This window comes from Phyllostomus hastatus, unplaced genomic scaffold (assembly GCF_019186645.2).
Source record: "Phyllostomus hastatus isolate PE091 unplaced genomic scaffold, TTU_PhHast_1.1 phas_scaffold_78, whole genome shotgun sequence".
NCBI classification, from domain to species: domain Eukaryota; kingdom Metazoa; phylum Chordata; class Mammalia; order Chiroptera; family Phyllostomidae; genus Phyllostomus; species Phyllostomus hastatus.
The window spans coordinates 82966868-83018516 of NW_025334041.1; the positions used below are offsets into that span (position 1 = coordinate 82966868).

At 41.1% G+C, this 51649-nt stretch overlaps 2 protein-coding genes across 5 annotated transcripts; both read left to right on the forward strand.

Annotated features, from left to right (window-relative positions):
- Positions 1 to 12047: 12047 nt before the first annotated feature.
- Positions 12048 to 31032, forward strand: MOB1A (MOB kinase activator 1A). 2 transcript variants are annotated; one of them, XM_045827847.1, is made up of 6 exons: positions 12048 to 12296; positions 16062 to 16225; positions 19602 to 19695; positions 21399 to 21532; positions 25644 to 25807; positions 27483 to 31032. In XM_045827847.1, exons 1-6 carry the CDS (start codon positions 12283 to 12285, stop codon positions 27558 to 27560), a joined length of 648 nt encoding a protein of 215 aa, XP_045683803.1. In that variant the 5' UTR covers positions 12048 to 12282; the 3' UTR covers positions 27561 to 31032. The 2 variants fall into 2 exon arrangements, with proteins under 2 accessions (XP_045683803.1, XP_045683802.1); XM_045827846.1 differs by having other exon boundaries at positions 12049 to 12296; positions 16059 to 16225.
- Positions 31033 to 35649: 4617 nt separating this feature from the next.
- On the forward strand, positions 35650 to 50128 carry BOLA3 (bolA family member 3). Of its 3 annotated transcripts, XM_045828339.1 has the most exons (5): positions 35688 to 35798; positions 37706 to 37813; positions 37904 to 38027; positions 44560 to 44648; positions 48443 to 48676. In XM_045828339.1, exons 2-5 carry the CDS (start codon positions 37781 to 37783, stop codon positions 48506 to 48508), a joined length of 312 nt encoding a protein of 103 aa, XP_045684295.1. In that variant the 5' UTR covers positions 35688 to 35798; positions 37706 to 37780; the 3' UTR covers positions 48509 to 48676. The 3 variants fall into 3 exon arrangements, with proteins under 3 accessions (XP_045684294.1, XP_045684293.1, XP_045684295.1); XM_045828338.1 differs by lacking the exons at positions 37706 to 37813; positions 48443 to 48676 and adding an exon at positions 49654 to 50128 and having other exon boundaries at positions 35650 to 35798; XM_045828337.1 differs by lacking the exon at positions 37706 to 37813 and having other exon boundaries at positions 35650 to 35798.
- The last annotated feature ends 1521 nt before the right edge of the window (positions 50129 to 51649 follow it).

Here is a 51649-nt window from a genome sequence, read left to right on the forward strand (position 1 = left end):
AAAGGAGACGAAGTCCCAAAAGAGAGACGTCCGGTCCCAAAAGAGAGACCCAAAATGGCTGCCTCGCTGGGTTTAAATCCCAGCGCCAATCTTCTTCTGCAGCCCCATTTCCGGCTCCTCCCACAATTGGCTACAGCTGCCAGCGTTCTGGGCAGGTGTGCCCTGTGGTGTGGAGCCAATTATCTCCAAGCTCTTCTGGACCCTATTACAAATCCCTATTTGGAGCTCCCCTCTTGGCTGCACCCTGTTACAAGAACATTCCAATTCTTGGCCAACTTGCCTTCTATTTCAATACCACTAAAGCAGACAGCGCTAGGGCAGGACAGCCCAGTCTTCAAAACATCTAACCAGAGAGGGCCATACCTCTTTTTCTTACTCTAAAAGCAATTTTCTTACACACACACACACACACACACACACACACATTGGAAATTACAAAAAAGACTAACAATGTCATTGATCTAACACCCTGGGTTAGATCAATGGCATTGTACTTGGAAGAAAGGAGATTAAAAAGTTAAATAAGATGCAAACTTGTCCTAACCAGGTTTGTAGCCTAGTGGGATGGAAGACAAACTGTGTTACTGCTTCAGTGGATAGGTGACAGAGGTATGCCCAGAGGGTTCTGGGAGCTTATAGGAAGGGCCACCGATTCATGGCAAAGTCCTTTCCTTAAACTGGATCACCTTCATGGCCATAGTGAAAGTGTAGACTGGGAAAGAAGGCTGAGGAGTATGCTCAGTCTGTTTGGTAGAGTCTTAAGGCAGACAAGGAAAAGGGAACCTAGAGGTTCACACAGTGCACCCCACTTCATAAAAAACTAGTAACTTTGTGGATAAGATTGCACAAAAACCTTCAGTGATTTACAGGGACCCTTTGCATATCTCCTTTATGAAACGTTGGTGGGGCAGGAAGGGGCAACTGGTTAAGGATCCTGTGGTTGGAGAATACCAGCCTCAGAATTTTCAGGATTTAGATGCTTTCTTTAATTTTTCTCTCATCAGAGAAAACAGAAGGGACTCCTCTGGATCTGGGGTGAGAGGCAGTAGTTATGGAAGAGATGCAAATTAGTTTTCTTCTAATTTCAAGAAATAAGGGAACCTTACTTATTTAACAAGATAGGAAAGGGGAAAGAAAGTTGTCAGGAAGAAGGGAACTAAATTTATAGACCATTAACCATATGCTAGCAACTGTGCGAGACACTTCCCTACATTTACTCATCTAATTGTAGCATTCCTCTGAGGTCATTATATTATTATCTCTGCATTATAGTATAAGAGACAAATTCACAAGGTTAAAGTACTTTGCCCATGGTCACCAGCTAGTATTGGTAGTGCCAGGACTAAACATCAGTTTTTCTTCATCCAAACCCATGCTCTACCACGAAACACGCCTACCGCTGTTGTGTTACTTCAGACTGAAGACAGTACTTCGGCAGAATGCAGCGGCCAGAACGCAGGGCACATAACCCCGGCAAGATTACAGAACATTTAAGAAAATGATTCTTCCTGAAGATTATACTCTGATGAAGTTTCCTTTCTTTCCCTCCTTTCCTTGCTTTGTTCTTCCTATCTTCCTTCTTTCCTCCCTTCCTCTTCTTTTTCCTCTTCCTCCTTTTTTAAAATTTTGGACTGCTAAAAGAAATTCATTAAATTTTAACCATTTACAAAATTTTGTATGATTTTTTAAAAGAATAGAGATTAGCCCTGGCTGGTGTGGCTCAGCAGATTGGGTGCCAACCTGTGAACCAAAGGGTTGAGAGTTCAATTCCCAGTCAGGGCACATGCCTGGGTTTCGGACCAGGTCCCCAATGGGGGTGCGTGAGCGCCAACCACATGTTGATGTTTCTCTTCCTCTCTTACTTCCTCCCTTCCCCTTTCTCTAAAAATAGATAAATTTTAAAAAATAGAGATGATGTTTTATCAAATGGTTAAAAAAACTAGGGAAAAAATCAATCCAAAAAAAGATACGTAACTTACACAGCATTAAAAACTGTTATTGATAATATTGCTTGTCTTCCAAACTTTAGGACTTAGATGCCAATTTATTGTGGGGTTTTTTGCCTATGTCCTTATAAGTAATTAAAAAAAATGATAAAGTGTTTTATCATGAAAATGTTTCTCTACACTCTCTATTTGACTTGATTTTATTATCAATACATTCAAGATTAAAGATGATAATAATGTTGAAGGAAATTACTGATTTGCTGCAGAGAAAAATACAACTGACAGATAGCACTTACCGTGTATCAGTCACTGTTCTAAATGCTTATGTGTAATAACTCCTTTCAACCTCATAGCAACCCTTTAAAGTAGTATACTACTATCCCCATTTTATAGATGAGGAAACTGCAGCCTTGAGAGGTTAGTAACTTTCTTAAGATCAAACAGCTGGCAAATGGCAGGTCTAATTTTCAAACCCATTCTCCCTGGCCCACTCCCCACCCTGCTTTTTTTCAGACACACACACACACAATAGTTCTTGAACTTTAAGAGTAAAGAAGTCAATAGCACAAACTTTATTTTCGGAGTTTTAAATAATAGCCAAATATACTAGGCACTGTTTTGAGTATTTTACATGTATTATTCAATCCTCTGATCTGTTCTATTAGTATCCTTGTTTTACAGATTAGGAAATTAAGGCACAAAGAGTTTAAATAACTTGTTCTAGATGCACAGTTAGTAAGTACACAGAGTTAAGATAGCAAAGGAAAATAGCCGAAGAAGAAGAAGGAGAAGAAGAAGAAAGGAGGAGGAGAAGGAGAAGAAAAAGGCATTAAAAACTCTGGGGTTGTTGGGATCACACCATGGCTGAAGGCAATATAACCTAAACTTTTATCACTGTTTCTCACTCAAGAAGACAATTTCAGAGAGGCCGCAGGACATGCCTGGGTGACAAAGGTTTTCATCAGTACATCTTGTTCCCACCTGAACCCCTTCCCCCACACCCATGGCATTTACAAGGCTTCTCTCTCTGAATCACTGCAGTGGAGCATGAAGATGAGAAAGCTGTGGGAAGATTTCCCCATCGTCACCACTTTTGGAAATTTCCCTTCAGGCCTCATCTTACTGGAACTCATTCCACAGAGTTGACCTCTTTTACTCTTCAACACTCTGCTCTTGCTTTTATCACATCCCCTCCTACTTCTCTGACTGTTCTTTCTCTACCTCCTTTGCCAGAATATTCTCCTCTATGTGGCCTTTAAATACCAGGGATCATCAAGGCCCTTCCCTGGCACCTCTTACTCTCTTTCCTCACCTCAGCTATTTCATCCACTGCCGTGCCTGAACAGACCTGTATGCCGACAGCTCTAAAATTTGTCTCTGTCCTGGTCTCTTCTCCGAGCTCCAGATCTGTATATATCTGTATTATCAACGTCTCCGAGTTAATGCATTGAAAGCAGAACTGATCTACCCCCAAAGCTGCTTTTCCATCTCAGTCATTGGAAACAACTGGCTCCTGGTTAGATGATTGCTCCAAAAATACAGGATTCAGCCTTGGCTTACATCCAGCTCATCACTGAGACCTGTATATTCTTTTTCCAGAATAGATGTCAACTCCATCTATTTCTTCCCATTGATCTAGTCCAGATCAAACTTCTTCTCCCGACCAGATAACTACAATAGATGTAGTTGCATCTTAACTGATTCAGTGTTTTAAAGTGTTGACAGCATTGTCCTTCTCCTGAAAACCTTTCGATGGCTGGCCACCTTGCTTCAAATAAGAGCCAAGATTCTCAGTGGCCAGTTTCAGCCCCCTTCCCTTTCCCCTGGCCTATCACATCCTCATCACATTGGCTTCTTTCATTTCCTTGATCATAGTAAGCTCTTACCTGCTTCAAAACCTTTGCACATGGTGTTGACTTTGAGCAGAACATCTTCCCTCTTTCTTCAGTTCAGTTAACTCATCTTCTGGGGTCTTGGCCTGAATAACATCTCCTAAAACTCCCCAGGCTTCTCGGGTCTCTCCTGCCTGTTACACTCTCTAAATATTCTTAATGCATTCTGTGCTTTTTCTCCAATTACTTAGGCGTAATTGATTAATATCTATCTTCTCCAATTGAATGTAAGCTCCAGGAGGGCCATGTATTTTATTCACCAACGTATATGACTGACAAGAGGTCTGACCTTAGACTTAAGGCTGAAGTGGAAACTTTCATATGGCTTCTTTGCTGAGTTTTCAGTGTCTGATAAATTGGTATTTCTCCTTCATAATCTTTGACCTGAGTCCTGAGATAACAGAAAGGACAGTTTAGCAACTTTACTATCTTTTTTTCACCCACTTGTGATAAAGTGAAAACACAAGCTGCTCCAAAGAGCACCAACTAACTAGCTGGGACGGGCAGAAACCTTACTGTGACCACAGTGGGAAGGTCCTGTGAGGCCCTGCCTGGGCATGGTTATTAGGGCAGAGTTGGGGCTTTGCAAATGATGAGATCAGTCACTTACACAGATGAAAATGCAAGGTTGCAAATGCTGCTCAGGGAGCTGGAAAGAGGAACTGTGTGATGAGTGGGTGTGGGGGGAACCGGGTGGAGGATGACAGTGGTTCAGGGAAGTCAGTACTGGTGACTTTATAATTTGCTGCTTAGCTTCTGCTTTTAAGTATGTGCTGTGACCAGATGGTGTGTAGACAGCTCTCTGATTAGCTGATCCAAGGAGAGAGTAAAACCTTCCCAGTCTTTGTAAACTATAGGCCATGTCTGGGAGGGTTCAAATTTCTCTGCAGCAGTTAACATGAGTGTTCTCTTTTTCTCTCTCTGTCTGTCTCATCTTATCTTAATTAATACCTTGTTCAAATATTGACCTAGGATTTTCCCAAATCCCTGAGGCCCCCAAATCTAGCTATCCTGAAAGGTTTTTCTGACACACAGCCGAACTTTCGTATCCTCGGTGACTCTCCAAGTTGAAGAGCAATGCCATTGAGAGGGGAGGGGACTTTCATGAGTTCCTTTCTCCTCGCTGCTCTTTGGGAATATTTTTATGATAATTACATTATTTAAGTAATATAAATTATTATAAAAGTACAAATCTATTAATATCCTTGTTTATAGTTTTTACACCACTATCAAATCACACATAGTTATAAATTAAACACCATCAAAACTACAATGGTTAAAATCAAAATAAGGTCATGATTTAATAAGACAGGTGATTTTTGGATGAAATAAAAATCACTTGCAACATGATTTTCTTTTGTGCTGGGCATCCTGTATCACCATTTGCTGACCTGTGACTTGATTCTCCCACAGTTTTCCTTTCCCTTGGTTCCTTCAGTCCAGCACAGTCAAGTGACTGCCACTTGGTGCTACTACATCATTTTCATATTGTATGCTTCTGTTAATGTTTCACTGGATAGCAACCAGTTGGAACTTTGGTACCAACTAGAGCATGCGTTAATGCACCCACAATACTGAAATTGTGTTTATAAGAAGATCATACAGATGATCCAGAGCTGCACTGTCCAATAGGGCAGCCACTAGCCACATGTGGCTACTGAATATTTGAAATGTAACTAGTCCAAATTGAGCTGTAGATTTAATTCACATCATATTTTGATGACTTAGAATGAAAAAAGTAAAATATCTCACTTAAAAAATTTAAACTGACTCCTTGTTTAAAATCACATTATTTTGGACATATGGTATTAGACTAAATAAAATATATTATCAAGATTAACTTCACTGAGGATTTTTGGTTTTATTTATTTTTGCTTTTAAAAAACATATGTACTAGAAAAATTTAAATTATACATTATATTTCTATTAGACCACACAGTCTGAAATAATTGTATGTGAGAGCAATTATGTATTATGAACTGAAAACACCAAATAAAAATTTCTCATAGAAGACACTTAGGCATCCAAGACACACAGATTTGGTTTCTAGCGTAAACCACTGCTCTAGCACTTAATGATTGCATCCTTTCTTATAAGCCAAGGGTACCAAACCAACATAGGACTTTCCCTGTAGCTCTCACTCCAGTATCCTAGTGACATAATATCTCTATATTTCCCACATGTTTTTCCCACATGGCTTCCTTGTAAAAGTCTTTCAGAAGTATCAGGCACTTCCATCCCTCCCAGAAAATATGTACTGCTGTATCCGGTCATTTCACTGCCATATAATGAAAGATTGTTCTCACCTGGAGAAACCCAAAGGGCAGAGGTGGGGGAGGGGGAGGGGAAGGGAGAGAGAGAGAAAGAGGGAGAGAGAGAGAAAGAGGGAGAGGGAGAAAGGGGGGGAGAGAGAGAGAGAGAGAGAGAGAGAGAGAGAGAATGTACTCTCTGGGGAAACAGATGCGACTACTTCCCAAACTACACAAAAGTTCTGAAATCAAGAGACTGCATCAGTTAAAAAAATTTGTGTAAAATAATATTTAGCCAAATATCCAACTGCAATCATTTAGCAAATATTTGCTGAATATCTACTCTGATATAAGACAGCATTGCAGACACATGTAAAACACAGAGATAAACAGTCAGGAGTTTCTTTCAGAACGTCGGTCACCTACTAGAGGTGGTAACACATGTCAAAATGTCTTCCTTTTTAAATTGCAAATGTTGAATGTTTCTATGTTCTAAGAACTAAGTGAGTTCTTTACCTTTCACTTAATCCTCACAACCCTATGAGATTGCCCACCCCCACTTTACAGAGGAGAAAACTGAAGCAAAAGGTTATGAAAATGATCAAGGTCATATGGTTATTGAATAGCACTAGCAGGGTTCAGTCCAGACCGTAACCGCTAAAATATAAACTTTTTAGTTACTATACTATCTTGCTTCTCTTAAAAAAAAGTGTTTGAAAATAATATGAGTATTTTCTTATTAGAGAAAAACTGGAATATTTAGAAATGTAGAGGAGAACATAAACCCTCAAATTCCTACCTCCTAACACAACAGCTGTTTAATATATAAGTACTGCTTTAAAAAAATTTGAACTATAATTATATATTGTAAAAAGGATATAGAAAATGGGCTACAAGAGGTCAGAGGAAGGAAAAAGGATTTCTGGCTGGATCTTGGACAGAATGTGATGTGGAGGTTGAAGCATTCCAGGCAGAAAGAGTTGCAAGAACAGGCGTGTGGACCCAGGAAGGTCCAGGGGAAACAGCACGGCATTGTTTGTCCAGAATACTGCCTCAAGCAACAAAGCTAGAAATCCAGAAAACTGAAGGTCAAGTCATAAAAAGTCAAGAATTGCCCCACCTTTTATCTTATCAGTACTGGTAATACTGTACTTATTACCACTTATTTCTGTACCAACCTCATCTATTAGACTCAGATCTCTAGTCTATACCCCCGTTCATACAATGAGCATTTATTGAGTAGTTTCCGTGCACCAGGCACTATGCCGAGTGTCGGGAGCTGACCAACAGCTGACCTTTGACACAGTCAGGTCAGATGAGATGCATCTGCATAGCAGAGGTGACTGTGGCCAGATCTCCTGTCTATCTCTTCCTGTATGCCTGTCTCTGCTAGCAATAGGTGGTGGGATTTTTGGATACCTGTGTGATATAATAAAAAATCTGCATGATGCCTCTGATTCTGCACAAAATGACTTGCTGACCACAGAATAGAGACCCCTAGCAACCCTAATGCTGTCTACTTCCCCCACCTGGGAAGTTAAGGACAAAATTAAACTATGGGCAGACCAACTGCCAGAACGCTGAAGGTAACCGTCGCTAGGGATGTTTCTTAAGGAGTCACTGTCAAGATGGGGGTGGCTAGACTACAATCAAAATGGCAGCTGGACTACAATTAATCATGGCGGCTGAACTATAACCCGGAATAGATGGATGACGTCAAACCAGGGCGCGAGGGGAACCACCAATGATATGTTGCCACTTTGTTCACAAGGGACCAATCCCCAGCTCCCATAAAGAGCCCACCCAAAATAAAACCCTGCCATTTTCCCTGCTCAGCGCAACTTTCTCAGCCCCACCATGTGGACCAGGAAACTTCGCCTGGGAATGCAAACTCCAATAAAGCTCTATACTGCCTAACTTTGTGGCTGATTAGCATTTATTTCCTCGGAGGAGCCTAAAAAAACCTTTCAGTTGCCACTCAAAAGCTTAAGATTTATTAGAGCCACTACCCCTCCCATACCCTGGACAGGAGTGTACAGAATCAAGGAGTTCTAGTTGGAAATAATAATCTCAATACATGGAAATGAATACAAAACATGCCCCCCCCAAGATGTATAAATCAAAAAACCTAGGCAAAAAACCAGTTACCTAACCGAGATAAGTTTAACCTCAATGGATAATAGTTGATTTCTATATATCTATAAGTCACCCCTTGCACCCTTTTAATTTAGACCAATCCCTAGAATCTTAATAGACACCTAATTACTACTTGGCACCTGAAAGTTTGTGCCCGTATAGCTTCGTTGGCTATCTGATTAATGACCCTCTTGGTCAAAATAACCTTTGTTTAATATGGTTGATCTGTGGGACCTCCTGTACTTTTCAGTTATTTCTTTGATTAACATGATTAATTTGTAAAACCTTCTGTGTTTTTAGAAATTATTTCTATGGTAACTGCTTCTGTTTTAATAATCACACTACGCATTGAATGTTGTATAACCTCCCCTATAAAAATAAAGATTGATTTTTCTCAGTGAGTCAGTCGGGCCCAAAAGGCCTGGCTGTCCTCCGGCACCCCACCAGGTGTCTCACTTTATTCGCTTCACCTTAGCCATGCATCCTTCAGGGACCCTGAGACCCCGCAGAGGATGGATCCTGGCAGCTGAGCACTGGGCATGACAAATGAACAATCTATATCTCTGCCCTACAAAGAAATTTATAGTCTTGTGGGAAAGAACATGTAAGATATGTCTGACGGAAATATGAACAGTGTAGATTTCTGTCATTTGCCACCAAAAATATCTAGCTAGACTATTACCACAGATTCAGCCATGGTCTCCTCTTCTCTGTACCCCACTGCCACCATATAGAAGCCAGATGACAGAGAATAACGAAGAAGCTCTTGAAAAAATGAAATCACTGTGATCAAATGGGGAATCTGGTAGGATGGGCCAGAGAGAACTAAGTGGTAAGTAAGATAACAACTAAACAATGCTCATGGGATTTATAAACTAAGACACTAGAGAGCTGGTAAGAAAAGGTTTTGTGGGAGGGTGAGCAGGGCGCAGAATCTGGACTTAATGGGTGTTGAAGAACAAAGGGATGGTGATGTTATGCAGACTGAATAAAACCTGTTATTGGACCAGAAGCCCTTTTGAGTTGTTGGATGGTTCTTTTGCAGTCCTCAGCTAACTTGAAAGTATGATAAAAATAAATTAGTTTCAAATGGCCAATAAACACATGAAAAGATTACCAGCATCAGCCAACAAGGAAATGCAAATTGAAATCACAATGAGATACTACTTCATACCCACTAGGATAGCTATAATCAAACAGATAGATACTAGCAAATGTTATTGACAATGTGAAAACATTAAAATCCTCAGACATTTGCCAGTGGGAATATAAAATGGTACAGCTGATTTGGAAAACAGTCTGACAGTTCCTCAAAAAGTTAAACATAGTTACAATGTAAGTGTGGTGAGGGAAACTATTTTATTTCTACCTTTCTAAATTCTTCTCTCACAGGACTAATAATCTAATTAACATGAGACACAGTAACAGAAGAAAGTGATCAAATTTATTATGTATGCACATATGGGGGTTACTTAAGAATATAGGACTGGGCCCTGGCTGGTGTGGCTCAGTGGAGTACTGGACTGCAAACCAAAGGGTCACTGGTTCCCAGTCAGGGTACATGCCTGGGTTGCAGGTCGGGTGCCCGGTTGAAGGCGCACAAAAGGCAACCACACATTAATGTTTCTCTCCCTCTCTTCTCCCTCCCTTACCCTCTGTCTGATAATGAGTAAATAAAGTCTTAAAAAAAAGAATATAGGACTGGTAGATAGATTGACAGTTAAGGTTTATATGCCCTCTTAAGCTAAGGACAAACGGGGGTGTGATGAAAAAGCAAATGTGTGGTAAATAAATGTAACAATGGGACACAAAGGAATTTAATCAGAGGGTCTTACTAGGTTCCTCCCTGTCTATCATACTTAATTCATATTAAACATTAGTTATGTGTAGTAATGATAGGGGACTCAAGAGTTAGAAAATTTTAGTTTAAGGTAACTAGTTATAAGCCTAGCAGGTAATGCATATGTTAAAGCTGTTGTTCCAGGAACTGAAAATATGATCCACTTTGACCCCAGAAGACCATAAGCAGTTCCACCTTTGTGCTTCAGGAGGACTGCAAGCAATTCATGATGGTATCTGAGCGATTGTACTCCAGAGTGAGATGACCACTGCCCAGGACGAGAATACTGCAGTTTTTTTTAATCTAATTAACTTTTCCCTGAATTCCAAACCCCTTACCTACACTTTGTTCTCCTTATAAAAAGGGCCATTTTCAAATGGAACTTAAGCTGGCCCATTAGGGTATGAAATCACTATCTTCTCAGATTGCCGGCCATCTGAATAAAGTGCCTGTAAAGATTCAATCCCTGTCTCTGCTTATTGGGTTTGGCATGTGACAGGCAGCAGGAATGCTGGATTTTTTTTTCTGGTTTTGATAGGGGACTCAAAGCTTGGAAAATTTTAGCTTAATGTAAAAAGCTGTAAATCTAGCAAGTAATGTGTATGTTAAGCTTTTGTTTCAGAAACTACAGATAAGGCCCATCTGGGATCGGGAAAAGCAGCTGACCTCCTGGGGCACTGGGTAGAGATTACCGCCTGGGGACATGTTGGAGGCATCTGGGCCTTTTGTGTGACCACCCCCACTCCCTTTTGACAGGTAACTGCGGAGAACAGGAAGGCTGCAGTTTCCTCACCTAATCCTCCCTAAATTTCAAAGCCCTTACCGCACCTTGCTTGTCCTCTCTCACCCTCCTTATAAAAGATCTGGCCAGGAAAGAGAAGGCAAGATGGTTTGCTAGGGTATGAACCCGCCATCTTCTTAGATCACTGGCCATCTGAATAAAGAGCCCATAAAAGATTCAATTGCTGTCATTGCTTATTGGATTTGGTAGTGACAGGCAGCCTGAATGCCGGTGTCTTTTCCGGTTACAGTTTCAGTAGTAGCTCCCTTTCTGCAGCAGGTCCTCTATCTAAATTCTTTTAGGGACAATTAGGTTGAAGGTTAAAGGCTCTTTCTGAGTCTTTTGTTTCTTGAAAATAACCAGCTAAAAAAAAAATCAGTAACCCAAAAGGAATATTTTGCGGTGGCAATCTCTGCTTCCCCACACAAACCAACCACTCTTAGACATACAAGTATACTCAAGAGAAATGAACACATTTGTTCACATAAAAACCCATACGGGAATGTTCCTAGTAACATTATTCAGCATAGTTAAAAAGTAGAAAAGGAAATGTCCAAAAGTAGATGGATGGATAAACGAAGTAAGGTATATTCATACAATGAAATATTATTCATCTATAAAGAGGGATTAAGTACTGACATATGCTACAACAAATGAATCTTGGAAACATTACATGTAATTCCATTTATATCAAATGCCCAGATTAGGCAAATACATATAAAAAGAAGGTAGACTAGTTGCTGCCAGCTGTTGAAAAGAGGGAGGACTGCTAAAGGGTACCGATTTCTTTTTGCGGTGACAAAAATACTCTAAAATTGAATAGTTGTGGCGGCTGCACAGTTCTGAGAATATACGAAAAACACCATTGGAGCGTACATTTTAAAAGGGTGACTTTCATGCTATGTGAATTATAACTCAATTTAAAAATCAAATTAAATTTTTTAAAACTGCAGCATTCACAGAGGTCTGATGACATCCAGGAAACGTACACCTATGGCAACACGCTAGGACAAAACAATTGCCCAGACACTCCTCGGGGCCTAGAACCTCAATCCCACCCTGCCTCCTAGAGAAGGAAGTCCCGGCCTGGGCAATGATGATTGGATGAGCTGTAAAAGAGGGTGGGGCGAAAAGGGGCAAGCTGAATACCCTTAGGCTGGGGGCTGGGTAGGGCTAAGCGAAGCCTTCTCTCGCGAGATTTTGCTGTTTCCGCATTTCGGTTCTGCTAGGCCGGGGTGGGGGAGGAGGCCCAGGTGGGCTCAGCTATTTGAGTCGGGTTATAGCCGTTTGACCCCAGCTCGGAGCAACGGCGGCAAGTACTTTCGCTGTTGGCGGGTTGAGGACTGTTTGCTACCTCACAGGGGATATCCCGTGTGGGCTCCGAAACCTGACCGTGGCAGGGGCCAGCGGCCCCTTCCCTCCTGTCTAAGGATAGAAGATGAGCTTCCTCTTGTGAGTGCGGACGGGGCCGAGGGGTGCAGGGCTCAGTGCTGAGGGCGGGGAGGGGCGAGCCGACGGCTGAGGCTAGGGTCGCCCAGGGGTTGAATTGGCTGGCTTTTGTCTTGCCCCGGTTTGCGGCTACGGGGGAGGATGGGACGTGGGCCGAGGTAGACGGAGGTGAAAAGTCGATTCAAAGGAAATGGAACGAGAAGTCAACGTAAAGGAAACGGGGTGAAAAGGCCCCGAGGCCTGTAGCGCGTCCAAACTTTCCGCCCCAACGCCCCTGAGGGCGCAGGGACGATCTGGGGGCGAGGCCAGTGGCTCCTAGTTTCTCTCCGGTCTGGAGCCGCCTTGTAGCGATTCCTGCTGACTTAGCTTTTTACTCCACCGTTTGTCTAGTTTTAGTTATCCTCAGTATTGTTAGCCCCGCGGAAAAATGCCGCCGCAGGAAAACGTGCTGCAACGTGGAGTGCTGCAGTTTGAGAAACATTGCTCTAGCACCTTATTATTCTCAGGTAGCGCTGTCTACGTAGTATACTGCTTAAATGTATGTTGTGTGATTAAATAAATATCCATTTTTAGTTACGGACATTATCCACACACTTGACATTTTTATTACACTTTAATATTACAGTGTTTCATAACTAGAGTTAATCTACCTGGTTCCTTATTGTGAGAAATCTTAATTCTTTCGCTACTTGTAAATTAGTGCTACTGAGAATATCTTTGTCCTTATCGCTTTTCTGCTCCTTTTGATTTTTTTTTTTAGGGTGTAGGCTCCAAAGTATGATTACCATGTCAAAAAATCTGTATGATTTGTTTTAATTGGAAATGTCTATTTTACTAGAACAATCTCTCCGTGCTTCAAGTCTTTTTTATGAGTTAATGTTTATTTAGTGGTTTGTGTATGCAAGTTGTTTAGTTGGTCTTTGAACGTAAATGTGAGAGGCTGTGTATTTCTTCTGAACTTTGTTTTGTTGGTGGATATTTGAGTTTCCACTTTTTGATTTTATGAATAATGCTGCTATGAACTTGTATGTACTACAGATTTTTTGTGTTGGATGTATGTGTTCATTTATCTTGGGTATTACACCTAGGAGTGGAATTGCTCAGTTACATGGTAACCATATTTCATCTTTTGAGGGAACTGCCACACTTTTTCAAAGCACCTGGACCATTTTGCTTTCCCACCAGCATTGAATGAATTTCATTTTCCCCACACTCTCACTAGCTCTTATTGTCTTTCCGATTATAACCATCCTAAGTAGATGTAAAATGGTAGTTTTTCATTGTGATGTCGATTCGCATTTCCCTAATAACTAAGAAGGTGGAGCATCCTTTCTCATACTTACTGGCCATTTGTATATATGTGTTTTTTGGAGTAATGTCTATTTCAATCTTCTGACCATTTAAAAAATTTCGTTTTCAATTATAGTTGACAACCTTTGGCCATTTTTAATTTGGATTATTTCTCTTTATGTTTTTGAGTTGTAATAATTCTTTATCCCTGATACAAGTCACTGTGACATCTATGATTTACAAATATTTTCTCCCATTTTGTGGATTGTTTTCACTGTCTTGATGGTGTCATTTGAGCCCAAGTCCTAATTTAGACAAAGATCACATTTGAATATTGAGCCATCATTCATCTTTTCCATATTTAACTTCCTGTCATTCACACCTTTCTATCTGTAAAAGGCTATTCTTTGTTATTTAGTACTTCTCATTTAAATAGAGGTATTTACCATGTCGAAAACTGTCCATATTTGATTTTACTTTTTAATCAGTCTTATTTAAAATTCAAATATCTGAGGTAAAGTAAAAGCCCACAGTTTATTCTTTTCCCCTTCTTAGAAGTAATCACCAGTATCAGTTTGATGTGTATCCTTTCTGATACTTTGTATATTTACAAAATGGGCTCCTAAAGGTGAAGGGATTAAGAAGTACAATTGTAGTTACAGAATAATCATGGGGATGTAAAGCATAGGGAATAGAGTAGCCAAAGAATATATATGCATGACCCATAGACAAGGACAAGGGGTGTGGGGATTGCCTGAGGGAGGGGGAACTGGGTAGAGTGGGGTAAAGGGGGAAAAATTATAACTGGAATAGCATAAACAAAATACAGTTAAACAGAAAAAACAAAAATGAGCTGCTGTCCATTTTGTTTTGTTTTAACATGTCTTGAGATCTTTTCATGTAAACACATGTAGCTCTATCTGTTCTTGTATCTTGTTCATCTTAACTACAATACTCCATGGTTTGTGGATATATCATAGTTTATTTAATCATTCTTTTAATAAGCCTTAGGATCATTTCTAGATTTTTCATTATTAAAAATAATCTTGGATGGGGGGGTGGGCTGGGATGGGAGTAAAAGGCAGAAAACTATAACAACAATTAAAATTTGAAAAAAATATAAAAAATTCAGAATGTTATGACAGAAATGCATTCCCATTAAAAAAAGAAGAGAGAATACTTTGTAAGGTAAACCATGTTAGTAATGATACTGAAGTCATAAAAATAAAACTGTCCTCCTAAATAAAGAGTTTTTAAAAAATTTGGAAAACACATCCTTACCTGTATCTAAGAGAGATACTCAGAAGGGGTAGATGGAGGAGCATTTCGGTGTTAACGTATACCGCCATATTGCCCTCCCAGAAACACTTTTCATTTTCACCACACTTAATGTTAATTGTTTTAACTTTTGACACTCAGTTTAAGGAAGAATAAACCTTACTTTAGTTAAACAGCTTTTCAGATTTTCATTAATCATTGTATTTTCCTTCCTATTTTCCTTCCGTATTGCCTATTTATCTCCTTAGCCCTTTTTTCTTAACAGATTACAGAAGCTTGTTATTATCCAGTTTATCCTTTGTAATATGTGTTGCAAGTAGTTTTTTCATTACATGTCTTTTTGCTCTGTTACTGAAGGTTTCTTTTCTTTTTTTAAGATTTATTTTACTTTTAGAGAGGAAGGGAAGGAGAAAGAGGGAGAGAAACGTCAATGTGTAAGAGGTACATCAATTGGGTGCCTGTTGCACACCTCCAACTGGGGTTCTGGTAGTTAATCCGCTGAGCCACACCAGTGAGGGCTGTTACTGAAGTTTTAATTGTTATGGGTTGAAGTCCATCTATTTAAGGTTTCTGGGTTTTGTGACATGTTAAGAAGACCTTCCTTATGGATGGCGTATAAAGATAGGAATAAAGATTTTGCCAATAACCAGTTATCTCTGTCTCATTTATTTTTCATTCTAAAAACCTCAAAAAAATGTGTCACTTTTGCTGTGGTTTGCTTTGATGGCATCCTAGATGTTTTGATACAGATGCTGGTTTTTGTTTTTTTTTTTTTGAGGTATTGGAACCTAAGGGCTACTGTCCTCCCAGCACCATTTTGTGTAGGTGGAAATTGAGGCCAGAAGGTTAGGTTTCTCAAGCAATCACAGAGATAATGGTAGATCAGGGACTAAAATCTAGGGGTTTTTTTTGTTGTTGTTGTTGTTTTTCTTTTGGTTCAAGAACCCTTTTATTATACCAGACTGCTTCATGGGGCATAGTTAAATTGTCTTATGTGTGAAATTGTGCTGCTAATCCTGTTTCTACGTGAGGAAAGAAATTTAAAGCATTCTTTTTATTATGATCATTACCCCCTCTCCCCAAAATCCTGGCACTTTTCAGGGAATATATTTTATTTTACAGAACAGTTTATATTAATGCCATTAATTATGCCATTCTGCTTCTAGTCCTAAAATTGATATGTTTTTCTTCTAACAGCAGCAGCCGCTCTTCTAAAACATTCAAACCAAAGAAGAATATCCCTGAAGGGTCTCATCAGTATGAACTCTTAAAACATGCAGAAGCAACTCTAGGAAGTGGAAATCTGAGACAAGCTGTTATGTTGCCAGAGGGAGAGGATCTCAATGAATGGATTGCTGTTAACAGTAAGTTTTTAATAACATTCAACTTTTCTGGTTTATAGGAAGGTTTTGCTAAAATCTCTTAATGAATTTTATTTTGCAGGTATGTAAAGGTTGTAATATAATAGATTATCTATAAAGAAACACTAAGCTCTTGGTTATAGCTTTTGTGGTTGAACAGAGAGACCTAAGGAGAAATGATGAGTGTTTTGGGGTAATTTCTGGGGAGAAATGGAGCTGAGTAAGGTCAAATAAAAGATTGATAAATGCAAAGAATCTACCTGTGATGGAACATGACTTTGTTAGGGAATCCAGCTGTATAGTTGTGCTTCCACTTCCAGAAACTCTCAATCTGCCTACCACGTATAAAGAAAAGTCCACTACAAGTCATACCTTCAGTCACTTATTTGTTGTGATTTAAGAGTTGTCATCGGAAATTGAGAGGTTGTGAGAAAATGGTGGGATCCATGAGCTGAAAGTCACTCTTGAGTTCAAGAAAGTGAGGAGAGCAAGGCATAGAAGAATATGCTGAGGCTAGAGATTTGAATGTTCAGAATGTAACATTTCTGGTCCTGGCCTAATAGCTCAGTTGTTTAGAGCGTTGTCATTGTCATTATCAGATACACGCCAAAGTTGTGGGTTCAGTCTCAGGTCAAGGCACATACAAGAAGCAACCAATGAATGCATAAATAAGTGGAACAACAATCAAATTGATGTTTTTCCACCCCCCCCCCTTTGGTCCCCCTCCTCATCTTACTCTCCCTCCTTCTCTCACCCTTTCCTTCTGCCTTCTCTAAAACCAATAAAAAAAATTTTTTTTTAATCTTAAAAAAAAAGAAGCTCTAGCTGGTATGGCTCAGTGGATTGAGCGCCAGCTTATATACTAAAAGGTTGCTGGTTCGATTCCCAGTCAGAGCGCCTGCTAGGGTTGTGGTTTAGGTCCTCAGTTGGGGGCATTCGAGAGGCAACAGATCAACATATCTCTTGCACACAGATGTTTTTCTCCCTCTCCTTCTCTCTCCGTTCACCTCTCTCTAAAAGTAAAAACATAAGATCTTTTAAAATCTTTTTTAAAAAGTAAGGTACAAGTGTAATTTAAAATTTTCCAATAGCCACGGTAAGAAAAATTTATTTTCTCAACTCCTTAAAAAGCCATTATTCATGTCACTAAGAAAAAACAAGTGCAGATGTGCATAATATATTACTTTTTGTGTAAGACAGGACAAATAAACTTAGGGGGCTGGGTGCAGAAAAAAATTAATACAGTAACCTGTGGAGTGGGGATTTGTAGTGGTTGGAGTTTAGATGTTTTTCACTGTATATTTCTTCTTGATATGTGAGCCATGTGAAATATTACATATTAGAAAAGATCCCTCCTTTTTAAAAACTTACATTATCATCTTTTATTTTAAAGGCATTTGTTGACCTTCTTCAGCCTTAGATTTTTCTGTGACTTAGTGTTCTAGATGAGCTGTTTTCAATCCATTTGGTTTCAGGACCCCCTTATTCTTCAGAAATTATTGAGAACCCCAGCCATGGCTGGTATTGCTCAGTGCGTTGAGCACCAGCCTGCGAACCCAGGGGTCACTGGGTTGGTTCACACACCTGTGTTGTTGCCCCCAGTTCCTGGTTGTGGGTGTGCAGGAAGGAGCTGGTTGATGTTTCTCTCCCTTTCTTCCTCCTTTCCCATCTCTCTAAAAATAAATAAAATCTTTTAAAAAATTATTGAGAACCCTAAAAAGCTTTTCATTTTTTAGGTTATAGCTAGTGATACTTACAGTGTTAGAAATTTTAAATATTGTTTGTTTTTAGATTCATCTAAAAATAACAGTAATAAATCGATTGCATGTTAATATATATTTTAATAAAAAGTGACTATTTCTCAAAATAAATTTTAGTGAGAAGTGTGGCATTGTTTTTGCATCTTTGCAAATGTTATTTAATGTCCAGCATAATAGGAGACAGCTGGATCCTCATGTCTGCTTCTGCCTTCAGGCTGTGGCGTTGTCACACATCATGGAGCCACTGGGTAACTCCAGGGCACTTGCAAGAGAGTGAGAGGGAGACGGGCAGTTTAAGTTGTTCCAGCCTCACAGAACCCCCTGAAACTGGGAATCCCTGGAGCATGTTTGGAGAGCGCTTGCTTTTAGATCAGTGATTTTTTAACCCTTTTCATTCCATGGCATACAAACTAATTAATAAAATTCTGCAGCACACCAAAAACATTTATTTTTTGCCTCCCTGACAAAATAAAGAATTGGTATAATTTTGATTGGTTCACACCAGATGGCTATTGTTGTGTTGGCTGTTGTCATTTTTTAATTTGATAATCGAAGGGAAAAGAGGTAAGTGCCTTGACTAAATAGTCAAGTATTGCACATTTTAAAAATTCTTGTGGCACACACTGGCTGAAGGTCACTATTTTAGACCAATAAACTAGCATACCATCTGGGCCTACTCTTTGTTTTGAAAGAATACTGAGTGCCTAAGTATTGCTTTCTTAGAAACATGACTAATTAAGAGGAAGGTTTGTCAGTAAGGGAGTTTTGTACAAAGTTCCTTTAATATGTTTTTCAAGAAACTTGGAAAAGCCCTAGTGGATTTTTAGGTACTCCTTTAGACAGGGAACTAAAACATTTTTAAAAACTTGAGTGGTTTTAAGGCCTGTGGGGTTCTTGTACAGAGTATGTTTCAGTCAGTTAAGTTGTTTCGCTCACCCTGTTCCTCTTCCATTATTTTGCAGATCTAGCTGAAGCTTCTTTAGAAAGTACTCCCTGACAAGCTCACCTGTTTAATATGTTGCTCTTGCTCTGAACTCTTGCACTTAGGTGTTGGCCTTTGTATAACTACCTTCTTATGTGTTGTATTATTCATTTCTTGTAGTTTCTCCTTTCTGTTAGCTGGAGAATCCAGGTCAAGAGACATTCTCGTGTCTTTTTCCTCAATATGCATAGCCTCAATTCTTTTTAATGATGAATTAGATTTTTTTAATGCTAGTTAATAACAGCCAGCGTACCTTCTGCCTCACAGTATGCTCTACAACACTTTTCTAATAAATGATATTGTCTGGTCCACATGAATAGAAACTATGACTTTTTTCATTCCCTTGGATGTAATCAAATTGTGTATGCTAATGACCTAATTAACAGTCACCATTAAGTTGGAATTGTGCCTGATTTTTTTTTTCTGTCATATGCTGGTTAAAAGCTCAGTACATCAAAAATGAATGTATATTAAAGTTTACTTGGATGTGACAACTTATAAAGAGAATTTACAATATCCTGGATTGTTGAATTTCCCAAGAATTGGAGTACATTGTCTACTTTTTTCAACTGAGAGGTCTGATGTTTTGTTGTGTTTACATATATATTTTAATACAATTCTGCTATTATCTTGCCAGCTGTGGATTTCTTCAACCAAATCAACATGTTATATGGAACTATCACAGAATTCTGCACTGAAGCAAGCTGTCCAGTCATGTCTGCAGGTCCAAGGTACATGTTACCCCTTTTTATATAGGTGTGTGGATTACTAAATAAAGCTAATCATTAATCGATAGAAATTAAATAATACTTTTTTGTTTTTCTTGTCTGTGTTAAAGCAGTTCATTTTTATGAGTTCTTAAATACCCATAAGCTTTTAGTTATTATTAAATATTTTGCCATTTGGTACTTAGTGTTTGATTTTGTAATTGCATTATAGTAAGGTGAATGTTGAATTAGAGGAATAATAAGAAAAGATTAGAATTTTATTAACATTATGGTTCTGTTTCTGGTTTTTAAATTAATTTCTTGAAATCAAGTTTGTTTGTTTGTTTAGATTTTATTTATTTTTCAAGAGAGAAGAAGGGAGGCAGAAGGAAGAGAAACATCAATGTATGGTTGCCTCTCGTGTGCCCCCTACTGGGGACCTGGCCTGTAGCCCAGGCATGTGCTCTGACTGGGAATTAAACCTTCAACTCTTTGGTTTGCAGGCTGATGCTCAGTCCACTAAGCAACACCAGCCAAGGCAAAATCAAGTTTTTAGTTGACTCTTTCATATTTGATTCTTTTTTCTTGTGCTTATTTGGTGTTAATTACTTCCAAATTGTGCTGCTTTAGTTATCTGGCTTAAAGATGCTAGATTTTAAAAACTTACCTATAATAAATTTCAAGAAATATTGAGGAAGAGATGGAACTCTTTGTTACTCATAATGTTTCAAGGTGTGATGGTGTATGATTTAGGTGTTTCCTTCCAGTCTTTTCGCTATAGTAATTGATTTTATGTGATGATAGATGGTATCAAGATATTTATTTAGCTCTTCGGAAAAAATTATCTTTTCTAAATTTGCTACAGGTATAAAGGATAAATAGGTCCCCCATGAGTGCAGTCATATTTTTATTACAGTATTTTAGGAGGAATGTTTTGATTTTGTGTTGTTTTAAATTTTAGTTCTCAAGCTTCCTTAAAATAAATTTAAATAAATAGGAAAATTAAACTTAATTATGGCTTAAATGCTTGACACAGTGAAGTTTTGTGTAAGCCTTGTTAATCATTCTAGCTCTGCAAAGGTGAGGGTGCAAAAAAATGCATGCTCAAGGATGCTTCTTTAACACCCTCTCCAAGAAACAGGGTTTTATAATCTTGACCTGTTGGTGATAACCTGTGGCCAAGGATCTCAGAATGTGGTGATTCATCAGCTCCTTCCCCAGTCCTCAGTGCTCTCTGCCTAACAGATAGGAATGAAATTCTTTTATTTTTCCCAGGGCTGTTCTATATTGTGGCATTGCCAGCTGCCACATTATCTTCTCCTTTTCTTTCAGTCATAGCCATCACATTTCAAAATAATTCTATAGGAAACTCTCAGTAATCTTCAATAGAAATTTAGGTAATTTACTAAAGATATATATAACTTCTGCCCTAGCTGGTATGTGGCTCGGTAGATGAGTGCTGTCCTGCAAATCAAAGTGTGGCCAGTTTGATTCCCAGTCAGGGCACATGCCTGAGTTGAGGGCCAGGTCCCCAGTAGGGGGCACCGGAGAGGCAACCAAACATAATGTTTCCCTCTCTTCCTTCCCCTCTCTCTAAAAATAAATAAATAAATCTTTTTTTTTTTTAAGATATATATAATTTCTTGACAAAGTGTAAACCTACTTTGATTATAATTTACACATTTGTTAATGTGAAAACTTTATCAGTAATACCTTTTTTTCTTCAGATATGAATATCATTGGGCAGATGGTACTAATATTAAAAAGCCAATCAAATGTTCTGCACCAAAATACATTGACTACTTGATGACTTGGGTTCAAGATCAACTTGATGATGAAACTCTTTTTCCTTCTAAGATTGGTGAGTTAATATTGTAGAACTATTTTTCTTTTTAAATGATAAATGTGTGCTTTTTAACACTCCATTACTTTAAAAAAGTAAAAGGGACTACCACATTTCTCTCTAAAAGGATTATAAATGTATACTCCTTCCAGACATGTTTGCGTCTGCCCGTGTTTCTTTACTAATATTGATAGTTAATCATTTTTAAATTTTTATAATTTGGGTAAGTAAATTTGTTTTAAGCTACATTTTTAAGATATTGATGTAATTGAGCATTTTATTGTTTTACTGATCATTGTGTATTTTCTTTTTCTATCCTTTCCTCATTCCTTTGTATGTTAAGGATATTAGCTTTTTATCATAAATGTATGTATTTTTCCCCAGGTTGCCTTTTGTCTTACTGTATTCATGAAGTGTTTTTGCTGTTATATGTATAACTTTCTTATTTTGTCTTATTAATTTTTCTTTAATGATATCTGGATTTTAGAGAGAATAAGGGAAAGAGGAAGAGAAGGAGAGAAACATCAATGTGTGGTTGTCTCTTGCATGTCCCCTATTGGGGACCTGGCCTGCAACCCAGGCATGTGCCCTGACTGGGAACCGAACTGGTGACCCTTTGTTTCTCAGGCCTGTGCTCAGTCCAGTAAGCTACACCAGCCAGGGCTTTACATGTGGATTTTAATCAATAATTGGAAAGGTTTTCAACTACTTCACTATTATTAAAATGTTTGTGTTTTCAATGAGTAGTTTTGTGTTTTTGTTTTCACATTTAAATCTTTGTTGTGTCTGGAATTTTTTTTCTCACTATTTCCTTTTCTTTTTTCCCAATTATAAATGCAAGTCAGTGTGTCCAGTGCTATTTATCAAATGTGTGTGTTTTCTCCCCTGATTATCAAGTTTGCCACATATTTTGGAGTCTTTTAATCTCTATCTGTGCCCACCAGAATTCCACACTGTGTTAATGAACCATGGCCACATATCCATGAGCATCTTGTAGGGCTCTCTTCCTTGCTCTTCTTTTTCAGAATATTCATGACTATTTTGGGATATTTGTTCTTCCAAAGAACTTAGAATTATTTGTTCAAGGTTAAAAAAGAAAACCCAAATCTTTGTGAGATTTTTATTACAGTTTCATTCAGTTTATTGATTAATATAGGGATTCTTGTTCTCTCGACAATTATGATTTTGCCTATGCAAAATCAAAGTATATTTCTTCATTTTTTCACGTCTCTTGTTATTTCCTCTTGTAAAACTCTATACTTCTTGCTAATCCTTCAAGTTTCTTAAGTTTATTCCTACGCATTTAACATTTTTTTGTAGATATTTGGTTTCCAACTGGTTAGTGTTTAATATATAGAAAAGCTGATTTTTATATAAATTTTATGATTGACCATCAGGTTTTGAATGTTTCTCTTGTTTTTGGCTGGTTTTCTTGCATTTTTAAAATACGAATTTTTTATAGGTTTTTAAAAAAAATTTTAAGATTTTTTAAATTTTTATTTTTATTTATTTATATTTTTTAGACCGGGAAGGGAGGGAGAAAGAGAGAGAGAGAGACATCAATGTGCAGTTGCTGGGGGCTGTGGCCTGCAACCCAGGCATGTGCCCTGACTGGGAATCGAACCTGCGATGCTTTGGTTCCCAGCCAGCACTCAATCCACTGAGCTACGCCAGCCAGAGCTAAAATATCCATTTCTATTACACTAAGATAACAGTAATTTTGCATTTTTCTGCTAATGTACTTCTTGTGTAACTCTTACCTAATTGTACTTACCAACTAGTACTTCCAGAACAGTGCTGACTAATGGTGATAATGGCAGACATCCTTTTCTCGTTTCCTTTTATGAGTGCTTTAGTATTTAGCATTAAGAAGGAATCTTGCATTTGGTTAGATGTGTGTCAATTTTTTTGTCAGGTGTATGGTTGTAGAGTTTTATCAGATGCTTTTCCAGTATGTGTTGTTGATAGCCATAAGGTTTTCTCCATTTTTTTTTCTGTTCTTCTGGAAGAGTATTTTTTATTTGCTGATATTTTGAATAAGATTTTGGAATTGGTATTTATTGATGGGATTGATCCTTGTCATTTTTAGTGTAAGGGTGTCTTATGAACAACATATTGTTGGATTCTGTCTTGTCTGTTTGGGCTGTTGTAACAAAAATACCAGAATGGATGGCATATAAACACGAGAACATAATTTCTCAAGGTTCTAAAGGGTGCAAATCTGTGATCGGGGTGCCAGCTTGTTTGGGTTCTGAGGAAGGTTCACTGCTGGGCTGCTGGCCAGCCTCTCACCTAGTCCTCACATAGTGGAGAGGTAGCCCTCTGAGACCTCTTTTTATAAGAGCATTAATCCCATTCATGAGTGGTCTGCCTGGTGACCTAGTCACCTCCCAAAAGCTCCACCCACTAATGATACCATACAGGGGCTTAGGACGGCAACATATGGATTTTGTGGGGGCGCGTGGGTGCACTCGAGTTGCTAATATAAATATTCAGACCATAGCAGATTTCTTTTATGAAGTCTAATTAAAGATTTATTTTTCAAGGGAAAAAGTTGTATCATGTTACACTTGGTCTGTTTGCTATTGGTCAGTTTTTTCATTCTATTATTAAGCATTTTATTTCCTTTTTCATAGTTTTGTTGTATATTTACCACGATTGAATTTTCTGTTAAATTCAGCTGGGAAGGTCCTTAGGTTAAAGCAAATTATATTTCTTTATTCATTGAAGTTTTTTCTCTTATGAAAGATACAGAATACTTTTGACTTAATTCTCTTTTCTCAGTTTCCCATTTGTCAGTGCTTTATTCTGATGTTCTAGAATTCTTTCTGCTCTCATTAAGCTGTTATCTACATCTTACTTATGCCAATTAGATGAAATTTATTGTTCATTTTTAAACTAGATATCCAAGTTATTACTGTTCCTTTTATTAGCAAGATGCCAATTTGTAAATTCTGAGAGAAAAGGAGTTTGAAATAACAATCCATCTTTTCACTACACAAATAAAAGCCTCATTTCACAAAAACATGCCCATGAGCTCCAGAATAATTTTTAAAAGAGCAAATTGTTAACCAGAACTGGGGAGGAGGGGATCCCTCACAAATATCAGTTTATGAAAGCAAAATATACTAAATTTCAAGCTATGAAAGACTGAGAAGTAAAATGTAGGAAAAGAGAAAGTGTTTTAGTTTTTGTCCTCTGAAAGATTAAAGAAAGAAAATGTTTTAAGAGTAATGTTCTAGAACAAACCTTTAAGGGCACTAATGTAGGTTATTTCGGAAGCAGATACATTCTTATGTGTTTATTTACTGTACTTAGTGCCAGTTGTATTGTTGTTTTCCTCTCCCTACCTTCTAAGAGACTTTGGTCTTGTCAACCAAAGTTCTCAGGAAGTAGCCAGTTGCATCCCTACCTGCAGTGCTCGGAGAGACATTACCAGACCCAGTTCTTTCTCAGAAGGTGTTTATTTTCTTTGAAAAAGAGGGAGATGCTCTTCCTCCCTTTTTTAAGAAGTCTGTTCCCTTCTTAAACTACAGAAAAATGAAAATAGCACTTTAAAAAATAAAAGTTTGTAACTTCTTGTTTAAGAAAACTGTCTTTTCAGATAATTTAGAAGATTAAAAAAATTGTAAACAGTAGATTACAATGATTTGAAGTGAAGAATGCTTTTTTTTTCCTTTTGGTTAGGAGAGTTTCCAGTCCTAGTTGAGTGTGTAAAATATTTTTTTCAGTGTTACAGATTACACAAAGTAAAAATTTTCTGTTTATTGTCAAAATGCTTATTCTTGCATTTATTTAATCTTAGGAAGAAACTCTTCAATATTAAACAAGTAAAATTAGTTGTATTTTAACTTTGATTCAGTAGCATCTTATATATATAACTTCTGATACCTGTGCCTGCTAATCTAAGGCAGTCAGAAAAAGTGTGGTATGTGAATATATCTCTTATATTCAGGTTTGGGATTCTTTTTTCCCTTGTCTTTTAAAAAATACGTGGCAATAGACTTGTATTTGTGAATGTGTGGTTTTGTTGGAGTTGCTCATGGCTTTATCTAAACTTTCCACTGTTCAATTAGATGAAGACTAATGAATATATACGTATATTTGCCATTATATATTTATGTTACAGGTGTCCCATTTCCCAAAAACTTTATGTCTGTGGCAAAGACCATTCTGAAGCGTCTCTTCAGGGTGTATGCCCACATTTATCACCAGCACTTTGATTCCGTGATGCAGCTGCAAGAGGAGGCCCACCTCAACACCTCTTTTAAGCACTTTATTTTCTTTGTTCAGGTAAGTTAAACCATGTTGATTTCTGTGTTCTTTGACTTGGACATACTTGGCTTGGTAACTTTAATAAAGAGCAATTTATAGAGTCTTATCTATAGATACAAAGCTAAGTTTAAGCAGGGTTCTCTTTTCTCTTTGCCACATTGTTTATGTCACTGATGTGCATAGTAGCATAGAAAGCATTACCTCCATTTTGGGCTTTCTGCCTCTGACTGCCCAGGTCTCTGGCTCTAGGATATGCCAGAGCACCAGAAATTCAGACGAGCTTGTCCATACCCTTCTGTTCCGCCACTGCTGAGTGAAGGGACACTATGAAAAGTGTCTGAGGTTGGATTGTTTCACTAGATGTTTATGCCTGGAAAAGAAACTTTTGGAAGAACTTGTTTACCTGTTGTCTTGGATTCAGTTTTCAAAAGTTCCCCCTAAGGCCAACTTTTATGAAGTCAGCTGCTAGAAACTTTAAAAAAGCCTACTGCCTTCAGAGATGTAGCTCATTTCCTTATGGGCTCTTAGTTGGAATTGAAACTTTAAATATCACTAGAATTCACATTGTTTGAAAAGGATATCAAGAATTGGTGCTTCTTTAGCCTCATTTTATAGATATATAATTCTGTTGGGTTGGCCCAAAAGTCTGTTATGCTTATTCTGTAAAATAAAAGACATATTTTTTTCATTTTCACCAATAACTATTGATTGGGATATTTTTAGTATGTTGGCTATCTTTTGCTATTGGCTACTAGTGGGTAGAGGCCAGGGGTGCTGCTAAACTAATCTTCCAGTGCATAAGACAGCCCACAGCAAAGAATTATTTGGCCAAAATGTCAACAGTACCAAGAAGCTTCGCAAACTACTCTTGATGTGTTAGATCAGTCACAGCACCTTTTCCATACACTGCACAAATCTTTTCTTGTGTTTCAGTTGCATTTTTACCTTTCTTGAAAAAATAAAGGATAATATACTGAAAATGTGTATCTTCTTCCATCTTCAGTATTTAAATGGCTGCATAAAAATTCACCAATTTTGCTTTTTTTAATGTACCCTGATATGACACCTGTCACAATACAATCTAACAACTGTTCCAAATGAAGTTAAAGACAACTGAGGGCTACTAGAGCCATTATACGGAAAAACATAATGGATTTTTTGGCTAACCCAGTATATGCAAACTATAAATATGTCTAGATATTCTTTTTTGTGGAAAAACCATCAACTTTACAGTAGATACTGAGTATTACAGTTCTGTCAGTTACACAGAGGAGGTTGTCCTGTGTGCTCTTGTCTGTTTTCCTTCTGAGAGTGTTGCTGGCACATACCTACAGTGCAGCTGTAGCTGCAGATTCATGAAAAGGAAAGTTCTGCTGCCCCAGAGGTAGCTACTGCCAGAGGGTCGGTGTACAGTTTTCAGATAATTTCTGTGTAAATGCAGGCATACTCAGTTTTGATTTTAATGTTTTACACAGTGAACATCATGCTGTTGGTACAGTTGCTTATTTTGTAAGTCCCCTATATCTTAAAAGGGAGTAAGAAATGATTTCATTTTAAAATGTTCACAGAGACCATTTCATCATTCTTTTGGATTTCAAAAAACTAGGGTTGGGAATATCTTCTTTGAATGATAACATTTACATAGTTTTACTTTTAGATCTATTTTAAAATTGTATTTTTCTTCTCTTTTTAGGAGTTTAATCTGATTGATAGGCGTGAGTTGGCACCTCTTCAGGAATTAATTGAAAAGCTTGGATCAAAAGACAGATAAATGTTTCTTCTAGAGCACAGTTACCCTCTTGCTTCCTCTCCTGCTAGAGCTATCTCATTGCTATCTATTAGAGACTAGTGATACAGACTTGACGAAAACATGATAAAAAGACCTGTTGTCTGTGTCTACTGATAAAATTGTCCCAAAGGTAGGTTGGCCTAGTATGTTCAGAGTGAGAAATTCAGGACACAGCCAAATCTGAGGCACTGTGTAACCACTCTTGTTACTGTCACTGAGTCACACTTGGTGTTAATATGTGATAATTAATCTGTAATTTATCTGTTTACTTATTATTATTTTACTAAAGAAAATGATTTAGTCTGTTTCAGGTTACAGACAGCATAATGGATATTAAGAATTTCCACCAATTTATTAGCAAGTTTCCACAAAAAACTTCCTCAAAACTCAGATCAGTTTTATTCTGCTTTTATTTTACAAATAGAAGAGGTATTTTCAGGTTTCCTTAAGATTTAGAACATTTGTGTCCCTTTGGATAACATTGTAGTTTGAAGTTGTATACTGGTGTTTTTATAGATAATGCAAATATGTATATTTTTTCAAAGTCCATGATTGTGATTTAAATTGTTATGACATGTATGGGAGTAACCACAGTTATTTTTAAAATGACTATATTTTAATCTGTGTTGGGGATTTTGTTCACATGAACCTATCTAAATGTTTAGGAGTATGTATCAGAAATAATTTTTTTAAAGCATCTAAGGGTGGTCTTGTAGATTTTTTTAAAAAACATTCAGATTAATTTGAATGTGTGCCTTTTGGCTGAATAAAAACTTCCAAAAAATTATGACAAATTTAAGTCTCAAACCACTAATTTCTTTCACATTGTCTTTTAGAGGCATTGGAAATCTGGCTAGGAGAGTGGAAGAAAGTACTCCATTGCTTTGTTTGGAGTTTCCTTTTTTAAATAATTACTTCTGTATGTTTTTATTGTGGCTTGAGACTTAGTGAAGAGTACTATAGAAATGCACCAACTTTATCCCAATAAGGATTAAACTTAAGGAAAACCACAATTAAAAACCCTTGAAATGTATACACATTATAGCACAGCTTAAGGTTTAGTGTGTTCCCTGTTCTTGTGTGTGTGTGTGTGCGTGCGTGCGCACACATTTAATGAGACAACATGGGAGGAATAAGTAAAAAAAAAAATTCTGTTAATATCAAAGGATGAATTGAGCCCCCATAGGGGTTTTATCCTGTGTTAATTTTTTTAATCAAAACTTGAAATTATTCTATTTCTAATCAGATAAAAAGAATCTCCCCTGTTAACGAGGAACAGATCTGATTTTCATCAGGTTTATAGGACTTAGCAAACACTGACTGTTTGAATAGATTGAGGCACGGGCACACTAAAGACTTGCCAGACTGGCATCATCCTGTTTCAGAGTTGTAACTTCTGCAAAGTAGTCGCCAGTGTCTTGATAGATTTGGCAAAAGTTAGTTTTGATAAGAGTTTTTGTTGTTTATTTTTATTATTCCAGACTAGAGTATGAAGGAGAGAGTTCCTTAGAAATGCCACTTTTGTAATAACTCAGTTTCAGTAAATTATCAAATATATACAGAATTTTAAAGGAAACAAAACATTTCATCTTATTAGGCTGAAATCATACCTCATTTCAGGAATTAAAAAGTGGGATAATCACTTACCAAAAAAAGAGAAAAGCCCTCTATAAGACATTTCACAATCGATGTTTTAATTTTATTCAAAGGTCCCTGTCAGGTGGTCTGTATGTTTATGTTGATCATTTACGAACAAGAAAGCAAGGTTTCTAGATGCTACCGAGAATGTTACTTCCTCTCTCATTGGCTTTAATTAAGCCTGCAAGGAATGAAATTAGATTTCTCAACCAGCGTTGTGCTTTCATTATCATCTCTAATATTCTCAAACAAAAGGGTTCTCACTTTTCTCCATTTATTTTCAGTGATAGAAATCCTCCCTCTCTTTATGACCCAGCCCCAAATGAACCAAAGATAGGTCACGTTAGAATAGTATAAAGGGAGCTTATGAATGACACAAATAAAATTATTTGTAATTTGAGACTCAGAATGTCCTTTTTAAAAAAATAAAAACATTGCCAGGTTCCCATGCTAATCTGGCTTAACCAACAATGCATCTGAACTTCAGTGTTAGCATTATTTGTTTACATCCAAGGCTACAGAGGCGAAGGCAGGAAAGCTGGAGGAATGGGGCGAGGCTGGCCCCTTCCTGACTTGAGGGCCAGCTTTTGATGAGAGTTGGAAGAAATCAGCTTGTCTTTGACTCCTCTCTTGATGTTTCTCCCTGTGCCTGAGGTTTGCCTGTTTGACCACGTGCCCTCCCCTGACCCTCATCGCTAGTCATCTCTCAGTGTCTGCTCTGCTCCTCCTGCCTGATAACAGTGGGGTGAAGAGTGCTTTATAAATTATGCAGTTAATCCTTTGGCGCTTCTATTTCCAGGCCTTTAAAAAGACTTTTGGACAGTGATGTGCATACTAGTTTTTGTAATGACAGCCAAATGTATCCTTTATTCTTCTCCAGAGTGATAAAGTGATTTTAGAGGGCCACAAGCTAACACAGTATTTTCTTTCATAGACTTGGAGAGCTCTAGCTCACGTGGCTCCTTGCTCAAGAAATGCAAATCAGTAGTCACATGACCCTGATAACAACAAAAGGAAACTGCCTAGTAGTGTGAGGCCAGAGGAGCAGTCCTGGTGGAGATTTTAACCTTTGCAATTATTGCTGCAGTTTCCTGATTATACTGTTGGCCTTTTCTCTGAGCAATGAGGTTATGCTAGAAGTGGAGCCTCTAAACTTAACATTATTACCTCAGAAGCATAAATAAACCAGGCCCAAAGAATGTAAGTCCTAGAAATTTGTTTCCAAGCAGCCCCAGTCATGGCACTGGTGTTATCCCTGCCTGGTTAGAAGAGGTTGCCTCTTGTCTGTAGCTAAAAAATGCTGGCCGAGCCATCACACTGAGCGCCTTCCACAGGGACATTACTTCCTTCTGACGCCTGCTTGTTAAGTGGATTTAGCATTGTAGAATTCTGGGAAAATAGTAGTCCCTCAGTCTCCTGTGTTTTTGCATTATTTTGCTATTTCAGACTGTAAAAGACTGGGGGGATATTATATGTGATAGCAGTAATTTTATTGAAGCAACTGCATTGAAATTCACTTGAGTTTTCTCTCATCAGATTGTATTCCAAACAAGTATTCTGTAAATCCAAATGGATTGCTGGTGTGCTATAGATTATAGAACATTCTGTGTTTGGTCCACATAGAAAAATAGCTTGCATAAGTTAGTCTTGGTTACCATCTAAAATATTTTTAAATGTTCTTTACATGAAAATTTATATTTTTAAACCTTTAGGGGCTTTATCTATTTTTCTAAGTCAGTTAACTGTACTTTACAAAAAGGTATTTTGTATCTACTTTTGTAACTTCATCAGAATAAAATATATTGAAATGACTAAAGTATGTGTCTGAATATGTTATTTGTGAAACTTGATAATTTTGCAGCTTCTGTACAAGGTTGTCTTATCATTTAGTAGTTAAAATGTTTTCTTAATTTTAGAAGAAAGGGTACAGTGGCTAAAACCCAAGCTCTTGAAAAAATTGGTCTCCAAGCTCTTGACCCCTTGTACTTTCCTGGCTGTGAGATTGAGAAAAGGGAAGAGGAGAGACCAGACTCCTTAATTTTCTGACGTTGGAACTTAGTACTCAGCATTATCTGAAAGACAGCCCTCCTCCCCCCAGAGAGTCAGTTTTCATTATTGGAGAAATATTAGAACTGATTGTAGGTCTATTCAAAATAGCAGTGCTAGAATTGTTTTGACCTTTTTTGAGTGAAGTTAAAATTAAAAACTTAGTGTGGTTAAATAATAGGGGTTAACACTCATTGCCCTTAAGACAAATGTTACATCTTAAAGGCAATCTTACAACTGAATGTAAGCTACAGTCAGTTGGATTTTTGGGGATAGTTCTTTTTTATTAGTCCTAAAATTGACCACAAAAATATTAAGTTTGTATGGGTGTCTAATGGCTAAATTTGAACATTATTTCAAACTTTATAAATGAGTAGTAGAGTAACCCAAATAATCTTTGGAAGGGCCAGAGTCAGGCTTCAAAGCTTCACAACCAGAAATGATGTCCTAAACCATGTCTTGGGCCTCCTCTAACAGGTTGCTGTCTGGCTCAGTATGGACACTACAGCCTGCATCCCCTATGGCTGACCACTAGATGTCAGTCTGTGGCATCTCCCAAAAGCTACATGTGTGAGTCCTGACCAGAATGAAGGATTTTACCTAGTATCTTCTTTTGTGTGTCTTCCTAATCAAAAACTGACACAGATGCCTTTGATTGACAGTTCCTAGATCACATACTTCAGTCCTGGCTACAAGAGAGACCGGGGAAAAGTTTCTGGGTTTTACCTAAGGGTTCAGAGTTTACAGCAAAACTTTAAAAGATCTGGATGGTCCAAAAGCTTGGACTGCTGCTGCTCTGTGAGCTTTTTGTTACTGTTCTGTGAAAAGATAAGGGGTTTTCACCAGAATGTAAGTATCCAAGCACACTGTTCAGTTTTACTGACATTTTTTGTAGCATGTTTACTAAATGAAGTAAGATTATTGATTCCGATTCTGATGTCAAGCTCCTTATTTCATGGCTGACTAGCACTTTGAATATCCCTTCCTTAAAGCAACTTACCTGTTTTAGGGAGTTCTTTCATAGGCTCATTTAATACAGCAACCTGGGGAAGAGGTTGGCAATTGAGATGTATGTTAGGACTTTTTCAGGGTAATGAAAGCTCAGACTTCAAATAGTTCATAGTGAGGTAGGTCTGTTCCTCGAAGTTGCATTTTTAAAAATTCTGTGTGTTTAAGAATGCTAGGAGGTTCTATAAAAGGGCTGCAATTAATTTTTTACTGAGAACGTATGAAAGACATATTCAAATAGATCCCACCTAAGGAGTTTTCTGCAGCTAGCTCAGGTGTAAATGTAGCTATGAAATCTGGGAGAGGTCATGGACCCACACAAGTAAAGATAAGAGGATCTCAAGTTCAAGGCAAAAAAATAAAATCCAGAAGAGACAGACCTGGGACTAACAGCATTATACTTAGGGTAAAAGTGGCTTTCTACTGACTTCTGTCATAAAATCATACTTGAACTCTGTTAAATTGGGATTAATCTGGAAGGCCAAGATTGGTGAGATTGTTCTACAGATTCTTTTCTGAAAAGGTTCAGATTCACGGTGGAACTAGAACTATTAAATCACTATCAGTTCTGTTCAATAATTACAGTGCACACGCTTTCCGTCTCACACCATCCTGGGCCATTGATCGTACAGTAGATGATAAAACAAGATCCTGTCATGGAGCTTATGGGCCAGTGGGAGGAACACACGTAATAAACAAGGGCCTCATATAATAAAAGTTATACACAAGTTGTGGGCCCTTCGTTTACTGGGGGTCAGTCAGAGGTGGCTCCCTGCAGAAGAGAAGGCTTGGACTGGCTTAAAAGATGGGTAAGTGATAACCAAACTTGCAGCATAGCTTGTATGGGGAAGTACAAGTCGTCATTACTAGTGAAGGATGGATTTCAGTTTGAAAGGTAGATAGGAGATAAGTTGTATAAAAGAAGTAGGGTTTTTGCCTGTAGGTGTTGGGGAGTCTGAAGGATTTTAAGCAAATAACAGATTTTCATCTCAAATGGCTCTGCTGGCAGTGTGGAAACAGAGCAGGGGAGGGTGCTAGGGCAGAGTATCAGTAATCCAAGATAGCAGATAATGTTAAATTATGGGGAAATTAATAATGGAGAAATTGTTAAATTATAGGGAAGAACTTCAGAGATAAGTAAAAGTGCTGATTTTCAATAAAGGAGGAATTCTGCAAATACAAATCGAATTCAACATGGGTCTCTCAGTTGCAAGTGACAAATGTAAACAATAATATAAAAAGAGACACTTCAAAATGGAGCCGAACTGCCTTGCATGGCTTAAAACACACCTTGGAGTATAGCTTTTGGATTGGGTCTAAGCAACTGTGTTCCCAACTGTTTGCAAAGATAACAAAAAGTTATTATGACTACAGGACTGAAGATTAAAAACACTTTAAAAGTCACATCACTATGATATCTGCACCAATAGAAATGCTTTCCTTCTAATGATGTAATTGTTCTTTTCCTTTCTCATGCCCACTGCCTTTGTTGCCTAATCAGAACATTATTTGTGGGCTTCTGCCCGAATTAATGGTTCCCAAATACCCATTCTTACTAATCTCAAATAAACACTTGTTTGCCTCTCACTTTGAAAGTTCTTTTTATTTTTAAGGTAACCTACTAAAATGGCTAGTGTTCATATCTGGCACTGCTGGCTTCCAGTCGCACAAGCAATGTCAAATTTGTCTCCTCTCATCTCTGCTTTCTTCTGTCTGCTTCATTTCCAAAGTGGCTCTGCCCAAGGGATTGTAAAGGCTGCTGCCAGCAGTAGGCTTTCTACCAGTTTAGCAATCCAGTTGGAAATGATCTTTTTTTTTAGTTCTATAAAATTCCCTGGACCATCTCATTGGGACCAACCCTAAACTAGTTCCTGTGTCTTATTGACAGGACCTGGGTCTAGTGATCACATCTCATCTGAACCACATGGTTTGAGTAGCAAAGGGGTGGTTCACCACTACACTAATAGATAAAATATTTTTGGCAGTTTTAATTATATCATTAACATCAGTGGGAAAAAAACCCTCTTTAATCCCTCAATTGAGCATAATTTTTAAGCAGTCAACAAAAAGTGTGAGAGGCTATTGCAGTAATTCAAAGAAGAATTCAGTGAGAGCCACAAGGTAGGAGTCACAATACTGGAATGAATGGGCATATTTAGCTAAGCACTTCAAAGAACTGTAGCTCTGACTGAGCCAGTGCCCAGGTGTGGCTCAGTGGGTTGGGGGTCCTCCCGCAAACCCAGAAGTTTCGCCAGTTGATTCTGGGTCAGGGCTCAGTTTGGGGCACGCAAGAAGCAATCCATCCGATGTTTCTTCCACACATCGATATTTGGGTCTCTCCCTCTCTTTGAGTCCCTCCCTTCCTCCCTCTAAAAATAAAATCTAAAAGAACCCCCCCACAAACACAACAACTGTAGGTCTGACCAACCCATCCATTTGAAACACTGAAGTTTATTGCTTGGATAGGCAGAATTAAATACTAAAAAGATTTGGTAAAGTCTACAGGATATAACAGACCACGTGTTGCAAACAAATACAACTAGAGAGAGAAAGGGCTTGGTAGAATTTTCGCCTTGATGTCTATCTGATGGACTCCAGAGGCCGGGCTGTTTTTGCTGACAATCACACCTGGCATCAGCTTCCACTACATTCGTGGGAGTCTACGGCCTGTGGAGCCTACGCCTATGGTGGGCTGTGTTGCCTAGGCACTGTAAACCCAGGCAAATCCAAAGCCGAGTTTGTTACCCCCCTTCATGCCCAACCTGTCCCTCCTCCACCCATTTTGTTGTTCAAGCCAGACTTCTGGGAGTCATGCCAGACGCCTTCCTTACCCCCAACCCAGTCATAGCATACAGTTCACTTCTCAAATATTTCAATTCACTCCTTCCATCCCTGCTGTCGCTACTCTAGTCTACCCTCAAGTCTCACTTACCTGGACTGAGAACCTCCGTCCTCAGCTCCAATTCCTGCCCCTCGCAGGAGCCACTGTGACCTTGCTAAAACGCAAACCTGAAAACAACATCCCTGCTCAAGTGTCCTCCTGCGGCTCCGCTTTTCTGGAGGAAGGAAACCAAGTTCCTCCATTGAGAAGCCACGTTGTGGGGCAGGGGAGGGTTTAGGGGGTGGGTAGTGAAGTTCCGCCTAGAGCAGGAGTGGCCCTGGGATGAAGGTAAGTCCGAACCGAGGGTACCTAAGTAGTGTTTCTAGGCTGAGGGGTAGGGACCTGCTGGTGGAACGAGGCTGGGGGGAGGGTGTCGAAGCGCCCTGCGGGATCAGGGGAGCAGGGCTGTGAGCCGGCGGTGTTCCCAGTGGCGTGTCCCTGGGGCACTGACCTGGCCCGGCGTTGGGAGACAGGAGGCCCGCGGCCTCCGGGCGGCAGGGGGCGGCCTTGCCCACCGGGGCGGCTTTCGGTCCCGGGCTCCGTGCCTTTCCGGAGACGTAGCGACCTCGGGCTGCGGGTCGCGTCGGCCGGGCATGGCGGCGTGGAGCCCTTCCACGGCAGCGCTTTTGCTCCGCCGGATCTGCGCGGTGAGCACGCCCCGGGGCGGGGGCTGCGGAGGGCCCGTGGGGCCGGGGCAGCGGGCTCTGAGTCCTTTCTGTCATTCAAGCGTTAGTTGGTTCGTTCATTCAGTGGGCCCCGGCAACCGGATTCAGAGACGTGTCGGGCCGTGCTCTGGGGGTCCTCCCGAGCTGGGTGGAGGTCGGCCGAGGGAAACAGACGCCTAAACAGCCGTAATGCAGCCGGCACGGGCAGGCAGTATTGATCTTTCGAGCCAAAGACATAGGAATCCTAGTCATCCTAGGGTCACAGTGTGGGTGCCGGGTAATGTGATGGGGTCTGGACTGTGGGAACGTCCTCCGGCCTCGTTGACCTTGGCCCGCCTAAAATCCCACGCAGCCGGAGGAGTCGAAGCCCAGCAGAGGGCACTCACTACGCGCTTTCCTAGTTTTCTCTCCCCCTCTCTGATTCACCCTTGCCTCACTTCATCCACTTCTTTTCCTTTCTTCTCTTATTCTTCCTTCTCCCCTGCTGGTCTTAGACCTGTCTCCTGGAAGAAGTTCTGCAGGTGGCTTTTAGAGTGGACCCGTGACGTTTGGGGATTGCCTGATTAAGGCCGCTGCCCACAGATCTGCTGAGATGAAGAAAAGGCTTCTCCCAAAAAATCTGCAGTGCTAACTACCCCCTAACTCCTTAGTGATTACCCTTCTGCCTGCCACCTGATTATTCCCTCCCTCTGCCTCCCAAGCCTCTTTCCTCCGAAGAGGCTCCACCCCACCCCACAACCTAGTTTTAACCAGGTCTACAACATCAAGTTTGTTTCCCTTCACACAGCCTAAGTCCAAATCAGCTGCCTCCCATGCTTATTTGCTGCTGCTGAGTAGGCATGTCCTGAATTGTGTGGTTCTTCCCCTGCTCATCCATCCATCCATCCATCCATCGTCACCCACCTCTGCCTGAGGGCCTGCCCTGGGCGCAGTTCTGGAAGGCAGCAGTAACAGGACAGCCTCAGTCTTGGCCTTTGAGGGATGTTGGTGAAAGAGCCCAGGTCATTTTAAAGAAGGTGCTCTGAGATTCTGTAACACTGGACCCTGCTCTGGGCCATCAGGAAAGGCTTGACAATGAGCTGGACTGATGGAGGGGAGGTACCGTTAGCACCGGCCCTTGAGAATGTGCTGGTGTTTTCCTACCTGCCATCCTCCTCCAGTCAGGGACCCAAGCTGGTGCTACTCCCATTAGGGCATCTTTCCTGACTAGCTTCAGAAGGCACTTTGGTTCAGGTTACTTTGGCACCAAGATGCCTACGTCCAAAATCTTTAGCCTGACATTCAGGGCCTGCCATGCTCTTTTCAGTCTCCTTTTTCAGAAAAGTACCAACCCAGCCAAGGGTCTGCTGACCTGATTTTCTGCCCTTCACCCCCTAAGGGTTGAGATACGTACCCCTCAGGAACACTGACTCCCTGTGGTAGCCATTAGGGGCGTTGGTGGGGCAGAGTGGTTGCCAATGGTAAACAATCTAAAAATGTTTCTCCTTCATGTTGTTTAATAGAATTCTCCTGCTTCTCTGTGAGAATTTGTTCATGTAACAAAGGGTTGCTGGCTTATTGAGAAGTAGGTCACAAGGTCATATCCCACTGCAGAGACTGGAATGTTAATTGGGCCTAAAGGGTGGGGGTACTTGGCCCCATCAGTGAGTTCTTGGTCGGTCACACCTAGGGTTAGCAGGGCACAGCTGCCTGGCCTCTCCCTGCTCCGTGTTTCCTAATGGATCTAGCCTTGGGCATATTAATGCCAGTTTCCACACCTATAAAACTGGCATCATGATAGTATCTCACAGTATTAACATGACAGGTTAAACATCTATTGGATTGGGTTTGGAGCCTTGTCTCTAGAGTCACAGTGAGTTATTTACAATCACTCCTACCTCCACCCCAAGAAAGTTTATTCTGTATCCTGTGGAGCTTAAATGGGCATCTGACACCACACAACTCCTCTGACATATCCCGTGGCCATGGGCTGGCCCAGCCTAGAAGGAAAATGGCAGGTGGGTCCCGCACAGTGGCCCAGCTGGGGGCAAAATGACACTAGGGGCACTGTCATCTTGCTCAGCCATGACTCTTCTCTTCTGGGACAGATTCCTCTTCTTCACTGTGCCCAGCGGATGTTTGCCTCACAGACTGAAGGGGAGCTGAAAGTAACCCAAATTCTCAAAAAAAACTTTCCTCAAGCTACAACTATCAAAGTCACTGACATTTCAGGTAAGCTTTTCTTTCATCTCAGAGTGTGGTAGGATTTTGTCCTCTAGAGGGGCAGAGGACAGGGTGGCGGGGAGGCTTAGCAGAGGGAATTTGATCACTTCTTAGTATGTGTGGCTTTTGGGCAGATGTGGATACATCTGTGGGGATACAGAAACATTGAGGGAAACTGTGGGGACGAGGTCCCTCTCAGTCACCCTGGGCTCTGGTCCACAAGTCTTTCATTTGAGTGAGACATGGGCTTTGCAGAAATTACCCCACATTTTTCTGATACCCTTGGATGTCAGAGCTAGAGTGGACCCCAGGAGGAGTTTGTCCCTTTGAGGAAAGTAACTGTCTCACTTTTTCCACAAGATGAGCCCAGGGAGGCTGAGGAACCTACGCAGTCCCTCACAGGGAGGAGGCAACGGAACTGGAGCCAGAACCAGGACCCAGGGCAGATTCTGGTCTGAGCCCAGTTTCCTGCCCCAGCCAGACCCTGCCTTTCTCAGATGGCCACTGGCACCTTGCAGCTCAGGCTAGCTGTGTGTTAGGAGGAGGCTGGGCAGTCACCTTCTGCACCCACTAGACAGGGAAGATAGAGCCTTTTTCCAGACACACCCATGGGCGTCCTGGCAGTGGGTATGCCCTTGACTGCCCACACCCAGACTTGGCTTTGCCACTCTGCTTTGCCACAATGCTGGTTCACAGGTTTTTCTGAGGACATAACATTCATAAGGATTGCGAGAAAGTAGTTTTTTGCCCTGGCCGGGTAGCTCAGTTAAGTGTTGTCCTGATATGCCAATGTTGTGGGTTCAATCCCTGGTCAGGGCACATAGCAAGAATCAACCAATGAACTCGTAAATAAGTGGAACAACAAACTGATGTCTCCCCCCACACACACACTTCCTCTCTTCCTCTCTTAAAAATCAATAATAATAAAAAAGGATACCCTTGTTGGTGTGGCTCAGTTGGTTGGAGTGTCATTCCATAACCAAAAGGTTGCAGGTTCAATTCCCTATCAAGGCACAACCTGGGTTGCAGATTCTGTCCCCGGTTTGGGTGCATGTGGGAGGTAACTTTCAATGCTCCTCTCTTGAATCAATGTTTCTCTCTCTCCCTCTCTCCTTTCCTCTCTCTAAAAAGTAATGAAGTAGGACTGCTTTGGTGTCACCCCCCAGCACCACTACCTTTTTGTTCTTTGTACTTCATGTTTTAAAAAAGCTTTCCAGAATCAGTCAAGATGGAGACATAGGTAAATACATCTTGCCTTCTTGCACAACTATAACAGAAATTACAACTAGACTACAAAACAAATATCATCGAGAATTGTCAGAAAATTGAGCTGTATGGAAGTCCAACAACTAAGGATTTAAAGAAGCCACATTCATCCAGATGGGTAGGAGGGGTGGAGATGGAGATGTGCAGAGAGGTGGGGTGAGATGGGGAGGCACAGATACATGGAGTGGTGCAGAGAGATGCAGACATAGTCAGGCGGTCCCACATCCACGTGTGGTGGATAAAAATTGGGAGGGATACATCAGGAGCAAGGGATCCCAGTTCCAGACCAGGCCACCCAGCCGAGGGTTCCAGCACCAGGAAGATAAGACCCCATAACTACTGGCTGTAAAAACCAGTGGGATTTGGGCAGTGGAAGAAACTGCAGAGTTCTCAAGAGACTCTTAAAGGGCCCTCAATGGACTTAGGACTCTTGCAGACCTACCCTCTCTGGGGTTCAGCACCAGGGCAACAGCTGGAAGAGCACCAGTGGCATAAGGGGAGAAAGCAAAGTGACTGGCAAAAGGGCAAGTGCCAGGAGACAGCTTCTTCCTGGGCAAAACTCCAGAGGCCAGGCAGCAGCATCATCCCCTTGTGAACCCTCCCCTGCACAGCAACAGAGTGGTGACACAGGTTGGCTTGCCCTAGTGATCACCTAAGGCTCCGCCCCATACAACTTACAGGTGCGCTTTTCTATAATAGGCTACATTACTAAGACAGACAATCAAAGCAGATCTACTGACTTCCAGCCAAGACGGAGGTGTAGGTAGACACACTGTGCCTCCTCACACAACCAAAAGAAGGACGACAACAAATTTAAAAGCAAAAAACAACCAGAACTGACAGAAAATCAAACTGTATGGAAGTCTGACGACCAGGGAGTTAAAGAAGAAACATTCATCCAGACCAGTGGGAGGGGCGGAGATGGGCAGCCAGGTGGAGAGGACTCATGGCAAGGCTGTGACTCAAGGACTGGGGCCGGCAAGGCGGCAGCTGGCAGGCAAGGTGGTGGCTGGTGGACCAGGCAGCCCCACATTTGTGTGCAGATAAACTGGGAGGATCAACTGGGGAGCAAGACAGACTGAACAACCCAAGGTCCCAGCGCAGGGAAATAAAGCCTCAAACCTCTGGTTGAAAACACCTGTGGGAATTGAGGCAGCGGGAGAAACTCCCAGCCTCACAGGAGAGTTCATTGGAGAGACCCACAGGGTCCTAGAATGAACACAAACCCACCCACCTGGGAATTAGCACCAGAAGGGCCCAATTTGATTGTGGGTAGTGGGGGAAGTGACTGAAAACCGCAGAGAGCAGAGCAAGCAGCATTGTTCCCTCTCAGACCCCAGCCACACATACAGCATCAAACGCAGTGACGTGATTACCCCGCCCTGGTGAACACCTAAGGCTCCGCCCCTTACTACGCAACAGGCACTCGAAGACAAAAAAAAAAAATGGCCCAAATGAAAGAACAGATCAAAACTCAAAAAAAATACAACTAAGCGACAAAGAGATAGCCACCGTATCAGATGCACAGTTCAAAACACTGGTAATCAGTATGCTCACAGAATTGGTTGAATATGGTCACAATTAGATGAAAAAAGTGAAGACTATGCTAAGTGAAATAAAGGAAAATGCACAGGGAACCAACAGTAACAGGAAGGAAACTGGGGCTCAAATCAATTGAATGAATCAGAAGGAAGAAAGGAATATTTGACCAGAACAGAATGAAGAAACAAGAATTCAAAAAGTGAGGAAAGGCTTAGGAACTTCCAGGGCATCTTTAAACGTTCCAACATCTGAATTATAAGGGTACCAGAAGGAGAAGAGGAAGAGCAACAAGTGGAAAAGTTATTTGAACAAATAAGAAAGTAGAACTTCCCCATTCTGGCAAAGGAAATAGACTTCCAGTAAGTCCAGCAAGCTCAGAGAGTCCCAGAGGAGTTGGACCCAAGGAGGAACACACCAAGGCACATCATAATTACATTAGCCAAGATGAAAGATAAGGAGAGAACTTTAAAAGCGACAAGAGAAAAGGAGACAGCTAACTACAAAGGAGCTCCCATAAGACTATCAGCTGATTTCTCAAAAGAAACCTTGCAGGCAAGAAGGGGCTGGAAAGAAGTATTTAAAATCGTGAAAGGCAAGGACATACATCCAAGATTACTCTATTCAGCAAAGCTTTCATTTAGAATGGAAGGGCAGATAAAGTACTTCCCAGATAAGGTCAAGCTAAAGGAGTTCATCACCACCAAGCCTTTATTATATGAAATGTTAAAGGGACTTATCTAAGAAAAAGATTAAAAATATGAACACTAAAATGACTACAAACTCACAGTTATTAACAACTTAACCTAAAACAGAAAGAAAAGCAAACTAAGCAAACAACTAGAACAGGAACAGAGTCACAGAAATGGAGATCACATGGAGGGTTATCAGCGGGGGAGTGGGAGGGGGAGAGAGGGGGAAAAGGTACAGAGAATAATTAGCATAAATGCTAGGGAGAAAATAGACAGGGGGAGGTTAAGAATAGTATAGGAAATGTGAAGCCAAAGAACTTATATGTAAGACCTATGGAAATGAACTAAAGGGGGGTGGGGAATGTAGATAGGAGGGGCTGTGTAGGGTGGAGGGGAATAAAGGGGGAAAAATGGGACAACTATAATAGCATAATCAATAAAATATATATATATTTTTTAAAAAGCAGATCTACCTAATCCATAGAAACAAACACAGGGAGACTGCCAAAATGAAGAAACAAAGAAATATGGCCTAAAATGAAAGAATAGAACAAAACTCCAGAAAAACAACCTATCAGATGCAGAGTTCAAAACACTGATATCAGGATGCTCCAGGAACTCACTGGATACTTCAACAGCATAAAAAAGACACAGGCAGAAATGAAGGTTACAGTAAGTGAAATGAAGAAACATCTACAGGGAACCAAAAGTGGAGGGGATGAAGCTGAGAATCAAATCAGTGATCTGGAACATAAGAAAAAAGCATTTAGTCAGAACAGCAAAAAGAAAAAAAGAATTTAAGAAAAGCATAGGCTAAGGAGCCTCTGGGACAACTTTACACATACCATCATTCAAATCATAGGAGTGCCAGAAGGAGAAGAGAAAGAGCAAGAAATTGAAAACTTGTTTGAAAAAATAATGAAAGAAAACTTTCCTAATTTGGTGAAGGAAATAGATATACAAGTTCAGGAAGCACAGAGAGTCCTAAACAAGGTGGACCCAAACAGGACCACTCCAAGACTCATTATAATTAAAATGCCTAATATTAAAAATAAAGAGAGAATCTTAAAAGCAGCAAGAAAAAAGCAGAGAGTTGCCTACGAAGGAGTGCCCATAAGACGGTCAATGATTTCTCAAAAGAAACTGCAATCAAGAAGGGACTGGCAAGAAGTATTCAAAGTGATGAAAAGCAAGGACCTTACAACCTATATTACTTTATCTAGCAAAGCTGTCATTTAGAATGGAAGGGCAGATAAAGTGCTTCCCAGACAAAGTCAAGTTAAAGGAGTTCATCATAACCAAGCCCTTATTATATGGAATGCTAAAGGAAATGACAGAAGAAAAAGATCAAAACTATGAACATTAAAATGGCAATAAATTCACAACTATCAATAATTGAACCCAAATAACAAACTATGCAAACAAACAGAACAGGAACAGAATCATAGACATGGAGATCTTTCGGAGGGTTATCAGTTGGGAAGGGGAAGGAAGAGAATAGGGGAAAAGATGCAGGGATTAAGAAGCATAAATGGTAGGTACAAAACAGGGAGAGGTTAAGAACAGTATAGGAAATGGAGAAGCCAAAAAAACTTATATGCATGACTCATGGGTGTGAACTAAGAGGTGCGGGGATTGTTGGAGGGAATGGGGGTAGGTGGTGGAGGGGGGCAAAAGGGGGAAAATTGGGACAGCTGTAAAAGCATAATCAATAAAATATATTTTAAAATAAAAAGCAATAAAAAAATGCCCTTGGATGAGGATTAAAGAAAAAAAAAAGAATAAAAAAATGCCCTTGGATGAGGATTAAAGAAAAAAAGAAGAAAGTTTTTATTCTGAAAACTAGATGAAATTAGTCAATCTAAAGATCCTTTGGAACAGTAGGTGGGGTGAGCGCTCAGAGCAATGCTGAGGCCTTGACAGAGTCAAGTTGGGTAGAGCTGGAACTTGGCCTCCTGTCTGACTCTTCTCAGCCGTGGACTGAGTACAGAAAGGGAATTGAGGCTGGGGACTTGGTTTAACCAAAGCTTGGCCCTCTAGAGCTCATAAGAGGAACGTAACATAACAGTGGCCTGGGATTAGCAGCACAGGGGATATTCTTTCTTGCCCAGGTCGTTTCATGCTAGAGCAGCATGATTTCTTACCAGCCATCTGCACCAGTTCTCCCACTGTGTGGAGACAAAGCTTGGTCAGGGGGTGGATGAGTCCACCCCAACCTCTGTCTCCCTGCAGAAGCCCTGGATGAAGCACACAGTGTTGCTTATAGAGTAGGAGGTGCTGGGAGAGCCCAGCAGCTCCAGGACCCACGTGTCTGTGCTTTGTATTGTAATGCCATGTCCCTGTGTCTCTCACACTTCCTTGTTCCTTTCTTTGCTTTCTGATAGTATTACACAATTTTCATACTGAATTTTCGTGTATTTTTTTTTTAAATTTCACTTATTTATTTTTAGAGAGGGAAAGGGAGGGAGAAAGAGAGGGAGAGAAACATCAATGTGTGGTTGTGTCTTGTGCATCCCTTACCAGGGACCTGGCCCACAATCTAGGCATTTGCTCTGACTGGGAGTCGAACTGGCGATGCTTTGGTTCACAGGCTGGCATTCAATCCACTGAGCCACACCAGCCATAGCTTGTATATTTTTGTACTTTAAAAGATTGCTAGTATTTTTTGAAGGTGGAACACTGAAATTCAGGCCCTCCCACCCTCCTCCATGGCATTTGTTGGCTTAATGAAAGGAAATACTAGGAAAACCTACATTTCCTGTGTTTTCCATACTTTGTGCCGTATCTTTCCTATCTCATAAGTAATAATCCTGGGAGGTGCAACTCTCTTGCACGAGGGGGAACACGCTCTGGATTGAGACAGCCTGCCAGGGGGAGTGTGTGGCCAGATTGTAAGCCATGACCTTTTTCCAACAGTCTTAGCAACTTTCTGCTGATCAGTAGTATTTAGAGCCTCTTGAGGTCGTACGGAACTTCAAGGACATGTGGGCCTGTGGCTGCCCTAACTTAATAATTGAAATGCTTTCAAATTGCATTTATTTCAGGAGGCTGTGGGGCAATGTATGAAATTCAAATTGAGTCAGAAGAATTTAAGGAGAAGAGGACTGTCCAGCAGCACCAGATGGTAAACCAGGTCAGTAGAGGCAAAAATGTTCCTCTGCCTCCTCCGTCCAAAAGGGCCTGCCGAGTGGCAATGGCATTTTACTTGCAGTCCTGGGAAAGAATAATGCAGTGCTGCAGCCATGCATACCGGACTTAGGACCCAAGAAAAATGTTGTCTGGAATCTGATTGTGGGCGAATATGACATGACTTTTATTCAAAATTGAAAACAAGTATAAAAGTACTAAAAGATATATTTTTGTAGATTTGAGTATTTTTTTAGCCTCTCTTTAGGACTGCTTTACAGATGGGTAAATTGAGGCACAGCATGGTTGAGAATTATTCCAGCTGTCCCAGATCCAATGACAGACAGTAGGGGTTGGAAATAGCAGATTTAACCATACAAGGCCAAGTTTATTTATTATCTATGCTTATTTTACTTGGAATTAATAGCAGTTTTGACATTGTTCTGGAAGGTTTTGAACATTGTGAACTAGTTTAACTTTTGTAAAGCACAGTTTTGGCCATGAGATTCCTTCTGTGGCCCCTTATGCATCAAGTTCAGATGTACCAGATTGCTGTTGAGTCCTTCCCCACCTGCCTTGGCACGCATCCTCCCTGAGCCCCTGCCTGTTGGTCTCTGTGCATCTGGATCTTTGCCCAGATCAGACCTCCTGCAGGGTGCCCTTCCTTCTCTGCCCAGCTTAAATGCCGCCTCTCTACCTGCCCGGCAGGCATAAATGCCTTCCACCCTCTGACTCTAGCATTTTCTGCCTCGGATCCTGGACACTTCTGTCCCTTAGCCCTGTCAGCCCTGTGTTGGATGACCCCTTCTGAATCTCTGTTTGGATTGTTGCCGAGCCCAACCCTTCACTTTGCCTGTGGGCACCGACAGCCTGAAGGTGTGCCCGTAGTCAGGGCGGTCTGGGGTGGAACAGCAGCCACTTCGCTCCTCCAGGCCGGTCCCTGCTTGATGGCCTGTGGAGAGTAGGGAGGCGGGGGGCCAGGCCTGCCACCCTCAGTAGTGAGTTCACTGTCCTTCTGGGACCCCTCTGACTTGTGTCCCAGCCTCTCCCAGCTCCCATGGTTCATCAGCCTTCTCTTCTGAAATAGTCACTGGCATTTGCTTTGGGCCAGGCCCCAGGGATGCCAGGATGACCAGTGTTTCTCCCCCACCCATCCTATTCCTGCCCTAGGGAACAGCTGTAGGGAGAGGAGTGAGCACCTACTAGGCTCTCTGGTCCCCAGCGGGACCTGAGCCTTGATCTCCTCTTTGGCAAAGAGCGCATGAGGTATTGACCACACATGCCCAGCCTCATGCTGGCATGTGGAAGGCACTTGGTAAATAGCAGTTGCCTTCTCCCCTTCTTGGCCTCCAGTCTGGTGCTCATCACCTCCCTCCCACCACCAAGGGTGCCTCCGTCTGTGTCTCCCCAGCTCAGACCTCTTCAGTGTGTGTGCTGGTTGCCCACAGAGTCTGCTCCCCCTCTCCTGGCCTGGGATTCCCAATCCCCTGTACGGCCTGTCTTAGTCTGCCCCCTCATGCACCTGACTTGAAGCCAGGCTTTTCCTGGTGAATCGCAGTGTGTTCCCATCCTTTTCTCACCTTGCACTCCTGGGCCTGATGCCCTGTCCCTGTCTGTTCATTCCACTCCCAGCTGTCAGCTCCTGGGCTGCCTCATCTGCAGATGGCCAGTGCAATAGCAGATACTCCCTCTTGGGAACAGCCACCACTGTCCTGAGCTGGCTGGGGGTCTGGCAGCGCCCATCACCACCATTTCTGGTGCACTTGTATTACTTCCCTTACCTTTCGCATCATTTTCCCAAGACTTTTTATCTGTGCCCCCAGCTCCCAGAATAATGCTTTGGGCATAGCGGATGCTGAAAAATGTTTACCCAAGCTCTATCTCATAAACTGTGGCCAATAAACTTTGGCCAATTCATTTTCCCTCTAGGGCCTCATTTTCCTCACCTGTAAACTGACCCAGGAGCCCTCTGTAGCTGTAAGATCTGTGGATTGTGCTGGGGAGCCCTCAAAGGGCTGCCAGAGAGCTGGGAGAAGGCATCACTTAGGGCACAAAGTCAAGGCTTTTGTGTGAAGGTGTGACTGCACCCTCGTCTAGCCATGCAGGCTTTAGGGATTGTAGCCTTGACATAGACACAGGGACAACCTCTAGGAAGCATTCTGTGCCTGCAGAAAGCAGAGAACATGTGGCCTAGGGGACATTGCTGCTTGTCTGTAGAGCTGAGGGGGCTTGGATGTGAGTGTGGAGATGGTGGGGCATCAGGGCTGGACGGGAACCCAAAGGAGACAAGTGGCCAGGACATCAGGATATCCAGGTTTGGGTCTTATCTGTTAGTCACTTGAAGGCTTCGGACAAGGGGTAAACTCTCTATTTCTTTTTCAGCTAAGAAGGGGAGAGGACTAGGTTATCTCTCCTTACTTGATAAACCTGACCACATGTATTTGGATTCTTTTACCTGTAAGTGACAGAGAGCAAGTTAAAACTAACATAAGCAAACAAAGGGAATGAATTGGCGCCTTTGTTATCTGGTTTCTAGCATATCTAGATTCAGAGTCTTAAGTTCATTTGCTTGCACTTTTTCCTGTCCTCTATAAACTTTCGCCTTCTGTGTGTCAGCCTCATTTTCTCCTACTGGAGATAGGCTTTTGCTTCTTGGTGGGCAGCGTGGCCCCCAGCTGCCTCCAATTGACATTATTCCAATATATCATTCCCATTTTGGGCCAATTGTCCAAAATGGACAAGAGAAGGCACTATTCTAAAAAAATCCCAGGGGAGATTGTGATTGGCCCATTTTGGATCATGTACCACACCTGAACCAATCAGGCTGGGCCAAGACTGCAGGCGCCCTCAATACCAGGCCAGTTGGTAGTCCCACCAGCAGTACACAGTTTAAGGAACGTTCCCCAGGAGAAAAGAGATTGCTGGACAGAATGGAAGAAAAATGCCCACCCCACTGTGATGATCAGATCTGGATCTAATATAAAGAACTTTGAGTCTCCCTCTGCACTGATTACAAACTCCAGTGGTCCGTGCCTCCCTCGGGTCCTGTAGCTCCTCTCTTGGCACGGCAGAGAAATGATGTCCGTTTGACTGTGGCGCTCATTCAGGTTTGTGCCCTGACACTGTTTGTAGCCTTAAACAAGTCTTATAATTATTTTCTAACTTTATTTTTTAAAGTAAAATTGGGTCATTTGGGCTAGATAGGGTGGATTTAAAGAATAGCTGTGTGTTGTTCAAAATAGCAAAGCACAAAAAAAAGCCTCAGAGTTCATCATTAGGGGATGGACTGAAAAGTTTGGTACATCCATACAGTGGAACACTGTGCGGACACAAACAAGATGGTGTTCTTTACGGCTGATACGGAAAGATCTCCGTGGTTGGCAGGGAGCAAAGTGTGGAACGCTGTGTTTGAAGTGCTGCCATTTTTATTTTAAAAAGGTAGTGTGAGGTGGAATATACATTCATATGAGCTTGAATATGCATTTTTAAATCCTTGCAAAGACACAGAAACTAGCAGCAGTTCTCTGTTTGGGGATGGAGGTGGAGACTGAGGGTAGAGGACAGGTGTGGCGGGGAGATGTCACTGCGACTTTTGTGTCTTTTTTATTTTTGAGCCAGGTTAGATGCTGATTCAAAAATCTTTTTTAATATATTGTTTTCCAAAAAAGGAAAAACTACTTAAACAAAACGTGTGTGCAAAGTCTTCTACAGATATAGAGCTATATAAAGATACTCTCAGAGGGACTTGTTATAATCAGTGTCAAATACAAAAGAAATGATGGTGCTCTTTTACTTATTTAGGCTCTGAAAGAGGAAATCAAAGGAATGCACGGATTGCGGATATTTACCTCTGTCCCCAAACGCTGACCATACCTCCACTGCAGAGATACTGCTGCTGACAACCTTGGATGAACTTGACCAATCTTTTCTAGGCATTTGCCAAAAAATTTATTATGTTCATAGACATTTCCATATTATAATTACAGAAGAATATGGTATCTATTTAGATGTTAATTAAAGACAACAGATATCTGAGTCTTTTGACGAGTCATTAGTAATGCTTCTAGTTCCTTTATTTCGGAAGTGGTGTCCTTTTGTCCAAAGTGGTCTTGTCCTCGGACAGTTCCGTTCTGCTGCTGTATAGACGGAATGGAGTGCCAGCTACTTTTGTCTTGTCATGAGACTTCCTTGTTTCTCATCTACAAAACTGCTCAGGCCCCTTAATCTTACCAAAAAGAAAAGAAAGGATCCTTTGGTTTTTCTGTTCCCATAGTTTACCACTGCCTTTCCTCTCCACGCTTCTTACAAGAATGGTGTTGCACCCTTGGTTTCTTACTCCCTGGAGTGGTCTGAGGATGTGGGGCTGCCTGGATCATGGTCTTTCTTCCGTATTTGAAGATCCCCTACCCTTTGCACCTTGGTGGGAGGTGGGGCCACCTCCCCCCAACAGAAGCTGAAAAGTCTTGCTTTCTTAGCTCTCTTGAAAGTAAGGCACAGGCAGAGATGATCTAGTCTCAGCCATTCAGACAGATCTGCCCTAGACTTAGAACTGGGAGAAGTGACACCAAGACGCACAGGCAATGGTGCATTGATTCTGGCAGTGATAGAAAACTGACATACTCATGCATCACTGGAAGCACTGGGGCATTTCGCATACTGAAGTAAGGGCTGAAGGGCCAAGCTACAGAAAGGACAGGTACAGCTACATGTCAGGAACAGTGACACCACCAGGCCTCTGCGTCTCCAGTCTGCTGCTCTCTGTAGCACAGCATTATTACCTCTCATTCTCACTGACTTCCACCATATAGCCGTGATTATATTGTCAGTAGCTCTTAGTTTTTGTATATATTTTAAATTTTATTTTTCAATTACAGTTTACATTCAGCATTATTTTGTATTAGTTTCAGGTGTACACTATAGTGGTTAGACAATCATATACTTTACACAGTGCCCTCTGATATTTCCAGTACACACCTGATACCATACATTAATTTTCGTATCTTAATGTCCAGGCCATGAGACGGGGATACTTTCCTTCCAAGTTCCAGTTCAAAGAATGCTGGTAAAGGCCTTTGATCCACCATTTCTCATCAGGAGCCACTCTGGACTAATCAGCTGGCATCCAAGAGATGTGCAGTAACTATAGCCTCGCTCCACTGAAGTGAAGAGAGGAGCAGTTGCCAAACGAAGTAGAGCTTCTGTTCTCCAAAGAAGAGGCTGGAACAAAGCAACAGGTGTTCTTGACTGGAGGAAAACATGATGTGGCCTAGCAAGCCTCCTAGGAGTCTGGGGCCGTCCAAGAAACTTGTACTCTCCCCTCTGCTTCTCCCCCACCCCCACCCCAGGGGCGTCGTCAGGCCCATTGAAATGTGGCAATCCTATCAGTTCTGCATGTCTGCACCCAAATCTGGCAACAAGAAAATTTTAAAATGGCCCCCCACCTAAGTTGTTCTTCCCCCAAAATTAAAAGGAAAGTTGGAAGAGGAATCACAGGGTTTCTTTTTAGTCAATTAAAAAAGAAATTGTTCATCTTAGTGGCCAGAGTATAACATTGCATCTGATACAGCCAACTCCTAGCTTTTTGATTAAGTGCTCTGTGGAAACTGCTGAACTATGAAAGATGATCCATTTTCTGAGCTCAGTGTCTTTAAAAACAGTGTACAGTTTTCCAATGGAAAATTCAGAGTCCTGAGGGTAGGTGCTTGCTGACTAGGCAAGTCAGTCTAAGGGGAACTGCCCTGGCCACAGCACTCCCTCAGACCCACTTCCTTCCATGGGTTCCTGCAGGCCCCTCTCACCCTTGACTAGACCACCCAGCCAGCAGTCATGGGGTGAGCTGGCCTGCAAGCTGGGAGAAGACCTGGGACCACAAAGCCCCACCAGATACATCTGGTGGCAAGGAGTCAATAGATCCAATTCCCTTTCTTGGGAATCCAAACTGGAAAGGGTGACCCAGGGACAGCCAGGCCACAGACCTTCTGAGGGCTCGTTAGAGCTCAGGGCAAACAAAGTGGACATTCAAATCAGGAAAATGGAGGGAATCGACAGGTAAAGAGAAGCAAAGGGCTGCCTGGGAGATGTCATGAGGGGTACTCTGATGAGGTCTACCCAGTGTACACGCTTGTCCTTCCAGGGAGCTGCAGCGTATATGTGGCGGTTTGCCTGCTCACCTCCACCTACCACCTGTCTGGGCGACCTGCCCATACGCCCTTGATTCCACAGGGTAAAGGGTGGGAGTGCACCACTGCCAGCTGAGTCCCCGACCTCACCTGGGCAGGATCAGGCCTGCCGATCTGTAACACCCATTCTGACCGGCTTCCCGGGAGCATCTGAAGCAGAGCAGGCCCGGTTCCCTCCTCTGCCCACCACATTTCTCCCCAGAGCTTTTTCCAGAAAACTCAGTAAGACAGTCAGCGCATATCCAAACCCCTTGGCCTGAGGCAGCAGAGCTGGCTTTCTTACCTGCATGTGTCCTAAAGAACCCTAAGCCACACCGCACCCTCGCACAATACTTCCTCTGGGACCCGCTGGAGGGTGGCTCAACTTGCTTCATGAACTGGCCTTTTGACACATTTTATGTTTGCATTTGCTCTAATAAAGCTGGTAGGATTAATTATAGTCACATACCTCATTTCAGGATATTGACCTTACAGGTTGTTAAGATACCATGTTACTGTAAATTTAAAATAACATTTATGTACTTTAATTTTTTTGAGACAGATATAATATTTTCTGGAGAATCAGATGAAAAGATACATTTAAAAGATGCCAGACACATTCTTTTCTTTTTTTTTAGAGGGGGTACATGGAGAAGGGAGGGAGAGAGGGAGAGAAACAGCCTCTGAGAAAGACATAGATTGGTTGCCTTCCATAAGCGCCCAGACTGGGACTAAACCAGCAACCCAGGCATGTGCCCTGACCTGGAATTGAACTGGAGACCTTTGGGTTCACTGGACATCACCCAATCAACTAAGCCAAGCTGGCTAGGGTGTCAGACATACTCTTTTA

What these genes read in the sequence shown, in the direction of transcription:
- MOB1A (XM_045827846.1), top strand. An exon ending in TGAATGGATTGCTGTTAACA is followed by an intron (nt 16,226 to 19,601) that starts GTAAGTTTTTAA and finishes TTATCTTGCCAG; the next exon opens with CTGTGGATTTCTTCAACCAA. An exon ending in ACTTTATTTTCTTTGTTCAG is followed by an intron (nt 25,808 to 27,482) that starts GTAAGTTAAACC and finishes TTCTCTTTTTAG; the next exon opens with GAGTTTAATCTGATTGATAG.
- BOLA3 (XM_045828337.1), top strand. Translation starts at nt 35,745, where the DNA reads ATGGCGGCGTGGAGCCCTTCCACGGCAGCGCTTTTGCTCCGCCGGATC. An exon ending in TGCTCCGCCGGATCTGCGCG is followed by an intron (nt 35,799 to 37,903) that starts GTGAGCACGCCC and finishes CTTCTGGGACAG; the next exon opens with ATTCCTCTTCTTCACTGTGC. An exon ending in CAAAGTCACTGACATTTCAG is followed by an intron (nt 38,028 to 44,559) that starts GTAAGCTTTTCT and finishes CATTTATTTCAG; the next exon opens with GAGGCTGTGGGGCAATGTAT.